This window comes from Cricetulus griseus, chromosome 5 (genome assembly GCF_003668045.3).
Source record: "Cricetulus griseus strain 17A/GY chromosome 5, alternate assembly CriGri-PICRH-1.0, whole genome shotgun sequence".
NCBI lineage: Eukaryota > Metazoa > Chordata > Mammalia > Rodentia > Cricetidae > Cricetulus > Cricetulus griseus.
The window spans coordinates 174528293-174600381 of NC_048598.1; positions in this window are offsets into that span (position 1 = coordinate 174528293).

Sequence of the window (72089 nt, forward strand, 5' to 3'; positions counted from 1 at the left end):
CCTTTAGGTGACATCTCAGAGTCACAGAGACACCTTCAGGTGACATCACAGAGACACAGAGACCCTTGAGATGACAACACAGATCGACAGAGAAACCCTTCAGGTGACATCACATAGTCACAGAGAGACACTTATGTCACATCAACGAGCCACAGAGAGAAAGTTAGATGACATCACATATCCACAGGAGGACATTTCAGGTGACATCACAGAGCCACAGAGAGGCCCTTCTGAGGACACCACAAATCCACCGAGAGATCTTTCCCGTATAATAAGAGAACCACAGAGAGACCCTTAGATGACATCACAGAGCCACCGAGAGACATTTATGGGGATGCCACAGTGCCACAGACAGACACTTAGGTGACATCACAGATCCACAGGTAGAAGCTTAAGGTGACATCATAGAGCAACCGAGAGACCTTTCCGTTGACGTCACAGAGCCACAGAGAGACACATTATGTGACATCACAGAGACACAGAGACCCTTGAAGTGTCATCACAGAGCGACAGAGAGACCCTTCAGGTAACATCACAGAGCCACATAGAGACCCTTAGGAGACATCACAGAGCCTCAGAGAAGATTCAGGGGACATCACTGAGCCACAGAGAGATGGTTTAGGTGACATCACAGAGCCAGGCAAGACCATTCATGTGAAATCACAGAGCCACAGAGAGACGATTCAGGTGACATCACAGAGCCACAGAGAGACCTTTCAATTCACATCACAGATCAACAGAGAGTCCCCTCTGGTGACATCACAGCACCACAGAGGCACCCTTAGGTGACATCACAGAGCCATAGAGACAATTCAGGTGACATCATTGAGACACAGAGAGACAATTCAGGTGACATCACAGAGCCACAGAGAGATTCTTCAGTTGACATCACAGAGACACAGAGACCCTTGAGGTGTCATCACAGAGCCACAGAGAGAACCTTCAGGTGACATCACAGAGACACAGAGCCCCTTGAGGTGTCTTCACAGAGCCACAGAGAGACCTTTCAGGTGACATCACATAGCCACAGAGAGACACTTCAGGTGACATCACAGAGCAAGACAAGACCCTTCATTTGAAATCACAGAGACACAGAGACACTCTTCAGGTGACCTCAAAGATCCACAGAGAGACCCTTAGATGACATCACAGAGCCACAGAGAGACCCTTAGGAGACATCACAGAGCCACAGAGAAGATTCATGTGACATCACTGAGACACAGAGAGACCCTTTAGGTGACATCCCAGAGTCACAGAGAGACCTTTCATGTGACATCACAGAGGCACAGAGAGACATTTCAGGTGACATCACAGAGTCACAGAGAGATCCTTCAGGTGACAAAACAGAGCCACAGAGAGAACTTTCATGTGACATCACAGAACCACCAAGAGACATTTCAGGTGACATCACAGAGCCACAGAGAGACCCTCAGGTGACATCACAGAGCTACAGAGAGACACTTATGTCACATCAACGAGCCACAGAGAGGCCCTTCTGAGGACATCACAAATCCACAGAGAGACTCTTCAGGTGACATCAAAGAGGCACAGAGAGATCCTTCAGGTGACATCACAGAGCAAATAATAGACCTCTCAGGTGACATCACAGAGTCAAAGACCTTACAGGTGACATCACAGAGCCACAGAGAGACCCTTAGGAGACATCACAGAGCCACAAAGAAGATTCATGTGACATCACTGAGACACAGAGAGACCCTTTAGGTGACATCCCAGAGTCACAGAGAGACCCTTCAGGTGACATCACAGAGACACAGAGAGACACTTCACGTGACATCACAGAGCCAGACAAGACCCTTCATTTGATATCAAAGAGACACAGAGACACTCTTCAGGTGTCCTCACAGATCCACAGAGAAACCCTTAGATGACATCACAGAGCCAAAGAGAGACCTTTCATGTGACATGACAGAGCCACAGAGAGACCCTTCAGTTGACATCACAGAGCCACAGAGAGTCCTTTCCAGTGACATCACAACGCCACAGAGATGAAAATATGCAACATCAAAGAGCCACAGAGACACATCAGGTGATATCACAGAGAAACAGATAGACCCTATAGGTGACATCATAGAGCCACAGAGAGACAATTCAGGTGACATCACAGTGCCACAATGAGGTCATTCAGCTGAAATCACCAAGCCACAGAGAGACCCTTCAGGTATCATCAGAGCCACAGAGAGGCCCTTCTGAGGACATAACAAATCTACAGAGAAAATTTCAGGTAACATCCCAGAGCCACAGAGAGACCCTACAGGTGACATCACAGAGCCAGAGGGGACCCTTAGGTGACATTACAGAGCCACAGAGACCATTCTGGTGACATCACTGAGCCACAGAGAGAACTTTCAGGTGACATCACAGAGACTCAGAGACCCTTGAGGTGTCATCACAGAGCCACAGAGAGACCCTTCAGATGACATCACACAGCCACAGAGAGACACTTACATGACATCACAGAACCAGGCAAGACCCTTCATGTGAAATCACAGAGACACAGAGACACTCTTCAGGTGACCTCACAGATCCACAGAGAGACCCTTAGATGACATCACAGAGCCACAGATGTACCTTTCTGGTGATGTCACAGAGCCACAGAGAGACCCTTCAGGTGACATCATAGAGCCACAGATAGAACCTTCAGGTGACATCACAGAGACACTCTTCAGGTGACCTCACAGACCCACAGAGAAACCCTTAGATAACATCACAGAACCACAGAGTGACCCTTAGGAGACATCACAGAGCCACAGAAAAGATTTAGTTGACATCACTGAGCCACAGAGAGACCCTTTAGGTGACATCTCAGAGTCACAGAGAGACCCTTCAGGTGACATCACAGAGACACAGATACCCTTGTGATAAAACACAGAGCCACAGATAGACCATTCAGGTGACATTACAGTGCCACCGATAGAAACTTCAGGTGACATCACAGAGACACAGAGACCCTTGAGGTGTCATCACAGAGCCACAGAGAGACCCTTCAGGTGACATCACATAGCCACAGAGAGACAATTCAGGTGACGTCACAGAGCAAGACAAGACCCTTCATATGAAATCACAGAGACACAGAGACAAACTTCAGGTGACCTCACAGATCCACAGAGAGACATTTAGATGACATCACAGAGCCACAGAGAGGCCCTTAGGAGACATCACATAGCCAAAGAAAAGATTCAGATGACATCACTGAGCCACAGAGAGACCCTTTATGTGACATCTCAGAGTCACAGAGAGACCCTTCAGGTGACATCAAAAAGACACAGAGACGCTTGAGATGACAACACAGAGCCACATAGAGACCCTTCAGGTGACATCACATAGCCACAGAGAGACACTTCAGGTGACATCACAGAGCCAGACAAGACGATTCATGTCAAATCACAGAGACACAGAGACACTCTTCGCTGACCTCACCGATCCACAGCGAGACCCTTAGATGACTTCACAGAGCCAAAGAGAGACTTTTCATGTGACATCACAGAGGCACAGAGAGACACTTCAGGTGACATCACAGAGCCACAGAGAGATCCTTCAGGTGACAAAACAGAGCCACAGAGAGAACTTTCATGCGACATCACAGAACCACCGAGAGACCTTTCAGGTGACATCACAGAGCCACAGAGAGACCCTCAGGTGACATCACAGAGCTACAGAGAGACACTTATGTCACATCAACGAGCCACAGAGAGACCCTTAGTTATCATCACAGATCCACAGAAGGACATTTCAGGTGACATCACAGAGCCATAGCGAGTCCTTTCCGGTGACATCACAACGCCACAGAGAGGAAAATACGCGACTTCAAAGAGCCACAGAGACACTTCTGGTGATATCACAGAGCCACAGAGAGTCCTCTATGGTGACATCAAAACGCCACAGAGAGGAAAATACGCGACATCAAAGAGCCACAGAGACACTTCAGGTGACATCACAGAGCCACAGAGAGGCCCCTCTGAGGACACCACAAATCCACACAGAGATCTTTCCCGTATAATAAGAGAGCCACAGAGAGACCCTTAGATGACATCACAGAGCCACCGAGAGACCTTTACGGGGACGCCACAGTGCCACAGAGAGACACTTTATGTGACATCACAGAGCCACGGGAGACACTTAGGTGACATCACAGAGCCACAGAGAGAACTTTCATGTGACATCACAGAGCCTCATTGAGACCATTAGTTGACATCACAGAGCTATAGAGAGACACTTATGTCACATCACCAAGCCACAGAGAGACCGTTAGATGACATCACAGATCCACCGAAGGACATTTCAGGTGACATCACAGAGCCACAGAGAGTCCTATCTGGTGACATCACAACACCACAGAGAGGAAAATACGTGACATCAAAGAGCCATAGAGACACTTCAGGTGATATCACAGAGCCACAGAGAGTACTTCTGGTGACATCAAAATGCCAAAGAGAGGAAAATACGCGACATCATAGAGCCATAGAGACACTTCAGGTGACATCACAGAGCCACAGAGAGGCCCTTCTGAGGACACCACAAATCCACAGAGAGAGCTTTCCCGTATAATAAGAGAGCCACAGAGAGACACTTAGATGACATCACAGATTCACAGAAGGAAATTTCAGGTGACATCACAGAGCCACAGAGAGTCCTCTCCGGTGACATCACAACACCACAGAGAGGAAAATACGTGACTTCAAAGAGCCACAGAGACACTTCAGGTGACATCACAGAGACACCAAGAGAACTTTCGGGTGACTTCACAGAGCCACAGAGAGATACATTATGTGACATCACAGAGCAACAGAGAGACCCTTCAGGTGATATCACAGAGCCACAGAGAGATCTTTCGGGTCACATCATAGATCCACAGAGAGTCCCTTCTGGTGACATCACAGCACCACAGAGAGACCCTTCAGTTGACATCAAAGAGCCACAGATAGACACAACTGGTGACATCACAGAGCCACAGATAGAACCTTCAGGTGACATCACAGAGACATAGAGACACTCTTCAGGTGACCTCACAGATCCACAGAGAAACCCATAGATGACATCACAGAACCACAGAGAGACCCTTAGGAGACATCACAGAGCCACAGAAAAGATTCAGTTGACATCACTGAGTCACCGAGAGACGCTTTGGGTGACATCTCAGAGTCACAGAGAGACCCTTCAGGTGACATCACAGAGCCACAGATAGAACCTCCCGTGACATCACAGAGACACAGAGACCCTTGAGGTGTCATCACAGAGCCACAGAGAGGCCCTTCAGGTGACATCACATAGCCACAGAGAGACACTTATGTCACATCAACGAGCCACATAGAGACTCTTAGATGACATCACAGATCCACAGAAGGACATTTCATGTGACATCACAGAGCCACAGAGAGTCCTTTCTGGTGACATCACAATGCCACAGAGAGGAAAATACGCGACTTCAAAGAGCCACAGAGACACTTCTGGTGATATCACAGAGCCACAGAGAGTCCTTTCTGATGACATCAAAATGCCAAAGAGAGGAAAATACGCGACATCAAATAGCCACAGAGACACTTCAGGTGACATCACAGAGCCACAGAGAGACCCTAAGGTGACATCACAGAGACACAGAGACACTCTTCAGGTGACCTCACAGATCCACAGAGAAACACTTAGATGACATCACAGAACCACAGAGAGACCCTTAGGAGACATCACAGAGCCACAGAAAAGATTCAGTTGACATCACTGAGCCACAGAGAGACCCTTTAGGTGACATCTCAGAGTCACAGAGAGACCCTTCAGGTGACATCACAGAGACACAGAGACCCTTGGGATGACAACACAGACCCACAGAGAGACCCTTCATGTGACCTCACATAGCCACAGAGAGATACTTCAGGTGACATCACAGAGCCAAACAAGACCCTTCATGTGAAATCACAGAGACACAGAGACACTCTTCAGGTGACCTCACAGTTCCACAGCGAGACACTTAGATGACATCACAGATCCAAAGAGAGACCTTTCATGTGACATCACAGAGCCACAGAGAGACACATAAGGTGACATCACAGAGCCACAGAGAGATCCTTCAGGTGACTTCACAGAGCCACAGAGAGTCACTTGAGGTGACATCACAGAGCCACAGAGAGACACATCAGGTGACATCACAGAGCCACAGAGACACTTCAGGTGACATCACAGAGCCACAGAGAGGCCCTTCTGAGGACACCACAAATCCACAGAGAGATCTTTCCCGTATAATAAGAGAGCCACAGAGAGACCCTTAGATGACATCACAGAGCCACCGAGAGACCTTTATGGTGATGCCACAGTGCCACAGAGAGACACTTAGGTGACATCACAGAGCCACAGGTAGAAGCTTAAGGTGACGTCATAAAGCCACCGAGAGACCTTTCCGGTGACGTCACAGATCCACAGAGAGACACATTATGAGACATCACAGAGCCACAGAGAGACACTTCAGGTGACATCACAGAGCCACAGAGAGACCTTTCAGTTCACATCACAGATCAACAGAGAGTCCCATCTGGTGACATCACAGCACCACAGTGAGACCCTTAAGTGACATCTCAGAGCCACAGAGACCCTTCAGGTGACATCACATAGCCAGAGAGAGACACTTCAGGAGACATCACAGAGCCACAGAGAAGATTCAGGTGACATCACTGAGCCACAGAGAGACCCTTTAGGTGACATCTCAGAGTCACAGAGAGACCCTTCATGTGACATCACAGAGACACAGACACCCTTCAGATGACAACAAGAGCCACAGAGAGACTCTTCAGGTGACATCACAGAGCCACAGAGAGACCCTTCAGGTGACATCTCAGAGCCAGACAAGACCCTTCATGTGAAATCACAGAGACACAGATACACTCTTCAGGTGACCTCACAGATCCACAGAGAGACCCTAAGATGACATCAAAGAGCGAAAGAGAGACCTTTCATGTGACATCACAGAGCCACAGAGAGATCCTTCAGGTGACAAAACAGAGCCACAGAGGGAACTTTCATGTGACATCACCGAGCAACAGAGAGACCTTTCAGGTGACATCACAGAGCCACAGAGAGACCCTCAGGTGACATCACAGAGCTACCGAGAGACAATTATGTCACATCACCGAGCCACAGAGAGACCCTTAGATGACATCCCAGATCCACATAAGGACATTTCAGGTGACATCACAGAGCCACAGAGAGTCCTTTCCGGTGACATCACAATGCCACAGAGAGGAAAATTCGCGACATCAAAGAGCCACAAAGACACTTCAGGTGATATCACAGAGCCACAGAGAGTCCTTTCTGGTGACATCACAGCACCACAGAGAGACCCTTATGTGACATCACAGAGCCACAGAGACAATTCAGGTGACATCACTGAGACAGAGAGAGACAATTCAGGTGATATCACAGAGCCAAAGAGAGATTCTTCAGTTGACATCACAGAGCCACTGATAGACATGTCAGGAGACTTCACAGAGCCACAGATAGACCCTTCAGGTGACATCACAGAGCCACCGATATAACCTTCAGGTGACATCACAGAGACACAGCAAACCTTGAGGTGTCATCACAGAGCCACAGAGAGTCGCTTCAGGTAACATCACATAGCCACAGAGAGACCCTTAGGAGACATCACAGAGACACAGAGAAGATTCAGGTGCCATCACTAGCCACAGAGAGACCCTTTAGGTGACATCTCAGAGTCACAGAGAGACCCTTCAGGTGACATCACAGAGACACAGTGACCCTTGAGATGACAACACTGAGTCACAGAGAGATCCTTCAGGTGACATCACATAGACACAGAGAGACCCTTCAGGTGACATCACAGAGCCAGACAAGACCCTTCATGTGAAATCACAGAGAAACAGAGACACTCTTCAGGTGACCTCACAGATCCACAGCGAGACGCTTAGATGACATCACAGAGCAAAAGAGAGACTTTTCATGTGACATCACAGAGCCACAGAGAGACACATCAGGTGATATCACAGAGACACAGAGAGTCCCTTCTGGGTCATCACAGACCACAGAGTGACCCTTCAGAAGACATCACAAATCCACAGACAGACCCTTAGTTGACATCACAGAGCCACAGACAGATACTAGGTGACATATCAGAGCCACAAATAGACCCTTCAGGTGACATCACAGAGCCACCGATAGAACCTTCAGGTGACATCACAGAGACACAGAGACCCTTGAGGTGTCATCACAGAGCCACAGAGAGACCCTTCAGGTGACATCACATAGCCACAGAGAGAAACTTAGGAGACATCACAGAGCCTCAGAGAAGATTCAGGTGACATCACAGAGCCACAGAGAGACCATTTAGGTGACATCTCAGAGCCACAGAGAGACCTTTCAGTTGACATCACAGAACCACAGTGTGACAATTCAAATGTAATCACAAATCCACAGAGAGAAATTTCAGGTGACATTACAGAGCCACAGTGAGACCCATCAGATGACATCACAGAGCCACAGGGAGACCCTTTAGGTTACATCACAGAGCACAGTTAGATCCTTCAGGTGACATCACATAACCACAGAGAGGCACTTCTGAAGACATCAAAAATTCACAGAGATACCCTTCAGTTGACAACACAGAGCCACAGAGAAAACCTAAGGTTATTTCACTGAGCCACAGAGACACTTCAGGTGATATCACAGAGAAACAGATAGACCCTACAAGTGACATCACAGAGACACAGAGAGACACTTCAGGTGACATCACAGTGCCACAATGAGACGATTCAGCTGACATCAGCATGCCAAAGAGACACCCTTCAGGTGACATCACTGAGCCACAGATAGTCCCTACAGGTGACATCAGAGAGCCACCGAGACCCTTCAGGTGACATCAAATAGCCACAGAGAGATCCTTCATGTGACATCACAGAGTCAGTGATAGACCCTTCAGGTGACATCACACCCACAGAGAGACATTTCAGGAGACATCACAGCGCCACAGAGAAGATTCAGGTGACATCACTGAGCTACAGAGAGACCCTTTAGGTGACATCTCAGAGTCACAGAGAGACCCTTCAGGTGACATTACAGAGACACAGAGACACTTGAGATGACAACACAGAGCCACAGAGAGACCCTTCAGGTGACATCACATAGCCACAGAGAGACACTTCAGGTGACATCACAGAGCCAGACAAGACCATTCATGTGAAATCACAGAGACACAGAGACACTCTTCAGGTGACCTCAGAGATCAACAGCGAGACCCTTAGATGACATCACGGAGCCAAAGAGAGACTTTTCAGGTGACATCACAGAGCCACAGAGAGATCCTTCAGGTGACAAAACAGAGCCACAGAGAGAACTTTCATGTGACATCACAGAACCACAAAAAGACCTTTCAGGTGACATCACAGAGCCATAGAGAGAACCTCAGGTGACATCACAGAGCTACAGAGAGACACTTATGTCACATCAACGAGCCACAGAGAGACCCTTAGATGACATCACAGATCCACAGAAGGACATTTCAGGTGACATCACAGAGCCACAGAGAGTCCTTTACAGTGACATCACAACGCCAGAGAGAGGAAAATACGCGACATCAAAGAGCCACAGAGACACTTTAGTTGATATCACAGTGCCACAGAGAGTCCTTTCCGGTGACATCAAAACGCCACAGAGAGGAAAATACGTGACATCAAAGAGCCACAGAGACACTTCAGGTGACATCCCAGAGCCACAGAGAGGCCCTTCTGAGGACATCACAAATCCACAGAGAGATCTTTCCCATATAATAAGAGAGCCACAGAGAAACCCTTAGATGACATCACAGAGCCACTGAGAGACCTTTATGTGGACGCCACAGTGCCACAGAGAGACACTTTATGTGACATCACAGAGCCACCGAGAGACACTTAGGTGACATCACAGAGCCACAGGGAGAAGCTTCAGGTGACATCACAGAGCCACCGAGAGACCTTTCTGGTGACGTCACAACACCACAGAGAGACCTTTAGGTGACATCACAGAGCCACAGAAAGAACCTTCTGGGTCATCACAGACCACAGAGTGACCCTTCAGAAGATATCACAAATCCACAGACAGACTCTTAGGTGACATCACAGAGCCACAGACAGATACTCAGTTGACATCACAGAGCCACAGTGAGACCCTTCAGGTGACATCAAGAGCCAAAGAGAGACCCTTAGGTGACATCACAGAACCACAATGACCCTTCAGGTGACATCACTGAGCCACAGAGAGACCCTTCAGGTGACATCACAGCGCCACAGAGAGACCCTTGAGGTGACATAACAGAGCCACAGAGACAATTCAGGTGACATCACTGAGCCAGAGAGAGACATTTCAGGTGACATCACAGAGCCACAGTGAGACCCTTCAGGTGACATCAAGAGCCAAAGAGAGACCCTTAGGGGATATCACAGAACCACAGTGACCCTTCAGGTGACATCACTGAGCCACAGAGAGACCCTTCAGGTGACATCACAGCACCACAGAGAGACACTTGGGGTGACATCACAAAACCACAGAGTGACACTTCAAATGTAATCGCAAATCCACAGAAATTTCAGGTGACATTACAGAGCCACAGTAAGACCCATCAGATGACATCACAGAGCCACAGAGAGACCCTTTAGCTGACATCACAGAGCCACAGTTAGATCCTTCAGGTGACATCACAGAACCACAGAGAGGCACTTCTGAAGACATCAAAAATTCACAGAGATACCCTTCAGTTGACAACAAAGAGCCACAGAGAAAACCTAAGGTGATTTCACTGAGCCAAAGAGACACTTCAGGTGATATCAGAGAAACAGATAGACCCTACAGGTGACATTACAGAGCCACAGAGAGACACTTCAGGTGACAATACAGTGCCACAATGAGACCACTCAGCTGACATCACCAAGCCAAAGAGAGACCCTTCAGGTGACATCACAGAGCCACAGAGACACCCTCAGGTGACATCACAGAGCCAGAGAGAGACACTTCAGTTGACATCACAGAGCCACAGATAGACACTTCAGGTGACATCACTGAGCCACAGAGAGACTCTCTTGTGACATCACAGAGTCACAGAGAGACCCTTCAGTTGACATCACAGAAACACAGATAGACACTTCAGGTGACATCACAGAGCCACAGAGAGACACTTCAGGTGACATCACAGAGCCACAGTGAGATCCTTCAGTTGACATCACCGAGCCACAGATAGACCCTTCAGGTGGCATCACATAGACACAGAGAGACAATTCATGTGACATCAACGAGCCACATAGAGACACTAGGGGACATCACAGAGCCACAGAGAGATACATCAGGTGACATCACAGAGCCACAGAGAGACTCCAGGTGACATCAAAGAGCCAGAGAGAGATCCTTCAGGTGACATCACAGAGCAAATAATAGACCCCTCAGGTGACATCACAGAGCCACAGAAAGACAATTCAGGTGACATCACAGAGCCACAGAGAGACCCATCAGGTGATCTCATAGAGCCACAGAGAGACCCTTAGGTGACATCACAGAACCAAAGTGACCTTTCAGGTGACATCAATGTGTCACAGAGAGACCCTTCAGGTGACATCACAGAGCCACAGAGACACACTTGAGGTGACATCAGAGAGCCACAGAGGGATCCTTCTTGTGACATCACAAAGACACAGAGACCCTTGAGATGAAAACTCAGAGCCAAAGAGAGACCTTTCATGTGACATCACAGAGCAACAGAGAGATCTTTCAGGTGACATCACAAAACCACAGAGAAACCCTCAGGTGACATCACAGAGCTACAGAGAGACACTTATGTCACATCACCGAGCCACAGAGAGAGCCTTAGATGACATCACAGATCCACAGAAGGACATTTCAGGTGACATCACAGAGCTACAGAGAGTCCTTTCCGGTGACATCACAATGCCACAGAGACGAAAATATGTGACATCAAAGAGCCACAGAGACACGTCAGGTGACATCACAGAGCCACAGAGAAGCCCTTCTGAGGACACCAAAAATCCACAGAGAGAGCTTTCCCGTATAATAAGAGAGCCACAGAGAGACCCTTAGATGACATCACAGAGCCACTGAGAGACCTTTATGGGGATGCCACAGTGCCACAGAGAGACCCTTTAAGTGATATCTCAGAGTCACATAGAGACCCTTCAGGTGACATCACAGAGACACAGAGACCCTTGAAATGACAACACACAACATCAGAGACCCTTCAGGTGACATCACATAGCCACAGTTAGACACTTCAGGTGACATTACAGAGCCAGACAAGACCCTTCTTGTGAAATCACAGAGACACAGAGAAACTCTTCTGTGACCTCACAGATCCACATTTATACCCTTAGATGACATCACAGAGCCAAAGAGAGACCTTTCATGTGACAGAACAGAGCCACAGGGAGACACTTCAGGTGACATCACAGAGCCACAGAGAGATCCTTCAGGTGACAAACCAAAGTCACAGAGAGAACTTCCATGTGACATCACAGAGCCAAAGTGAGACCTTTCAGGTGACATCACAGAGCCACAGAGAGACCCTTCAGGTGACATCACAGAGCCACAGAGAGACACTTCAGGTGAAATCACAGAGCAAGACAAGTCCCTTCATGTGAAATCAAAGAGACACAGAGACACTCTTCAGGTGACCTCACAGATCCACACAGAGACCCTTAGATAACATCACAGAGCCACAGAGAGACCCTTCAGTTGACATCACAGAGCCACAGAGAAGATTGAGGTGACATCACTGAGCCACAGAGAGACCCTTTAGGTGACATCTCAGAGTCACAGAGAGACCCTTCAGGTGACATCACATAGCCACAGATACACTTCAGGTGACATCACAGAGCCAGACAATACCCTTCATGTGAAATCACAGAGACATAGAGACACTCTTCAGGTGACCTCACAGATCCACAGCGAGACCCTTAGATGACATCACAGAGCCAAATTGAAACCTTTCATGTGACATCACAGAGCCACAGAGGAACACTTCAGGTGACATCACAGAGCCCCAGAGAGACCCTACAAGTGACATCACACAGCCACAGAGAGACCTTTCAGGTGACAACACAAGCCACAGAGACACCCTCAGGTGACATCACAGAGCCAGGGAGAGACCCTTAGGTGACATCACAGAGCCACAGAGACCATTCAGGTAACATCACTGAGCCACAGAGAGACCCTCAGGTGACATCACAGAGCCACAAAGAGACCTTTCAGTTGACATCACAGAGCCACAGAGAGACCCTTCAGGGGACATCACAGAGCCACAGATAGAACCTTCAGGTGACATCACAGGGACACAGAGACTCTTGAAGTGTCATCACAGAGCCACAGAGAGACCCTTCAGGTGACATCACAAAGCTACAGAGAGACACTTCAGGTGACATCAAAGAGCCAGACAAAACCCTTCATGTGTAATCACAGAGACACAGATACACTCTTCAAGTGATGGCACAGATCCACAGAGAGACCCTTAGATGACATCACAGAGCCTCAGAGATACCTTTTTTGTGATATCACAGAGCCAATGAGAGACCCTTATGGTGATATCTCAGAGCCACAGAGAGATCATTCATGTGACATCACAGAGCCACAGATAGACCCTTCAGGTGTCATCACATAGTCACAGAGAGTCAATTCAGGTGACATCACAGAGCCAGAGTAAGACCCTTCAGGTGAAATCACAGAGACACAGAGAGACCCTTCAGTTGACATCACAGTGCCGCAGAGAGTCCCTTCTGGTGACATCACAGCCCCACAGAGAGGAACATATGCGACATCAAAGACCCACAGAGACACTTCAGATGACATCTCAGAGCCACATGGAGACACTAGGGGACATCACAGAGCCAGACAAGACCATTCATGTGAAATCACCGAGACACAGTGACACTCTTCAGGTGACCTCACAAATCCACAGAGAGACTCTTCAGGTGAAACCAAAGAGCCACAGAGAGATCCTTCAGGTGACATCACAGAGCAAATAATAGACCCCTCAGGTGACATCACAGAGCCACAGAGAGACCTTTCAGGTGACATCATAGTGCCACCGATAGAACCTTCAGGTGACATCACAGAGACACAGAGACCCATGAAGTGTCATCACAGAGCGACAGAGAGACCCTTCAGGTAACATCACAGAGCCACATAGAGACCCTTAGGAGACATCACAGAGCCTCAGAGAAGATTCAGGTGACATCACTGAGCCACAGAGAGACGTTTTAGGTGACATCACAGAGCCAGACAAGACCATTCATGTGAAATCACAGAGACACAGAGAGACGCTTCAGTTGACCTCACAGATCCACAGCGAGACACTTAGATGACATCACAGAGCCAAATTGAGACCTTTCCTGTGACATCACAGAGCCACAGAGAGATCCTTCAGGTGACATCACCGAGCCACAGATAGACACATCAGGTGGCATCACAGAGCAACAGAGAGACAATTCAGGTGACATCACAGAGCCAGAGTAAGACCCTTCAGGTGAAATCACAGAGACACAGAGAGACCCTTCAGGTGACATCACAGAGCCACAGACAGATACTCAGGTGACATCACAGAGCACAAGTGAGACCCTTCAGGTGACATCTAGAGCCAAAGAGAGACCCTTATTTGACATCAAAGAACCTCAGTGACCCTAAAGGTGACATCACTGAGCCACAGAGAGATCCTTCAGGTGTCATCACAGAGCTAATAATAGACCCCTCCGGTGACATCACAGAGCCACAGAGAGACCCTCAGGTGACATCACAGAGCCACAGAGAGAAACTTAGGATTCATCACAGCGTCACAGAGAAGATTCAGGTGACATCACTGAGCCACAGAGAGACCCTTTAGGTGACATCTCAGAGTCACAGAGAGACACTTCAGGTGACATCACAGAGACACAGAGAGCCTTGAGATGACCACACAGAGCCACAGAGAGACTCTTCAGGTGACATCACAGAGCCACAGAGAGACACTTCATGTGACATCACAGAAACAGACAAGACCCTTCATGTGAAATCACAGAGACACAGACATAGTCTTCAGGTGACCTCACAGTTCCACAGAGAGACACTTACATGACATCACAGAGCCTCATAGTGACTTTTCATGTGACATCACAGAGCCACAGAGAGACACTTCAGGTGACATCACAGAGCCACAGAGAGACCCTTCAATTGACATCACAGAGGCACAGATAGATACTTCAGGTGACATCACAGACCCACAGAGAGACCCTTCAGGTGACATCACAGAGCCACAGATAGAACCTTCAGGTGACATCACAGAGACACAGAGACCCTTGAGGTGTCATCACAGAGCCACAGAGAGACCCTTCAGGTGACATCACATCGCCACAGAAAGACACTTCAGGTGACATCACAGACCCAGACAAGACCCTTCATGTGAAATCACAGAGACACAGAGACACTCTTCGGGTGACCTCACAGATACTCAGAGAAACCTTTAGATGACATCACGGAGCCAAAGACAGACCTTTCATGTGACATCACAGAGCCACAGAGAGACACTTCAGGTGACATCACAGTGCCACAGAGAAACCCTTAGGAGACATCACAGAGCCCCAAAAAGATTCAGGTGACCTCACTGAGCCACAGAGGGACCCATTAGGTGACATCTCAGAGTCACAGAAAGACCCTTCAGGTGACATCACAGAGCCACAGATAGAACCTTCAGGTGACATCACAGAGACACAGAGACCCTTGAGGTGTCATCACAGAGCCACTGAGAGACCCTTCATGTGACATAACATATCCCCAGAGAGACACTTCAGGTGACATCACAGAGCCAGACAAGACCCTTCATGTGAAATCACAGAGACACAAAGACACTCCTCAGGTGACCTCACAGATCCACAGAGAGATCCTTAGATGACATCACAGAGACACAGAAAGACCCTTAGGAGACATCACAGAGCCACAGAGAAGATTCAGGTGACATTACTGAGCCACAGAGAGACCCTTCACGTGACATCACATAGCCAAAGAGAGACACTTCAGGTTACATCACTGAGCCAGACAAGACCCTTCATGTGAAATCACAGAGACACACAGACACTCTTCAGGTGACCTCACAGATCCACAGAGAGACGCTTAGATGACATCACAGAGCCAAAGAGTGACCTTTCATGTGACATCACAGAGCCACAGACAGTCCTTTCCGGTGACATCACAATGCCACAGAGAGGAAAATATGTGACATCAAGAGCCACAGAGACACTTCAGGTGATATCACAGAGCCACAGAGAGTCCTTTCTGGTGACATCAAAAAGCCACAGAGAGGAAAATACGCGACAGCAAAGAGCCACAGAGACACTTCAGGTGACATTTCAGAGCCACAGAGAGGCCCTCCTGAGGACACCACAAATCCACAGAGAGATATTTCCCGTATAATAAGAGAGCCACAGAGAGACCCGTAGATGACATCACTGAGCCACCGAGAGACCTTTATGGGATGCCACAGTGCCACAGAGAGACACTTTATGTGACATCACAGAGCCACCGAGAGACACTTAGATGACATCACAGAGCCACAGGTAGAAGCTTAAGGTGACATCACAGAGAAACCGAGAGACATTTCCGGTGACTTCAGTGAGCCACAGAGAGACACATTATGTGACATCACAGAGCCACAGAGATTCCTTTCAGTTCACAACACAGATCCACAGAGAGTCCCTTCCGGTGACATCACAGAGCCACAGGGAGAAGCTTAAGGTGACATCACCGAGCCACCGAGAGACCTTTCCAGTGACGTCACAGAACCACAGAGTGACACTTCAAATGTAATCACAAATCCACAGAGAGAATATTCAGGTGACATTACAGAGCAACAGTGAGACCCTTCAGATGACATCACAGAGCCACAGAGAGACACTTGAGGTGACATCACAGAGCCACAGAGAGACCTTTCCGGTGACGTCACAGAGCCATAGAGAGACGCATTATGTGATATCACAGAGACACAGACAGATACTCAGGTGACATCACAGAGCCACTTGAGACGCTTCAGGTGACATCACAGCGCCACAGAGAGACACTTGAGGTGACATCACAGAGCCACAGAGAGACCTTTCAGTTGACATCACAGAACCACAGAGTGACACTTCAAATGTAATCACAAATCCACAGAGAGAATATTCAGGTGACATTACAGAGCAACAGTGAGACCCTTCAGATGACATCACAGAGCCACAAAGAGACCTTTCAGTTGACATCACAGAGCCACAGTTAGATCCTTCAGGGGACATCACAGAGCCACAGATAGAACCTTCAGGTGACATCACAGAGACACAGAGACTCTTGAAGTGTCATCACAGAGCCACAGAGAGACCCTTCAGGTGACATCACATAGCTACAGAGAGACACTTCAGGTGACATCAAAGAGCCAGACAAAACCCTTCATGTGTAATCACAGAGACACAGAGACACTCTTCAGGTGATGGCACAGATCCACAGAGAGACCCTTAGATGACATCACAGAGCCTCAGAGATACCTTTTTTGTGATATCACAGAGTCAATGAGAGACCCTTAAGGTGACATCTCAGAGCCACAGAGAGATCATTCATGTGACATCACAGAGCCACAGATAGACCCTTCAGGTGTCATCACATAGTCACAGAGAGTCAATTCAGGTGACATCACAGAGCCAGAGTAAGACCCTTCAGGTGAAATCACAGAGACACAGAGAGACCCTTCAGTTGACATCACAGTGCCGCAGAGAGTCCCTTCTGGTGACATCACAGCCCCACAGAGAGGAACATATGCGACATCAAAGACCCACAGAGACACTTCAGATGACATCTCAGAGCCACATGGAGACACTAGGGGACATCACAGAGCCAGACAAGACCATTCATGTGAAATCACCGAGACACAGTGACACTCTTCAGGTGACCTCACAAATCCACAGAGAGACTCTTCAGGTGAAACCAAAGAGCCACAGAGAGATCCTTCAGGTGACATCACAGAGCAAATAATAGACCCCTCAGGTGACATCACAGAGCCACAGAGAGACCTTTCAGGTGACATCATAGTGCCACCGATAGAACCTTCAGGTGACATCACAGAGACACAGAGACCCATGAAGTGTCATCACAGAGCGACAGAGAGACCCTTCAGGTAACATCACAGAGCCACATAGAGACCCTTAGGAGACATCACAGAGCCTCAGAGAAGATTCAGGTGACATCACTGAGCCACAGAGAGACGTTTTAGGTGACATCACAGAGCCAGACAAGACCATTCATGTGAAATCACAGAGACACAGAGAGACGCTTCAGTTGACCTCACAGATCCACAGCGAGACACTTAGATGACATCACAGAGCCAAATTGAGACCTTTCCTGTGACATCACAGAGCCACAGAGAGATCCTTCAGGTGACATCACCGAGCCACAGATAGACACATCAGGTGGCATCACAGAGCAACAGAGAGACAATTCAGGTGACATCACAGAGCCAGAGTAAGACCCTTCAGGTGAAATCACAGAGACACAGAGAGACCCTTCAGGTGACATCACAGTGCCACAGAGAGTCCCTTCTGGTTACGTCACAGCCCCATAGAGAGGAACATACACGACCTCAAAGACCCACAGAGACACTTTACGTGACATCACTGAGCCACATGGAGACACTAAAGGACATCACAGATCAACAGAGAGATCCTTCAGGTGACATCACAGCGCCACAAAGAGACACTTGAGGTGACATCACAGAGCCACAGAGAGACCTTTCAGTTGACATCACAGAACCACAGAGTGACACTTCAAATGTAATCACAAATCCACAGAGAGAATTTCAGTTGACATTACAGAGCCACAGTGAGACCCATCAGATTACATCACAGAGCCACAGACAGACCCTTTCGGTGACATCACAGAGCCACAGTTAGATCCTTCAGGTGACATCACAGAACCACAGAGAGGCACTTCTGAAGACATCAAAAATTCACAGAGATACCATTCAGTTGACAACAGAGAGCCACAGAGAAAACCTAAGGTGATTTCACTGAGCCACAGAGACACTTCAGTTGATATCACAGAGAAACAGATAGACCCTACAGGTGACATCACAGCGCCACAGAGAGACACTTCAGGTGACATCACAGTGCCACAATGATACCATTCAGATGACATCACCAAGCCACAGAGAGACCCTTCAGGTGACATCACAGAGACACAGAGAGGCCCTTCTGAGGACATCACAAATCTACAGAGAGAACTTCAGGTGACATCACAGAGCCAAAGAGAGAAACTTAGATGACATCACAGAGCCACAGAGAGAACTTTCTTTTGATATCACAGAGCCACAGAGAGACCCTTCAGGTGACATTACAGAGCCACAGAGAAATCTTTCAGGTGACATCACAGAGCCAGAGTAAGACCATTCAGGTGAAATCACAGAAACACAGAATCACTTCTGGTGACATCACAGCGCCACAGAGAGGAACTTATCCGACATCAAAGACCCACAGAGACACTTCAAGTCACATCTCAGAGCCACATAGAGACACAAACGGACATCACAGAGCCACAGAGAGAACCTTCTGGACACTCCAAACCACAGAGAGGCCCTTCTGAGGACATCACAAATCCACAGAGAGACCCTTCAGGTGACATCACAGAGCCACAGAGAGACCCTACATGTGACATCACAGAACCACAAAGAGACCCTTCAGGTGACATCACAGAGCCACAAAGACCATTCAGGTGACATCACAGAGCCACAGAGAAATCTTCCGGTGACATCACAGAGCCACAGAGACCATTCAGGTGACATCATGAGCCACAGAGAGACCTTTCAGGTTACCTCACAGAGCCACAGTGAGGCCCTTCTGAGGACATCACAGAGCTACAGAGAGACACTTATGTCACATCACCGAGCCACAGAGAGACCCTTAGATGACATCACAGATCCAAAGAGGGACCTTTCACGTGACATCACAGAGCCACAGAGAGTCCTTTCTGGTGACTTCACAACGCCACAGAGAGGAAAATACACGACATCAAAGAGCCACAGAGACACTTCAGGTGACATCACAGAGCCACAGAGAGGCCCTCCTGAGGACACCACAAATCCACAGAGAGATCTTTCCCGTATAATAAGAGAGCCACAGAGAGACCCGTAGATGACATCACAGAGCCACCGAGAGACCTTTATGGGGACGCCACAGTGCCACAGAGAGACACTTTATGTGACATCACAGAGCCACCGAGAAACACTTAGGTGACATCACAGAGCCACAGGGAGAAGATTAAGGTGACATCACAGAGCCACCGAGAGACCTTTCCAGTGACGTCACAGAGCCACAGAGAGACACATTATGTGACATCACAGAGCCACAGAGAGACACTTCAGGTGACATCACAGAGCCACAGAGAGAGACATTTCAGTTCACATCACAGATCCACAGAGAGTCCCTTCTGGTGAAATCACAGCACCAGAGAGAGACCCTTAGGTGACACCACAGAGCCACAGAAAGAACCTTCTTGGTCATCACAAACCCCAGAGTGACCCTTCAGAGGACATCACAAATCCACCGAGAGACCCTTAGTTGACATCACAGAGCCACAGACAGATACTCAGGTGACATCACAGAGCACAAGTGAGACCCTTCAGGTGACATCTAGAGCCAAAGAGAGACCCTTATGTGACATCAAAGAACCTCAGTGACCCTTCAGGTGACATCACTGAGCCACAGAGAGATCCTTCATGTGTCATCACAGAGCTAATAATAGACCCCTCCAGTGACATCACAGAGCCACAGAGAGACCCTCAGGTGACATCACAGAGCCACAGAGAGACCCTTAGGATTCATCACAGAGTCACAGAGAAGATTCAGGTGACATCACTGAGCCACAGAGAGACCCTTTAGGTGACATCTCAGAGTCACAGAGAGACACTTCAGGTGACATCACAGAGACACAGAGAGCCTTGAGATGACCACACAGAGCCACAGAGAGACTCTTCAGGTGACATCACAGAGCCACAGAGAGAACTTTCTTGTGACATCACAGATAAACCGAGAGACCTTTCAGGTGACATCACTGAGCCACAGAGAGACCCTCAGCTGACATCACAGAGCTACAGAGAGACACTTATGTCACATCACGAAGCCACAGAGAGACCCTTATATGACATCACAGATCCACAGAAGGACATTTCAGGTGACATCACAGAGCCACAGACAGTCCTTTCCGGTGACATCACAATGCCACAGAGAGGAAAATATGTGACATCAAGAGCCACAGAGACACTTCAGGTGATATCACAGAGCCACAGAGAGTCCTTTCTGGTGACATCAAAAAGCCACAGAGAGGAAAATACGCAACAGCAAAGAGCCACAGAGACACTTCAGGTGACATTTCAGAGCCACAGAGAGGCCCTCCTGAGGACACCACAAATCCACAGAGAGATATTTCCCGTATAATAAGAGAGCCACAGAGGGACCCGTAGATGACATCACTGAGCCACCGAGAGACCTTTATGGGATGCCACAGTGCCACAGAGAGACACTTTATGTGACATCACAGAGCCACCGAGAGACACTTAGATGACATCACAGAGCCACAGGTAGAAGCTTAAGGTGACATCACAGAGAAACCGAGAGACATTTCCGGTGACTTCAGTGAGCCACAGAGAGACACATTATGTGACATCACAGAGCCACAGAGATTCCTTTCAGTTCACAACACAGATCCACAGAGAGTCCCTTCCGGTGACATCACAGAGCCACAGGGAGAAGCTTAAGGTGACATCACCGAGCCACCGAGAGACCTTTCCAGTGACGTCACAGAACCACAGAGTGACACTTCAAATGTAATCACAAATCCACAGAGAGAATATTCAGGTGACATTACAGAGCAACAGTGAGACCCTTCAGATGACATCACAGAGCCACAGAGAGACCTTTCCGGTGACGTCACAGAGCCATAGAGAGACGCATTATGTGATATCACAGAGACACAGACAGATACTCAGGTGACATCACAGAGCCACTTGAGACGCTTCAGGTGACATCACAGCGCCACAGAGAGACACTTGAGGTGACATCACAGAGCCACAGAGAGACCTTTCAGTTGACATCACAGAACCACAGAGTGACACTTCAAATGTAATCACAAATCCACAGAGAGAATATTCAGGTGACATTACAGAGCAACAGTGAGACCCTTCAGATGACATCACAGAGCCACAAAGAGACCTTTCAGTTGACATCACAGAGCCACAGTTAGATCCTTCAGGGGACATCACAGAGCCACAGATAGAACCTTCAGGTGACATCACAGAGACACAGAGACTCTTGAAGTGTCATCACAGAGCCACAGAGAGACCCTTCAGGTGACATCACATAGCTACAGAGAGACACTTCAGGTGACATCAAAGAGCCAGACAAAACCCTTCATGTGTAATCACAGAGACACAGAGACACTCTTCAGGTGATGGCACAGATCCACAGAGAGACCCTTAGATGACATCACAGAGCCTCAGAGATACCTTTTTTGTGATATCACAGAGTCAATGAGAGACCCTTAAGGTGACATCTCAGAGCCACAGAGAGATCATTCATGTGACATCACAGAGCCACAGATAGACCCTTCAGGTGTCATCACATAGTCACAGAGAGTCAATTCAGGTGACATCACAGAGCCAGAGTAAGACCCTTCAGGTGAAATCACAGAGACACAGAGAGACCCTTCAGTTGACATCACAGTGCCGCAGAGAGTCCCTTCTGGTGACATCACAGCCCCACAGAGAGGAACATATGCGACATCAAAGACCCACAGAGACACTTCAGATGACATCTCAGAGCCACATGGAGACACTAGGGGACATCACAGAGCCAGACAAGACCATTCATGTGAAATCACCGAGACACAGTGACACTCTTCAGGTGACCTCACAAATCCACAGAGAGACTCTTCAGGTGAAACCAAAGAGCCACAGAGAGATCCTTCAGGTGACATCACAGAGCAAATAATAGACCCCTCAGGTGACATCACAGAGCCACAGAGAGACCTTTCAGGTGACATCATATGCCACCGATAGAACCTTCAGGTGACATCACAGAGACACAGAGACCCATGAAGTGTCATCACAGAGCGACAGAGAGACCCTTCAGGTAACATCACAGAGCCACATAGAGACCCTTAGGAGACATCACAGAGCCTCAGAGAAGATTCAGGTGACATCACTGAGCCACAGAGAGACGTTTTAGGTGACATCACAGAGCCAGACAAGACCATTCATGTGAAATCACAGAGACACAGAGAGACGCTTCAGTTGACCTCACAGATCCACAGCGAGACACTTAGATGACATCACAGAGCCAAATTGAGACCTTTCCTGTGACATCACAGAGCCACAGAGAGATCCTTCAGGTGACATCACCGAGCCACAGATAGACACATCAGGTGGCATCACAGAGCAACAGAGAGACAATTCAGGTGACATCACAGAGCCAGAGTAAGACCCTTCAGGTGAAATCACAGAGACACAGAGAGACCCTTCAGTTGACATCACAGTGCCACAGAGAGTCCCTTCTGGTTACGTCACAGCCCCATAGAGAGGAACATACACGACCTCAAAGACCCACAGAGACACTTTACGTGACATCACTGAGCCACATGGAGACACTAAAGGACATCACAGATCAACAGAGAGATCCTTCAGGTGACATCACAGCGCCACAAAGAGACACTTGAGGTGACATCACAGAGCCACAGAGAGACCTTTCAGTTGACATCACAGAACCACAGAGTGACACTTCAAATGTAATCACAAATCCACAGAGAGAATTTCAGTTGACATTACAGAGCCACAGTGAGACCCATCAGATTACATCACAGAGCCACAGACAGACCCTTTCGGTGACATCACAGAGCCACAGTTAGATCCTTCAGGTGACATCACAGAACCACAGAGAGGCACTTCTGAAGACATCAAAAATTCACAGAGATACCATTCAGTTGACAACAGAGAGCCACAGAGAAAACCTAAGGTGATTTCACTGAGCCACAGAGACACTTCAGTTGATATCACAGAGAAACAGATAGACCCTACAGGTGACATCACAGCGCCACAGAGAGACACTTCAGGTGACATCACAGTGCCACAATGATACCATTCAGATGACATCACCAAGCCACAGAGAGACCCTTCAGGTGACATCACAGAGACACAGAGAGGCCCTTCTGAGGACATCACAAATCTACAGAGAGAACTTCAGGTGACATCACAGAGCCAAAGAGAGAAACTTAGATGACATCACAGAGCCACAGAGAGAACTTTCTTTTGATATCACAGAGCCACAGAGAGACCCTTCAGGTGACATTACAGAGCCACAGAGAAATCTTTCAGGTGACATCACAGAGCCAGAGTAAGACCATTCAGGTGAAATCACAGAAACACAGAATCACTTCTGGTGACATCACAGCGCCACAGAGAGGAACTTATCCGACATCAAAGACCCACAGAGACACTTCAAGTCACATCTCAGAGCCACATAGAGACACAAACGGACATCACAGAGCCACAGAGAGAACCTTCTGGACACTCCAAACCACAGAGAGGCCCTTCTGAGGACATCACAAATCCACAGAGAGACCCTTCAGGTGACATCACAGAGCCACAGAGAGACCCTACATGTGACATCACAGAACCACAAAGAGACCCTTCAGGTGACATCACAGAGCCACAAAGACCATTCAGGTGACATCACAGAGCCACAGAGAAATCTTCCGGTGACATCACAGAGCCACAGAGACCATTCAGGTGACATCATGAGCCACAGAGAGACCTTTCAGGTTACCTCACAGAGCCACAGTGAGGCCCTTCTGAGGACATCACAGAGCTACAGAGAGACACTTATGTCACATCACCGAGCCACAGAGAGACCCTTAGATGACATCACAGATCCAAAGAGGGACCTTTCACGTGACATCACAGAGCCACAGAGAGTCCTTTCTGGTGACTTCACAACGCCACAGAGAGGAAAATACACGACATCAAAGAGCCACAGAGACACTTCAGGTGACATCACAGAGCCACAGAGAGGCCCTCCTGAGGACACCACAAATCCACAGAGAGATCTTTCCCGTATAATAAGAGAGCCACAGAGAGACCCGTAGATGACATCACAGAGCCACCGAGAGACCTTTATGGGGACGCCACAGTGCCACAGAGAGACACTTTATGTGACATCACAGAGCCACCGAGAAACACTTAGGTGACATCACAGAGCCACAGGGAGAAGATTAAGGTGACATCACAGAGCCACCGAGAGACCTTTCCAGTGACGTCACAGAGCCACAGAGAGACACATTATGTGACATCACAGAGCCACAGAGAGACACTTCAGGTGACATCACAGAGCCACAGAGAGAGACATTTCAGTTCACATCACAGATCCACAGAGAGTCCCTTCTGGTGAAATCACAGCACCAGAGAGAGACCCTTAGGTGACACCACAGAGCCACAGAAAGAACCTTCTTGGTCATCACAAACCCCAGAGTGACCCTTCAGAGGACATCACAAATCCACCGAGAGACCCTTAGTTGACATCACAGAGCCACAGACAGATACTCAGGTGACATCACAGAGCACAAGTGAGACCCTTCAGGTGACATCTAGAGCCAAAGAGAGACCCTTATGTGACATCAAAGAACCTCAGTGACCCTTCAGGTGACATCACTGAGCCACAGAGAGATCCTTCATGTGTCATCACAGAGCTAATAATAGACCCCTCCAGTGACATCACAGAGCCACAGAGAGACCCTCAGGTGACATCACAGAGCCACAGAGAGACCCTTAGGATTCATCACAGAGTCACAGAGAAGATTCAGGTGACATCACTGAGCCACAGAGAGACCCTTTAGGTGACATCTCAGAGTCACAGAGAGACACTTCAGGTGACATCACAGAGACACAGAGAGCCTTGAGATGACCACACAGAGCCACAGAGAGACTCTTCAGGTGACATCACAGAGCCACAGAGAGAACTTTCTTGTGACATCACAGATAAACCGAGAGACCTTTCAGGTGACATCACTGAGCCACAGAGAGACCCTCAGCTGACATCACAGAGCTACAGAGAGACACTTATGTCACATCACGAAGCCACAGAGAGACCCTTATATGACATCACAGATCCACAGAAGGACATTTCAGGTGACATCACAGAGCCACAGACAGTCCTTTCCGGTGACATCACAATGCCACAGAGAGGAAAATATGTGACATCAAGAGCCACAGAGACACTTCAGGTGATATCACAGAGCCACAGAGAGTCCTTTCTGGTGACATCAAAAAGCCACAGAGAGGAAAATACGCAACAGCAAAGAGCCACAGAGACACTTCAGGTGACATTTCAGAGCCACAGAGAGGCCCTCCTGAGGACACCACAAATCCACAGAGAGATATTTCCCGTATAATAAGAGAGCCACAGAGGGACCCGTAGATGACATCACTGAGCCACCGAGAGACCTTTATGGGATGCCACAGTGCCACAGAGAGACACTTTATGTGACATCACAGAGCCACCGAGAGACACTTAGATGACATCACAGAGCCACAGGTAGAAGCTTAAGGTGACATCACAGAGAAACCGAGAGACATTTCCGGTGACTTCAGTGAGCCACAGAGAGACACATTATGTGACATCACAGAGCCACAGAGATTCCTTTCAGTTCACAACACAGATCCACAGAGAGTCCCTTCCGGTGACATCACAGAGCCACAGGGAGAAGCTTAAGGTGACATCACCGAGCCACCGAGAGACCTTTCCAGTGACGTCACAGAACCACAGAGTGACACTTCAAATGTAATCACAAATCCACAGAGAGAATATTCAGGTGACATTACAGAGCAACAGTGAGACCCTTCAGATGACATCACAGAGCCACAGAGAGACCTTTCCGGTGACGTCACAGAGCCATAGAGAGACGCATTATGTGATATCACAGAGACACAGACAGATACTCAGGTGACATCACAGAGCCACTTGAGACGCTTCAGGTGACATCACAGCGCCACAGAGAGACACTTGAGGTGACATCACAGAGCCACAGAGAGACCTTTCAGTTGACATCACAGAACCACAGAGTGACACTTCAAATGTAATCACAAATCCACAGAGAGAATATTCAGGTGACATTACAGAGCAACAGTGAGACCCTTCAGATGACATCACAGAGCCACAAAGAGACCTTTCAGTTGACATCACAGAGCCACAGTTAGATCCTTCAGGGGACATCACAGAGCCACAGATAGAACCTTCAGGTGACATCACAGAGACACAGAGACTCTTGAAGTGTCATCACAGAGCCACAGAGAGACCCTTCAGGTGACATCACATAGCTACAGAGAGACACTTCAGGTGACATCAAAGAGCCAGACAAAACCCTTCATGTGTAATCACAGAGACACAGAGACACTCTTCAGGTGATGGCACAGATCCACAGAGAGACCCTTAGATGACATCACAGAGCCTCAGAGATACCTTTTTTGTGATATCACAGAGTCAATGAGAGACCCTTATGGTGACATCTCAGAGCCACAGAGAGATCATTCATGTGACATCACAGAGCCACAGATAGACCCTTCAGGTGTCATCACATAGCCACAGAGAGTCAATTCAGGTGACATCACAGAGCCAGAGTAAGACCCTTCAGGTGAAATCACAGAGACACAGAGAGACCCTTCAGTTGACATCACAGTGCCGCAGAGAGTCCCTTCTGGTGACATCACAGCCCCACAGAGAGGAACATATGCGACATCAAAGACCCACAGAGACACTTCAGATGACATCTCAGAGCCACATGGAGACACTAGGGGACATCACAGAGCCAGACAAGACCATTCATGTGAAATCACCGAGACACAGTGACACTCTTCAGGTGACCTCACAAATCCACAGAGAGACTCTTCAGGTGAAACCAAAGAGCCACAGAGAGATCCTTCAGGTGACATCACAGAGCAAATAATAGACCCCTCAGGTGACATCACAGAGCCACAGAGAGACCTTTCAGGTGACATCATAGTGCCACCGATAGAACCTTCAGGTGACATCACAGAGACACAGAGACCCATGAAGTGTCATCACAGAGCGACAGAGAGACCCTTCAGGTAACATCACAGAGCCACATAGAGACCCTTAGGAGACATCACAGAGCCTCAGAGAAGATTCAGGTGACATCACTGAGCCACAGAGAGACGTTTTAGGTGACATCACAGAGCCAGACAAGACCATTCATGTGAAATCACAGAGACACAGAGAGACGCTTCAGTTGACCTCACAGATCCACAGCGAGACACTTAGATGACATCACAGAGCCAAATTGAGACCTTTCCTGTGACATCACAGAGCCACAGAGAGATCCTTCAGGTGACATCACCGAGCCACAGATAGACACATCAGGTGGCATCACAGAGCAACAGAGAGACAATTCAGGTGACATCACAGAGCCAGAGTAAGACCCTTCAGGTGAAATCACAGAGACACAGAGAGACCCTTCAGGTGACATCACAGAGCCACAGAGAGAGACATTTCAGTTCACATCACAGATCCACAGAGAGTCCCTTCTGGTGAAATCACAGCACCAGAGAGAGACCCTTAGGTGACACCACAGAGCCACAGAAAGAACCTTCTTGGTCATCACAAACCCCAGAGTGACCCTTCAGAGGACATCACAAATCCACCGAGAGACCCTTAGTTGACATCACAGAGCCACAGACAGATACTCAGGTGACATCACAGAGCACAAGTGAGACCCTTCAGGTGACATCTAGAGCCAAAGAGAGACCCTTATGTGACATCAAAGAACCTCAGTGACCCTTCAGGTGACATCACTGAGCCACAGAGAGATCCTTCATGTGTCATCACAGAGCTAATAATAGACCCCTCCAGTGACATCACAGAGCCACAGAGAGACCCTCAGGTGACATCACAGAGCCACAGAGAGACCCTTAGGATTCATCACAGAGTCACAGAGAAGATTCAGGTGACATCACTGAGCCACAGAGAGACCCTTTAGGTGACATCTCAGAGTCACAGAGAGACACTTCAGGTGACATCACAGAGACACAGAGAGCCTTGAGATGACCACACAGAGCCACAGAGAGACTCTTCAGGTGACATCACAGAGCCACAGAGAGAACTTTCTTGTGACATCACAGATAAACCGAGAGACCTTTCAGGTGACATCACTGAGCCACAGAGAGACCCTCAGCTGACATCACAGAGCTACAGAGAGACACTTATGTCACATCACGAAGCCACAGAGAGACCCTTATATGACATCACAGATCCACAGAAGGACATTTCAGGTGACATCACAGAGCCACAGACAGTCCTTTCCGGTGACATCACAATGCCACAGAGAGGAAAATATGTGACATCAAGAGCCACAGAGACACTTCAGGTGATATCACAGAGCCACAGAGAGTCCTTTCTGGTGACATCAAAAAGCCACAGAGAGGAAAATACGCAACAGCAAAGAGCCACAGAGACACTTCAGGTGACATTTCAGAGCCACAGAGAGGCCCTCCTGAGGACACCACAAATCCACAGAGAGATATTTCCCGTATAATAAGAGAGCCACAGAGGGACCCGTAGATGACATCACTGAGCCACCGAGAGACCTTTATGGGATGCCACAGTGCCACAGAGAGACACTTTATGTGACATCACAGAGCCACCGAGAGACACTTAGATGACATCACAGAGCCACAGGTAGAAGCTTAAGGTGACATCACAGAGAAACCGAGAGACATTTCCGGTGACTTCAGTGAGCCACAGAGAGACACATTATGTGACATCACAGAGCCACAGAGATTCCTTTCAGTTCACAACACAGATCCACAGAGAGTCCCTTCCGGTGACATCACAGAGCCACAGGGAGAAGCTTAAGGTGACATCACCGAGCCACCGAGAGACCTTTCCAGTGACGTCACAGAACCACAGAGTGACACTTCAAATGTAATCACAAATCCACAGAGAGAATATTCAGGTGACATTACAGAGCAACAGTGAGACCCTTCAGATGACATCACAGAGCCACAGAGAGACCTTTCCGGTGACGTCACAGAGCCATAGAGAGACGCATTATGTGATATCACAGAGACACAGACAGATACTCAGGTGACATCACAGAGCCACTTGAGACGCTTCAGGTGACATCACAGCGCCACAGAGAGACACTTGAGGTGACATCACAGAGCCACAGAGAGACCTTTCAGTTGACATCACAGAACCACAGAGTGACACTTCAAATGTAATCACAAATCCACAGAGAGAATATTCAGGTGACATTACAGAGCAACAGTGAGACCCTTCAGATGACATCACAGAGCCACAAAGAGACCTTTCAGTTGACATCACAGAGCCACAGTTAGATCCTTCAGGGGACATCACAGAGCCACAGATAGAACCTTCAGGTGACATCACAGAGACACAGAGACTCTTGAAGTGTCATCACAGAGCCACAGAGAGACCCTTCAGGTGACATCACATAGCTACAGAGAGACACTTCAGGTGACATCAAAGAGCCAGACAAAACCCTTCATGTGTAATCACAGAGACACAGAGACACTCTTCAGGTGATGGCACAGATCCACAGAGAGACCCTTAGATGACATCACAGAGCCTCAGAGATACCTTTTTTGTGATATCACAGAGTCAATGAGAGACCCTTATGGTGACATCTCAGAGCCACAGAGAGATCATTCATGTGACATCACAGAGCCACAGATAGACCCTTCAGGTGTCATCACATAGCCACAGAGAGTCAATTCAGGTGACATCACAGAGCCAGAGTAAGACCCTTCAGGTGAAATCACAGAGACACAGAGAGACCCTTCAGTTGACATCACAGTGCCGCAGAGAGTCCCTTCTGGTGACATCACAGCCCCACAGAGAGGAACATATGCGACATCAAAGACCCACAGAGACACTTCAGATGACATCTCAGAGCCACATGGAGACACTAGGGGACATCACAGAGCCAGACAAGACCATTCATGTGAAATCACCGAGACACAGTGACACTCTTCAGGTGACCTCACAAATCCACAGAGAGACTCTTCAGGTGAAACCAAAGAGCCACAGAGAGATCCTTCAGGTGACATCACAGAGCAAATAATAGACCCCTCAGGTGACATCACAGAGCCACAGAGAGACCTTTCAGGTGACATCATAGTGCCACCGATAGAACCTTCAGGTGACATCACAGAGACACAGAGACCCATGAAGTGTCATCACAGAGCGACAGAGAGACCCTTCAGGTAACATCACAGAGCCACATAGAGACCCTTAGGAGACATCACAGAGCCTCAGAGAAGATTCAGGTGACATCACTGAGCCACAGAGAGACGTTTTAGGTGACATCACAGAGCCAGACAAGACCATTCATGTGAAATCACAGAGACACAGAGAGACGCTTCAGTTGACCTCACAGATCCACAGCGAGACACTTAGATGACATCACAGAGCCAAATTGAGACCTTTCCTGTGACATCACAGAGCCACAGAGAGATCCTTCAGGTGACATCACCGAGCCACAGATAGACACATCAGGTGGCATCACAGAGCAACAGAGAGACAATTCAGGTGACATCACAGAGCCAGAGTAAGACCCTTCAGGTGAAATCACAGAGACACAGAGAGACCCTTCAGGTGACATCACAGAGCCACAGAGAGAGACATTTCAGTTCACATCACAGATCCACAGAGAGTCCCTTCTGGTGAAATCACAGCACCAGAGAGAGACCCTTAGGTGACACCACAGAGCCACAGAAAGAACCTTCTTGGTCATCACAAACCCCAGAGTGACCCTTCAGAGGACATCACAAATCCACCGAGAGACCCTTAGTTGACATCACAGAGCCACAGACAGATACTCAGGTGACATCACAGAGCACAAGTGAGACCCTTCAGGTGACATCTAGAGCCAAAGAGAGACCCTTATGTGACATCAAAGAACCTCAGTGACCCTTCAGGTGACATCACTGAGCCACAGAGAGATCCTTCATGTGTCATCACAGAGCTAATAATAGACCCCTCCAGTGACATCACAGAGCCACAGAGAGACCCTCAGGTGACATCACAGAGCCACAGAGAGACCCTTAGGATTCATCACAGAGTCACAGAGAAGATTCAGGTGACATCACTGAGCCACAGAGAGACCCTTTAGGTGACATCTCAGAGTCACAGAGAGACACTTCAGGTGACATCACAGAGACACAGAGAGCCTTGAGATGACCACACAGAGCCACAGAGAGACTCTTCAGGTGACATCACAGAGCCACAGAGAGACACTTCATGTGACATCACAGAAACAGACAAGACCCTTCATGTGAAATCACAGAGACACAGACATAGTCTTCAGGTGACCTCACAGTTCCACAGAGAGACACTTACATGACATCACAGAGCCTCATAGTGACTTTTCATGTGACATCACAGAGCCACAGAGAGACACTTCAGGTGACATCACAGAGCCACAGAGAGACCCTTCAGGTGACATCACAGAGCCACAGATAGAACCTTCAGGTGACATCACAGAGACACAGAGACCCTTGAGGTGTCATCACAGAGCCACAGAGAGACCCTTCAGGTGACATCACATCGCCACAGAAAGACACTTCAGGTGACATCACAGACCCAGACAAGACCCTTCATGTGAAATCACAGAGACACAGAGACACTCTTCAGGTGACCTCACAGATACTCAGAGAAACCTTTAGATGACATCACGGAGCCAAAGACAGACCTTTCATGTGACATCACAGAGCCACAGAGAGACACTTCAGGTGACATCACAGTGCCACAGAGAAACCCTTAGGAGACATCACAGAGCCCCAAAAAGATTCAGGTGACCTCACTGAGCCACAGAGGGACCCATTAGGTGACATCTCAGAGGCACAGAAAGACCCTTCAGGTGACATCACAGAGACACAGAGACCCTTGAGATGACAACACAGAGCCACAGAGAGACCCTTCAGGTGACATCACATAGCCACAGTGAGACACTTCAGGTGACATCACAGTGCCACAATGAGAACATTCAGATGACATCACCAAGCCACAGAGAATCTTCAGGTGACATCACAGAGCCCCAGAGATGCCCTTCTGAGGACAAAACATATCTACAGAGAAAACTTCAGGTGACATCACAGAGCCACATGGCGATCCTTCAGGTGACATCACAGAGTCAATGATAGTCCCTTCAGGTGACATCACACAGCCACAGAGAGACCTTTCAGGTGACATCACAGAGCCAGAGAGATTCCCTTAGGTGACATCACAGAGCCACAGAGACCATTCAGGTGACATCACTGAGCCACAATGAGACCCTCAGATGACATCACAGAGCCACAGAGAGTCCCTTTATGTGACATCACATAGCCACAGGGAGACCCTTCAGTTGACATCACACAGCCACAGAGAGTCCCTTCAGGTGACATCACAGAGCCACAGATAGAACCTTCAGGTGACATCACAGAGACACAGAGACCCTTGAGGTATCATCACAGAGCCACTGAGAGACCCTTCATGTGACATAACATATCCCCAGAGAGACACTTCAGGTGACATCACAGAGCCAGACAAGACCCTCCATGTGAAATCACAGAGACACAAAGACACTCTTCAGGTGACCTCACAGATCCACAGAGAGATCCTTAGATGACATCACAGAGACACAGAAAGACCCTTAGGAGACATCACAGAGCCACAGAGAAGATTCAGGTGACATTACTGAGCCACAGAGAGACCCTTCACGTGACATCACATAGCCAAAGAGAGACACTTCATGTTACATCACTGAGCCAGACAAGACCCTTCATGTGAAATCACAGAGACACACAGACACTCTTCAGGTGACCTCACAGATCCACAGAGAGACGCTTAGATGACATCACAGAGCCAAAGAGTGACCTTTCATGTGACATCACAGAGCCACAGAGAGAACTTTCATGTGACAACACAGATAAACAGAGAGACCTTTCAGGTGACATCACTGAGCCACAGAGAGACCCTCAGCTGACATCACAGAGCTACAGAGAGACACTTATGTCACATCACGAAGCCACAGAGAGACCCTTATATGACATCACAGATCCACAGAAGGACATTTCAGGTGACATCACAGAGCCACAGACAGTCCTTTCCGGTGACATCACAATGCCACAGAGAGGAAAATATGTGACATCAAGAGCCACAGAGACACTTCAGGTGATATCACAGAGCCACAGAGAGTCCTTTCTGGTGACATCAAAAAGCCACAGAGAGGAAAATACGCGACAGCAAAGAGCCACAGAGACACTTCAGGTGACATTTCAGAGCCACAGAGAGGCCCTCCTGAGGACACCACAAATCCACAGAGAGATATTTCCCGTATAATAAGAGAGCCACAGAGAGACCCGTAGATGACATCACTGAGCCACCGAGAGACCTTTATGGGACGCCACAGTGCCACAGAGAGACACTTTATGTGACATCACAGAGCCACCGAGAGACACTTAGATGACATCACAGAGCCACAGGTAGAAGCTTAAGGTGACATCACAGAGAAACCGAGAGACATTTCCGGTGACTTCAGTGAGCCACAGAGAGACACATTATGTGACATCACAGAGCCACAGAGATTCCTTTCAGTTCACAACACAGATCCACAGAGAGTCCCTTCCGGTGACATCACAGAGCCACAGGGAGAAGCTTAAGGTGACATCACCGAGCCACCGAGAGACCTTTCCGGTGACGTCACAGAACCACAGAGTGACACTTCAAATGTAATCACAAATCCACAGAGAGAATATTCAGGTGACATTACAGAGCAACAGTGAGACCCTTCAGATGACATCACAGAGCCACAGAGAGACACTTGAGGTGACATCACAGAGCCACAGAGAGACCTTTCCGGTGACGTCACAGAGCCATAGAGAGACGCATTATGTGATATCACAGAGACACAGACAGATACTCAGGTGACATCACAGAGCCACTTGAGACCCTTCAGGTGACATCACAGCGCCACAGAGAGACACTTTAGGTGACATCACAGAGCCACAGAGAGACCTTTCAGTTGACATCACAGAACCACAGAGTGACACTTCAAATGTAATCACAAATCCACAGAGAGAATATTCAGGTGACATTACAGAGCAACAGTGAGACACTTCAGATGACATCACAGAGCCACAAAGAGACCTTTCATTTGACATCACAGAGCCACAGTTAGATCCTTCAGGTGACATCACAGAACCACAGAGAGGCACTTCTGAAGACATCAAAAATTCACAGATTTACCCTTCAGTTTACAACACAGAGCCACAGAGAAAACCTAAGGTGATTTCACTGAGCCACAGAGACACTTCAGGTGATATCACAGAGAAACAGATAGACCCTACAGTGACATCACTGGGCCACAGAGAGACACTTCATGTGATATCACAAAGCCACAGATAGACCCTTCAGGTGATATCAAGAGCCAAAGAGAGACCCTTAGGGGACATCACAGAACCAAAGTGACCCTTCAGGTGACATCACTGAGCCACAGAGAGACCCTTTAGGTGACATCTCAGAGCCACAGATAGACCCTTCAGGTGACATCACAGAGACACAGAGACCCTTGAGGTGTTATCACAGAGCTACAGAGAGACCCTTCAGGTGTCATCACATAGCCATAGAGAGACACTTCTTGTGACATCACAGAGCCAGACAAGACCATTCATGTGAAATCACAGAGACACAGAGAGACTCTTCAGGTGACCTCACAAATCCACATAAAGACCCTTACATGACATCACAGAGCCACAATGAGACCTTTCTAGTGATATCACAGAGCCACAGAGAGACCCTTCAGGTGACATCACAGAGCCACAGAGAGATCCTTCAGGTTACATCACACAGATACTCATAGACCCTTCAGGTGGCATCACTTAGCCACAGAGACAATTCAGATGACATCACAGAGCCAGAGTAAGAACCTTCAGGTGAAATCACAGAGACACAGAGAGACCCTTCAGGTGACATCACAGCGCCACAGAGAGCAACTTATGCAACATCAAAACCCACAGTGACACTTCAAGTGACATCTCAGAGCCACAGAGAGATACTAGGGGATATCACAGAGCCAAAGAGAGATACTTCAGGTGCCATCACAGAACCACAGAAGGCCCTTCTGTGGTCATCACATTCCACAGAGAGACTCTTCAGGTGACATCACAGAGCCACAGAGAGACCCTACAGGTGACATCACAGAACCACAGAGAGACCCTTCAGGTGACATCAAAGAGCCACAGAGGGATCCTTCAGGTGACATCACAGAGCCAATGACAGACCCTTCAGGTGACATCACAGAGCCACAGATTGACCCTTCTTGTGACATCACAGAGACACAGAGACCCTTGATGTGTCATCACAAATCCACAGAAAGACCCTTCAGTTGACATCACATAGCCACAGTGAGATACTTCAGGTGACATCACAGAGCCAGACAAGACCCTTCATGTTAAATCACAGAGAAATTGAGACACTCTTCAGGTGACCTCACAGATCCACAGAGCGACACTTAGATGGCATCACAGAGTCACAGAGAGACAATTCAGGTGACAATACAGAGCAATAGAGAGACCCATCAGGTGACATAATAGAGCCACAGAGAGACCCTTAGGTGACATCACAGAACCACAGTGACCTTTCATGTGACATCACTGAGTCACAGACAGACCCTTCAGTTGATATCACAGAGCCACAGAGAGACACTTGAGGTGACATCAGAGAGCCACAGAGGGATCCTTCATGTGACATCACAGACGCGCAGAGACCCTTCAGGTGACATCTCAGAGCCACAGAGAGACCTTTCAGTTCACATCACAGATCCACAGAGAGTCCCTTCTGGTGACATCACAGCACCACAGAAAGACCTTTCAGTTCACATCACAGATCCACAGAAAGAACCTTCTGGGTCATCACAAACCACAGAGTGACCCTTCAAAATACATCACAAATACACAGAGAGACCTTTCAGGTGACATCACAGAGCCACAGAGAGACCCTTAGGTGACATAACAGAGCCACAGACAGATACTCAGGTGACATCACTTAGCCACAGTGAGACCCTTCAGGTGACATCAAGAGCAAAAGAGAGACCTTTAGGTGACATCACAGTGCCACAATGAGACCATTCAGATGATATCACCAAGCCACAGAGAGACCCTTCAGGTGACATCACAGAGCCACAGAGAGGCCCATCCGATGACATCACAGAGACCCTGAGACCATTGAGGTGTCATCACAGAGCCACAGAGAGACGCTTCAGGTGACATCACATAACCCCAGATAGACACTTCAGGTGACATCACAGAGCCAGTCAAGACCCTTCATGTGAAATCACAGAGACACAGAGACACTCTTCAGGTGACCTCACAGATCCACAGCGAGACTCTTAGATGACATCACAGAACCACAGAGAGACCTTTCTGGTGATATCACAGAGCCACAGAAAGACCCTTCTGGTGACATCACAGAGCCACTTCGAGATGCTTCAGGTGACATCACACAGCCACAGATAGACCCTTCAGGTGGCATCACTTAGCCACCGAGAGACAATTCAGGTGACATCACAGAGCCAGAGTAAGAACCTTCAATGAAATCACAGAGAAACAGAGAGACCCTTCAGGTGACATCACAGCGCCACAGAGAGGAATTTATGCGACATCAAAGACCCACAGAGACACTTCAAGTGACATCTCAGAGAAACAGAGAGACACTAGGGGACATCACAGAGCCACAGAGAGATCCTTCAGGTGCCATCACAGAACCACAGAAGGCCCTTCTGAGGTCATCACAAATCGATGAGAGACTCTTCAGGTGATATCACAGACCCACAGAGAGACCCTACAAGTGACAATACAGAACCACAGAGAGATTCTTCAGGTGACACCAAAGAACCACACAGGGATCCTTCAGGTGACATCACAGAGCCAATGACAGATCATTCAGGTGACATCACAAAGACACAGATTGACCCTTCTGGTGACATCACAGAGACACAGAGAGACCTTTTAGGTGACATCACAGAGCCACAGTTAGATCCTTCAGGTGACATCACAGAACCACAGAGAGACACTTCAGGTGACATCACAGAGGCAGACAAGACCCTTCATGTGAAATCACAGAGACACAGAGACACTCTTCTGGTGACCTCACAGAACCACATGGAGACCGTTAGATGACATCACAGAGCCACAAAGAGACAATTCAGGTGACATCACAGAACCACAGCGAGACCCATCAGGTGACATCATAGAGCTACAGAGAGACCCTTAGGTGACATCACAGAACCACAGTGACCATTCAGGTGACATCAATGAGTCACAGAGAGACCCTTCAGGTGATATCACAGAGCCACAGAGAGACACTTTAGGTGACATCACAGAGCCACAGAGAGACACTTCAGGTGACATCACAGAGCCACAGAGAGACCTTTCAGTTCACATCACAGATCAACAGAGAATCCCTTCTGGTGACAAAACAGCACCACAGAGAGACCTATCAGTTCACATCACAGATCCACAGAAAGAACCTTCTGGGTCATCACAAACCACAGAGGGACCATTCAGAAGACATCACAAATCCACAGAGAGACCCTTAGTTGACATCACAGAGCCACGGACAGATACTCAGGTGACATCACAGAGCCACAGTAAGACCCTTCATGTGACTTCAAGAGCCAAAGAGAGACCCTTAGGTGACATCACAGAACCACAGTGACCCTTCAGGTGACATCACTGAGCCACAGAGAGACCCTTCAGGTGACATCACAGCGCCACAGAGAGACACTTCAGGTGACATCACAGAGCAACCGAGAGTCAGTTAATTGACATCACAGAACCACAGGGAGAAGCTTAAGGTGACATCACAGAGCCACCGAGAGATCTTTCCGGTCACGTCACAGAGCCACAGAGAGACACATTATGTGACATCACAGAGCCACAGAAAGACACTTAGGTGACATCACAGAGCCACAGAGAGAAGCTTAAGGTGACATTACAGAGCCACTGAGATCCTTCAGGCGACATCACAGAGCCACAGAGAGACCATTGAGGTTACGTCACAGAGCCAAAATGAGACCCATCATGTGATATCACAGAGCCACAGATAAACACTTAAGGTGGCATCACATAGCCACAGAGAGACAATTCATGTGACATCACAGAGACACAGAGAGACACTTCAGGTGACATCACATTGCCACAGAGAATCCCTTCTGGTGACATCACAGTGCCACACAAAAGAACTTACGCGACATCAAAGATGCACAGATACACTTCAGGTGACATCACAGCGCCACAGAGAGACCCTACAGATGACATCACAGAGCCACAGAGGGATCCTTCATGTGACATCAAAGACCCACAGAGAGACCCTTCAGGTGACATCACAGAGCCACATACAGACCCTTCAGGTGATATCACATAGCCACAGAGAGACACTTCAGGTGACATCACAGCGCCACACAGAGACACTTAAGGTGACATCACAGAGCAACCGAGAGTCAGTTAATTGACATCACAGAGCCACAGGGAGAATCTTAAGGTGACATCACAGAGCCACAGAGAGACACATTATGTGACATCACAGAGCCACAGAGAGACACTTAGGTGACATCACAGAGCCACAGAGAGAAGCTTAAGGTGACATTACAGAGCCACTGAGACCCTTCAGGCGACATCACAGAGCCACAGAGAGACCATTGAGGTTACGTCACAGAGCCAAAATGAGACCCATCATGTGATATCACAGAGCCACCGATAAACACTTAAGGTGGCATCACATAGCCGCAGAGAGACAATTCAGGTGACATCACAAAGCCACAGAGAGACCATTCAGGTGACATCACAGAGCCACAGAGGGATCCTTCATGTGACATCACAGACCCACAGAGAGACCCTTCAGGTGACATCACAGAGCCACAGAGAGACCTTTCAGTTCACATCACAGATTCAAAGAGAGTCCCTTCTGGTACATCACAGCACCACAGAGAGACCCTTAGTTGACATCACAGAGCCACAGAAAGAACCTTCTGGGTCATCACAGACCACAGAGTGACCCTTCAGAAGACATCACAAATCCACAGAGAGACCCTTAGGTGACATCACAGAGACACAGACAGATACTCAGGTGACATCACAGAGCCACAGTGAGACCCTTCCGGTGACATCAAGAGCCAAAGAGTGACCCTTAGGTGACATCACAGAGCCACAGAGAGATCCTTCAAGTGACATCACAGATCCACAGATAAACATTTCAGGTGCCATCTCATAGCCACAGAGAGACAATTCAGTTGACATCACAGAGCCAGCTTAAGACCCTTCAGGTAGCATCACAGACACGCAGGGAGACCCTTCAGGTGACATCAAGAGCCAAAGAGAGACCCTTATGTGACATCACAGAACCATAGTGACATTTCAGGTGACATCACTGAGCCACTGAGAGACCCTACAGGTGACATACAGCGCCACAAAGAGACACATGAGGTGACATCACAGAGCCACAGAGAGACCTTTCAGTTGACATCACAGAACCACAGAGTGACACTTCAAATGTAATCACAAATCCAAAGAGAGAATTTCAGGTGACATTACAGAGCCACAGTGAGACCCATCAGATGACATCACAGAGCCACAGTTAGATCCTTCAGGTGTCATCACAGAATCACAGAGAGGCACTTCTGAAGACATCAAACATTCACAGAGATACCATACAGTTGACAACAGAGAGCCACAGAGAAAACCTAAAGTGATTTCTCTGAGCCACAGAGACACTTCAGGTGATATCACAGAGAAACAGATAGCCCCTACAGGTGACATCACAGAGCCACAGAGAGACACTTCAGGTGACATCACAGTGCCACAATGAAACCATTCAGATGACATCACCAAGCCACAGAGAGACCCTTCAGGTGACATCACAAAGTCACAGATAGACCCTTCAGGTGACATCACAGAGGCACAGAGACCCTTGAGGTGACATCCCAGAGCCACAGACAGACCCTTCAGGTGATATCACATAGCCACAGAGAGCCACTTCAGGTGACATCACAGCGCCACAGAGAGACACTTCAGGTGACATCACAGAGCATCCGAGAGTCAGTTAATTATCATCACAGAGCCACAGGGAGAAGCTTAAGGTGACATCACAGAGCTACAGAGAGACACATTATGTGACATCACAGAGCCACAGAGAGACACTTAGGTGACATCACAGATCCACAGAGAGAAGCTTAAGGTGACATTACAGAGCCACTGAGACCCTTCAGATGACATCACAGAGCCACAGAGAGACCATTGAGGTTACGTCACAGAGCCATATGAGACCCATCATGTGATATCACAGAGCCACAGTTAAACACTTAAGGTGGCATCACATACCCACAGAGAGACAATTCAGGTGACATCACAGAGACACAGAGAATCCCTTCTGGTGACATCACAGTGCCACAGAAAAGAACTTACGCGACATCAAAGATGCAAAGACACACTTCAGGTGACATCACAGCGCCACAGAGAGACCCTACAGATGACATCACAGAACCACAGCGAGACCCTTCAGGTGACATCAAAGAGCCACAGAGAGATCCTTCAGGTGACATCACAGAGACAATAAAAGACCCTTTAGGTGACATCACAGAGCCACAGAGAGACACTTGAGGTGACATCACAGAGCCGCAGAGGGATCCTTCATGTGACATCACAGACCCACAGAGAGACCCTTCAGGTGACATCACAGAGTCACAGAGAGACCTTTCAGTTCACATCACAGATCCAAAGAGAGTCCCTTCTGGTGACATCACAACACCACAGAGAGACCCTTAGTTGACATCACAGAGCCACAGAAAGAACCTTCTGGGTCATCACAGACCACAGAGTGACCCTTCAGAAGACATCACAAATCCACAGAGAGGCCCTTAGGTGACATCACAGAGACACAGACAGATACTCAGGTGACATCACAGAGCCACAGTGAGACCATTCCGGTGACATCAAGAGCCAAAGAGAGACCCTTAGGTGACATCACAGAGCCACAGAAAGACCCTTAGGTGACATCACAGAGCCACAGAGAGATCATTCAAGTGACATCACAGATCCACAGATAAACATTTCAGGTGCCATCACATAGCCACAGAGAGACAATTCAGTTGACATCACAGAGCCAGCCTAAGACACTTCAGGTAACATCACAGACACGCCGGGAGACACTTCAGGTGACATCAAGAGTCAAAGAGAGACCCTTAGGTGACATCACAGAACAATAGTAACATTTCAGGTGACATCACTGAGCCACAGAGAGACCCTACAGGTGACATCACAGCGCCACAAAGAGACACTTGAGGTGACATCACAGAGCCACAGAGTGACACTTTAAATGTAATCACAAATCCACAGAGAGAATTTCAGTTGACATTACAGAGCCACAGTGAGACCCATCAGATGACATCACAGAGCCACAGAGAGACCCTTTCGGTGACATCACAGAGCCACAGTTAGATCCTTCAGGTGACATCACAGAACCACAGAGAGGCACTTCTGAAGACATCAAAAATTCACAGAGATACCATTCAGTTGACAACAGAGAGCCACAGAGAAAACCTAAGGTGATTTCACTGAGCCACAGAGACACTTCAGTTGATATCACAGAGAAACAGATAGACCCTACAGGTGACATCACAGCGCCACAAAGAGACACTTCAGGTGACATCACAGTGCCACAATGATACCATTCAGATGACATCACCAAGCCACAGAGAGACCCTTCAGGTGACATCACAGAGACACAGAGAGGCCCTTCTGAGGACATCACAAATCTACAGAGAGAACTTCAGGTGACATCACAGAGCCAAAGAGAGAAACTTAGATGACATCACAGAGCCACAGAGAGAACTTTCTTTTGATATCACAGAGCCACAGAGAGACCCTTCAGGTGACATTACAGAGCCACAGAGAAATCTTTCAGGTGACATCACAGAGCCAGAGTAAGACCATTCAGGTGAAATCACAGAAACACAGAATCACTTCTGGTGACATCACAGCGCCACAGAGAGGAACTTATCCGACATCAAAGACCCACAGAGACACTTCAAGTCACATCTCAGAGCCACATAGAGACACAAACGGACATCACAGAGCCACAGAGAGAACCTTCTGGACACTCCAAACCACAGAGAGGCCCTTCTGAGGACATCACAAATCCACAGAGAGACCCTTCAGGTGACATCACAGAGCCACAGAGAGACCCTACATGTGACATCACAGAACCACAAAGAGACCCTTCAGGTGACATCACAGAGCCACAAAGACCATTCAGGTGACATCACAGAGCCACAGAGAAATCTTCCGGTGACATCACAGAGCCACAGAGACCATTCAGGTGACATCATGAGCCACAGAGAGACCTTTCAGGTTACCTCACAGAGCCACAGTGAGGCCCTTCTGAGGACATCACAGAGCTACAGAGAGACACTTATGTCACATCACCGAGCCACAGAGAGACCCTTAGATGACATCACAGATCCAAAGAGGGACCTTTCACGTGACATCACAGAGCCACAGAGAGTCCTTTCTGGTGACTTCACAACGCCACAGAGAGGAAAATACACGACATCAAAGAGCCACAGAGACACTTCAGGTGACATCACAGAGCCACAGAGAGGCCCTTCAGAGGACACCAGAAATCCACAGAGAGACCTTTCAGTTGTAATAAGAGAGCCACATAGAGACCCGTACATGACATCACAGAGCCACCGAGAGATCTTTATGGTGACGCCACATTGCCACAGAGAGACACTTTATGTGACATCAGAGAGCAACAGAGACCCTTCAGGTGACATCACTGAGCAACAGAGAGACCCTTAGATGACATCACAGATCCACAGAAAGTCCCTTCAATGACATCACAGAGTCACAGATAGACCCTTCAGGTGACATCACAGAGGCACAGAGGACCTTGAGGTGACATCACAGAGCCACAGACAGACCCTTCAGGTGATATCACATAGCCACAGAGAGACACTTCAGGTGACATCACAGCGCCACAGAGAGAAACTTCAGGTGACATCACAGAGCAACCGAGAGTCAGTTAATTGACATCACAGAGCCACAGGGAGAACCTTAAGTTGACATCACAGAGCCACAGAGAGACACATTATATGACATCACAGAGCCACAGAGAGACACTTAGGTGACATCACAGAGCCACAGAGAGAAGCTTAAGGTGACATTACAGAGCCACTGAGATCCTTCAGGCGACATCACAGAGCCACCGAGAGACAATTGAGGTTACGTCATAGAGCAAAAATGAGACCCATCATGTGATATCACAGAGCCACAGATAAACACTTGAGGTGGCATCACATAGCCACAGAGAGACAATTCAGGTGACATCACCGAGACACAGAGAGACACTTCAGGTGACATCACATTGCCACAGAGAATACCTTCTGGTGACATCACAGTGCCACAGAAAAGAACTTATGCGACATCAAAGATGCACAGACAGACTTCAGGTGACATCACAGCGCCACAGAGAGACCCTACAGATGACATCACAGAACCACAGCGAGACCCTTCATGTGACATCACAGAGCCACAGAGAGACCTTTCAGTTCACATCACAGATCCAAAGAGAGTCCCTTCTGGTGACATCACAGCACCAGAGAGAGACCCTTAGTTGACATCACAGAGCCACAGAAAGAACCTTCTTGGTCATCACAAACCACAGAGTGACCCTTCAGAATACATCACAAATCCACAGAGAGACCCTTAGGTGACATCACAGAGACACAGACAGATACTCAGGTGACATCAAAGAGCCACAGTGAGACCCTTCCGGTGACATCAAGAGCCAAAGAGAGACCCTTAGGTGACATCACAGAACTATAGTGACATTTCAGGTGACATCACTGAGCCACAGAGAGACCCTACAGGTGACATCACAGCGCCACAAAGAGACACTTGAGGTGACATCACAGAGCCACAGAGAGACCTTTAAGTTGACATCACAGAACCACAGAGTGACAATTCAAATGTAATAACAAATCCACAGAGAGAATTTCAGGTGACATTACAGAGCCACAGTGAGACCCATCAGATGACATCACAGAGCCACGAGACCATTCAGATGACATCACCAAGGCACAGAGAGACCCTTCAGGTGACATCACAGAGACACAGAGAGGCCCTTCTGAGGACATCACAAATCTACAGAGAGAACTTCAGGTGACATCACAGAGCCACAGAGAGAACCTTAGATGACATCACAGAGCCACAGAAAGACCTTTCTTTTGATATCACAGAGCCACAGAGAGACCCTTCAGGTGGCATCACATAGCCACAGAGAGACAATTCAGGTGACATCACAGAGCCAGAGTAAGACCCTTCAGGTGAAATCACAGAGACACAGAGAGACCCTTCAGTTGACATCACAGTGCCACAGAGAGTCCCTTCTGGTTACGTCACAGCCCCATAGAGAGGAACATACACGACCTCAAAGAATCACTTCTGGTGACATCACAGTGCCACAGAGAGGAACTTATCTGACATCAAAGACCCACAGAGGCACTTCAAGTGACATCTCAGAGCCACATAGAGACACAAACGGACATCACAGAGCCACAGATAGAACTTTCTGGACATTCCAAACCACAGAGAGGCCCTTCTGAGACATCACAAATCCACAGAGAGACCCTTCAGGAGACATCACAGAGCCAGACAAGACCCTTAATGTGACATCACAGAGACACAGAGACACTCTTCAGGTCACCTCACAGATCCACAGAGAGACCCTTAGATGTCATCACAGAGCCACAGAGAGACCTTTCCGGTGACGTCACATAGCCACAGAGAGACAATTCAGGTGACATCACAGAGACACAGAGAATCCCTTCTGGTGTCATCACAGAACCACAGAGAGGTACTTCTGAAGACATCAAAAATTCACAGAGATACCATTCAGTTGACAACAGAGAGCCACAGAGAAAACCTAAGGTGATTTCACTGAGCCACAGAGACACTTCATGTGATATCACAGAGAAACAGATAGACCCTATAGGTGACATCACAGCGCCACAGAGAGACACTTCAGGTGACATCACAGTGCCACAATGAGACCATTCAGATGACATCACCAAGCCACAGAGAGACCCTTCAGGTGACATCACAGAGACACAGAGAGGCCCTTCTGAGGACATCACAAATCTACAGAGAGAACTTCAGGTGACATCACAGAGCCACAGAGAGGCCCTTCTGAGGACACCACAAATCCACAGAGATACCTTTCTTTTGATATCACAGAGCCACAGAGAGACCCTTCAGGTGACATCACAGAGCCACAGAGAGGCCCTTCTGAGGACACCACAAATCCACAGAGAGATCTTTCACATATAATAAGAGAGCCACAGAGAGACCCTTAGATGACATAACAGAGCCACCGAGAGACCTTTATTGGGACTCCACAGTGCCACAATGAGACAGTTTATGTGACATCACATAGCCACTGAGAGACACTTAGGTGACATCACATAGCCACAGGTAGAAGCTTAAGGTGACATTACAGAGCCACACTAGAACCTTCAGGTGGCATCACATAGCCACAGAGAGACAATTCAGTTGACATCACAGAGCCAGCGTAAGACCCTTCAGGTGACATCACAGACACGCAGGGAGACCCTTCAGATGACATCATAGTGCCACAGAGAGTCCCTTTTGTTGATATCACGGCACCACAGTGAGGAACATACGTGACATCAAAGACCCACAGAGACCCTTCAGGTGACATCTCAGAACCACATAGATACACTAGGGGACATCACAGAGCCACAGAGAGATCCTTCAGGTGAAATCACAGAACCACAGATAGGCCCTTCTGAGGATATCACAAATCCACAGAGAGACTCTTCAGGTGACATCAAAGAGCCACAGAGAGATCCTTCAGGTGACATCACAGAGCAAAATAATAGACCCTTCAGGTGACATCACAGAGCCAAAGAGAGATCTTTCAGGTGACATCACAGAGCCACAGAGAGATCTTTCAGGTGACATCACAGAGCCACAGAGAGACCCTTAGGAGTCATCACAGAGCCACAGAGAGTCCTTTCTGTTGACATCAAAACGCCACAGAGAGGAAAATACGTGACATCAAAGAGCCACAGAGACACTTCAGGTGACATCACCGAGCCACAGAGAGACCATTAGATGACATCACAGCTCCACAGAGAGTCCCTTCAGGTGACATCACAGAGTCACAGATAGACCCTTCAGGTGACATCACAGAGACACAGAGACCCTTGAGGTGACATCACAGAGCAACAGAGAGACCCTTCAGGTGATATCACATAGCCACAGAGAGATACCTCAGGTGACATCACAGAGCCAGACAAGACCCTTAATGTGAAATCACAGAGACACAGAGACACTCTTCAGGTGACCTCACAGATAAACAGAGAGACCCTTAGATGGCATCACAGAGCCACAGAGAGACCTTTCCGGTGACGTCACAGAGCCACAGAGAGACACATTATGTGACATCACAGAGCCACAGAGAGACACTTAGGTGACATCACAGAGCCACAGAAGGAAGCTTATGGTGACATTACAGAGCCACTGAGATCCTTCAGGCAACATCACAGTGCCACAGAGAGACCATTGAGGTTACGTCACAGATCCACAGCGAGACCTTTCTCTTGACATCACAGAACCACAGAGTGACACTTCAAATGTAATCACAAATCCACAGAGAGAATTTCAGGTGACATTAGAGAGCCACAGTAAGACCCATCAGATGATATCACAGAGCCACAGAGAGACCCTTCAGGTGACATCTCAGAGCCACAGAGAGACCCTCAGCTGACATCACAGAGCTACAGAGAGACACTTATGTCACATCACCGAGCCACAGAGAGACCCTTAGATGACATCACAGATCCACAGAAGGACATTTCAGGTGACATCACAGAGCCACAGAGAGTCCTTTCCGGTGACATCACAAAGCCACAGAGAGGAAAATACGCGACATCAAAGAGCCACAGAGACACTTCAGGTGACATCACAGAGCCACAGAGAGGCCCTTCTGAGGACACCACAAATCCACAGAGAGATCTTTCACGTATAATAAGAGAGCCACAGAGAGACCCTTAGATGACATAACAGAGCCACTGAGAGACCTTTATTGGGACTCCACAGTGCCACAATGAGACAGTTTATGTGACATCACATAGCCACTGAGAGACACTTAGGTGACATCACATAGCCACAGGTAGAAGCTTAAGGTGACATTACAGAGCCACACTAGAACCTTCAGGTGGCATCACATAGCCACAGAGAGACAATTCAGTTGACATCACAGAGCCAGCGTAAGACCCTTCAGGTGACATCACAGACACCCAGGGAGACCCTTCAGATGACATCATAGTGCCACAGAGAGTCCCTTTTGTTGATATCACGGCACCACAGTGAGGAACATACGTGACATCAAAGACCCACAGAGACCCTTCAGGTGACATCTCAGAACCACATAGATACACTAGGGGACATCACAGAGCCACAGAGAGATCCTTCAGGTGAAATCACAGAACCACAGATAGGCCCTTCTGAGGATATCACAAATCCACAGAGAGACTCTTCAGGTGACATCAAAGAGCCACAGAGAGATCCTTCAGGTGACATCACAGAGCAAAATAATAGACCCTTCAGGTGACATCACAGAGCCAAAGAGAGATCTTTCAGGTGACATCACAGAGCCACAGAGAGATCTTTCAGGTGACATCACAGAGCCACAGAGAGACCCTTGGGAGTCATCACAGGGCCACAGAGAGTCCTTTCTGTTGACATCAAAACGCCACAGAGAGGAAAATACGTGACATCAAAGAGCCACAGAGACACTTCATGTGACATCACAGAGCCACAGAGAGGCCCTTCTGAGGACACCACAAATCCACAGAGAGATCTTTCCAGTATAATAAGAGAGCCACAGAGAGACCCGTAGATGACATCACAGAGCCACCGAGAGACCTTTATGGGGATGCCACAGTGCCACAGAGAGACACTTTATGTGACATCACAAAGCCACCAAGAGACACTTAGGTGACATCACAGAGCCACAGGGAGAAGCTTAAGGTGACATCACAGAGCCACCGAGAGACCTTTCCGGTGACGTCACAGAGCCACAGAGAGACAAATTATGTGACATCACAGAGCCACAGAGAGTCACTTAGTTGACATCACAGAGCCACAGAGAGAAGCTTAAGGTGACATTACAGAGCCACTGAGCTCCTTCAGGTGACATCTCAGAGCCACAGATAGACCATTGAGGTGACATCACAGAGCCAAAATTAGACCCATCATGTGATATCACAGAGCCACAGATAAACACTTAAGGTGGCATCACATAGCCACAGAGAGACAAATCAGGTGATATCACAGAGACACAGAGAGACCCTTCATGTGACATCACAATGCCACAGAGAATCCCTTCTTGTGATATCACAGTGCCACAGAAAAGAACTTACGCGGCATCAAAGATGCACAGACGCACTTCAGGTGACATCACAGAGCCACAGATAGACCCTACAGGTGACTCACAGAACCACAGCGAGACCTTTCAGGTGACTTCTAAGAGCCACATAGAGATCCTTCAGGAGACATCACAGAGCCAATGAAAGACCCTTCAGGTGACATCACAGAGCCACAGAGAGACACTTGAGGTGACATCACAGAGCCACAGAGGGATCCTAAATGTGACATCACAGACCAACAGAAGACCCTTAGGTGACATCACAGAGCCACAGACAGATACTCATGTGACATTACAGAGACACAGTGAGACCCTTCAGGTGAAATCAGGAGCCAAAGGGAGACCCTTGGGTGACATCACAGAGCCACAGAGAGACCCTTAGGAGACATCACAGAGCCACAGAGAGATCCTTCAAGTGACATCACAGAGCCACACTAGACCCTTCAGGTGGCATCACATAGCCACAGAGAGACAATTCAGTAGACATCACAGAGCCAGCGTAAGACCCTTCAGGTGACATCACAGACACGCAGGGAGACCCTTCAGATGACATCATAGTGCCACAGAGAGTCCCTTTTGTTGATATCACGGCGCCACAGTGAGGAACACACGTGACATCAAAGACCCACAGAGACCCTTCAGGTGACATCTCAGAACCACATAGATACACTAGGGGTCATCACAGAGCCACAGAGAGAACCTTCAGGTGAAATCATAGAACCACAGATAGGCCCTTCTGAGGATATCACAAATCCACAGAGAGACTCTTCAGGTACATCAAAGAGCCACAGAGAGATCCTTCAGGTGACATCACAGAGCAAAATAATAGACCCTTCAGGTGACATCACAGAGCCACAGAGAGATCTTTCAGGTGACATCACAGAGCCACAGAATGACAATTCAGGTGACATCACAGAGCCACAGAGAGACCCATAGGAGACATCACAGAGCCACAGAGAGTCCTTTCTGTTGACATCAAAACGCCACAGAGAGGAAAATACGCGACATCCAAGAGCCACAGAGACACTTCAGGTGACATCACAGAGCCACAGAGAGGCCCTTCTGAGGACACCACAAATCCACAGAGAGATCTTTCCAGTATAATAAGAGAGCCACAGAGAGACCCGTAGATGACATCACAGAGCCACTGAGAGACCTTTATGGGGATGCCACAGTGCCACAGAGAGACACTTTATGTGACATCACAGAGCCACCAAGATACACTTAGGTGACATCACAGAGCCACAGGGAGAACCTTAAGGTGACATCACAGAGCCACCGAGAGACCTTTCCGGTGACATCACAGAGCCACAGAGAGACACATTATGTGACATCACAGAGCCACAGAGAGTCTTTCTTGTGATATCACAAAGCCACAGAGAGACATTTCAGGTGGCATCACAGAGCCACTTGGAGATCCTTCAAGTGACATCACAGAGCCACAGATAGACCCTTCAGGTGGCATCACATAGCCACAGAGAGACAATTCAGGTGACACCACAGTGCCACAGAGAGTACCTTCTGGTGACATCACAGCGCCACAAAGAGGAACTTATGTAACATCAAAGACCCACAGAGACACTTCAGGTGACATCTAAGAGCCACATAGAGACTCTAGGGGACATCTCAGAGCCACAGAGAGATCCTTCAGGTGACATCAGAGAACCACAGTGAGGCCCTTCTGAGGACATCACAAATCCACAGAGAGACTGTTAGATGACATCACAGATCCACAGAGAGATCCTTCAGGTGACATCACAGAACCACAGAGAGACCCTTCAGGTGACATCATAGAGCCACAGAGAGATCCTTCAAGTGACATCACAGAGCCAAAGATAGACCCTTCAGGTGACATCTCAGAGACACAGAGACCCTTGAGGTGACATCACAGAGCCGCCGAGAGACCCTTCAGGTGACATCACATAGCCACAGAGAGACACTTCAGGTGACATCACAGAGCCAAAATGAGACCCTTCAGGTGATATCACAGAACCAAGATAGACCATTCTGGTGATATCACAGAGCCACAGAGAAACCATTCAGGTGACATCACAGAGCCACAGAGAGACTGTTCAGTTGACTACACAGAGCAACAGATAAACAATTCAGGTGACATCCCAGAGCCACAGAGAAACGCTTAAGGTGACATCACACAGCCACAGAGAGACCCTTCAGGTGACATCACAGACCCAAAGAGAGATGTTTCAAGTGACATCACTCAAACAGAAAGAGACCCTTCAGATGACATCACAGAGCCACAGGAAAGACACTTCAGGTGACATCACAGAAAATTAGAAAGACACTTCAGTTGACATCACAGAGCCACAGTAAGATATTTAGTTGACAACACAGAGTCACAGAAAGACACTTCAGGTGACATCACAGAACCACAGAGAGACCCTTAAGGTGACATCACAGAGCCACAAAGAGACTCTTCTGGTAACATTACAGAGCCACAGAGTAATATTCAGGTGACATCAAACAGCAACAGAGTGACTCTCCAGTTGACATCACAGACCACAGAGAGACCATTCAGTGATAATCACAGAGCAACAGAGAGACACTTAAGGTGACATCACAGATCCACATGAGACACTTCAGGTGACATTACAGAGCCACATAGTCACCCCTCATGTTACATCACAGAGCCACAGAGAGACCCTTCATGTGACATTACAGAGCCACAGAGAAATCTTCAGGTGACATCAAACAGAAAAAGAGTGACTCTCCAGTTAACATCACAGAGCCACAGAGACCATTCAGGTATCATCACAGAGCATCAGAGAGACACTTCAGGTGACATCACAGAGCCACAAGAGACAGTTCAGGTGACATCACAGAGCCACATTGACCCTTCACGTGACATCACAGAGCCACAGAGAGACCCTTCAGGTGACATCACAGTGCCACAGAGAGATCCTACAGTTGACATCAAAGAGCCACAACAAAGACACTATTGGTGACATCACAAAGCCACAGGAATAACATTTCTGGTGATATCACAGAGATGCATGATAGACCCTTCAGGTGATGTCACAGAGCAACAGGAAAGACACTATTTGTGACATCACCGATCCACAGAGTAACCCTTCAGTTGACATCACAGTGCCACAGAGACACCCTTCATGTGACATCACAGAGCCACAGAGACCCTTCAGGTGACATCACAGAGCCACTGAGAGACACTTGAGGAGATCTCAAAGAGCCACAGTGTGACAACACAGGTGACATCACAGAGTCACAGAGAGATGCTTAAGGTGAAATCACAGAGCCAAAGAGAGACCCTTCAGTTGACATCATAGAACCACAGAGATGCTTAAGGTGAAATCACAGACCCACAGAGACACCCTTCAGGTGACATCACAGAACCAAGATACGCTTAAAGTGATATCACATAACCAGAGAGAGACCCTTCGGATAACATCACAAAGCCACTAAGAGACTCTTCAGGTGACATCTCAGAACCAGAAAATGACCCTTCTTTTGACATCACAGAGACAAGGGAGAGAATTTTCAGGAGACATCACAGAGCCAATGAAAGACCCTTCAGGTGACATCACAGAGCCACAGAGAGACACTTGAGGTGACATCACAGAGCCACAGAGGGATCCTAAATGTGACATCACAGACCAACAGAAGACCCTTAGGTGACATCACAGAGCCACAGACAGATACTCATGTGACATTACAGAGACACAGTGAGACCCTTCAGGTGAAATCAGGAGCCAAAGGGAGACCCTTGGGTGACATCACAGAGCCACAGAGAGACCCTTAGGAGACATCACAGAGCCACAGAGAGATCCTTCAAGTGACATCACAGAGCCACACTAGACCCTTCAGGTGGCATCACATAGCCACAGAGAGACAATTCAGTAGACATCACAGAGCCAGCGTAAGACCCTTCAGGTGACATCACAGACACGCAGGGAGACCCTTCAGATGACATCATAGTGCCACAGAGAGTCCCTTTTGTTGATATCACGGCGCCACAGTGAGGAACACACGTGACATCAAAGACCCACAGAGACCCTTCAGGTGACATCTCAGAACCACATAGATACACTAGGGGTCATCACAGAGCCACAGAGAGAACCTTCAGGTGAAATCATAGAACCACAGATAGGCCCTTCTGAGGATATCACAAATCCACAGAGAGACTCTTCAGGTACATCAAAGAGCCACAGAGAGATCCTTCAGGTGACATCACAGAGCAAAATAATAGACCCTTCAGGTGACATCACAGAGCCACAGAGAGATCTTTCAGGTGACATCACAGAGCCACAGAATGACAATTCAGGTGACATCACAGAGCCACAGAGAGACCCATAGGAGACATCACAGAGCCACAGAGAGTCCTTTCTGTTGACATCAAAACGCCACAGAGAGGAAAATACGCGACATCCAAGAGCCACAGAGACACTTCAGGTGACATCACAGAGCCACAGAGAGGCCCTTCTGAGGACACCACAAATCCACAGAGAGATCTTTCCAGTATAATAAGAGAGCCACAGAGAGACCCGTAGATGACATCACAGAGCCACTGAGAGACCTTTATGGGGATGCCACAGTGCCACAGAGAGACACTTTATGTGACATCACAGAGCCACCAAGATACACTTAGGTGACATCACAGAGCCACAGGGAGAACCTTAAGGTGACATCACAGAGCCACCGAGAGACCTTTCCGGTGACATCACAGAGCCACAGAGAGACACATTATGTGACATCACAGAGCCACAGAGAGTCTTTCTTGTGATATCACAAAGCCACAGAGAGACATTTCAGGTGGCATCACAGAGCCACTTGGAGATCCTTCAAGTGACATCACAGAGCCACAGATAGACCCTTCAGGTGGCATCACATAGCCACAGAGAGACAATTCAGGTGACACCACAGTGCCACAGAGAGTACCTTCTGGTGACATCACAGCGCCACAAAGAGGAACTTATGTAACATCAAAGACCCACAGAGACACTTCAGGTGACATCTAAGAGCCACATAGAGACTCTAGGGGACATCTCAGAGCCACAGAGAGATCCTTCAGGTGACATCAGAGAACCACAGTGAGGCCCTTCTGAGGACATCACAAATCCACAGAGAGACTGTTAGATGACATCACAGATCCACAGAGAGATCCTTCAGGTGACATCACAGAACCACAGAGAGACCCTTCAGGTGACATCATAGAGCCACAGAGAGATCCTTCAAGTGACATCACAGAGCCAAAGATAGACCCTTCAGGTGACATCTCAGAGACACAGAGACCCTTGAGGTGACATCACAGAGCCGCCGAGAGACCCTTCAGGTGACATCACATAGCCACAGAGAGACACTTCAGGTGACATCACAGAGCCAAAATGAGACCCTTCAGGTGATATCACAGAACCAAGATAGACCATTCTGGTGATATCACAGAGCCACAGAGAAACCATTCAGGTGACATCACAGAGCCACAGAGAGACTGTTCAGTTGACTACACAGAGCAACAGATAAACAATTCAGGTGACATCCCAGAGCCACAGAGAAACGCTTAAGGTGACATCACACAGCCACAGAGAGACCCTTCAGGTGACATCACAGACCCAAAGAGAGATGTTTCAAGTGACATCACTCAAACAGAAAGAGACCCTTCAGATGACATCACAGAGCCACAGGAAAGACACTTCAGGTGACATCACAGAAAATTAGAAAGACACTTCAGTTGACATCACAGAGCCACAGTAAGATATTTAGTTGACAACACAGAGTCACAGAAAGACACTTCAGGTGACATCACAGAACCACAGAGAGACCCTTAAGGTGACATCACAGAGCCACAAAGAGACTCTTCTGGTAACATTACAGAGCCACAGAGTAATATTCAGGTGACATCAAACAGCAACAGAGTGACTCTCCAGTTGACATCACAGACCACAGAGAGACCATTCAGTGATAATCACAGAGCAACAGAGAGACACTTAAGGTGACATCACAGATCCACATGAGACACTTCAGGTGACATTACAGAGCCACATAGTCACCCCTCATGTTACATCACAGAGCCACAGAGAGACCCTTCATGTGACATTACAGAGCCACAGAGAAATCTTCAGGTGACATCAAACAGAAAAAGAGTGACTCTCCAGTTAACATCACAGAGCCACAGAGACCATTCAGGTATCATCACAGAGCATCAGAGAGACACTTCAGGTGACATCACAGAGCCACAAGAGACAGTTCAGGTGACATCACAGAGCCACATTGACCCTTCACGTGACATCACAGAGCCACAGAGAGACCCTTCAGGTGACATCACAGTGCCACAGAGAGATCCTACAGTTGACATCAAAGAGCCACAACAAAGACACTATTGGTGACATCACAAAGCCACAGGAATAACATTTCTGGTGATATCACAGAGATGCATGATAGACCCTTCAGGTGATGTCACAGAGCAACAGGAAAGACACTATTTGTGACATCACCGATCCACAGAGTAACCCTTCAGTTGACATCACAGTGCCACAGAGACACCCTTCATGTGACATCACAGAGCCACAGAGACCCTTCAGGTGACATCACAGAGCCACTGAGAGACACTTGAGGAGATCTCAAAGAGCCACAGTGTGACAACACAGGTGACATCACAGAGTCACAGAGAGATGCTTAAGGTGAAATCACAGAGCCAAAGAGAGACCCTTCAGTTGACATCATAGAACCACAGAGATGCTTAAGGTGAAATCACAGACCCACAGAGACACCCTTCAGGTGACATCACAGAACCAAGATACGCTTAAAGTGATATCACATAACCAGAGAGAGACCCTTCGGATAACATCACAAAGCCACTAAGAGACTCTTCAGGTGACATCTCAGAACCAGAAAATGACCCTTCTTTTGACATCACAGAGACAAGGGAGAGAATTTTCAGGAGACATCACAGAACCACAGGAGTGACACTTCTGGTGATATCACAGAGGCACATGAGAGACCCTTCAGGTGATGTCACAGAGCCAAAGGAAAGAAACTATTGATGACATCACAGAAAAATAGGAAAGACATTTCAGGTTACATCACAGAGCCACTGGAAAGTACCTTCAGTTGCCATCACCAATACACAGAGAGATCCTTTAGATGACATCACAGAGACACAGAGAGACCATTCAGGTGACATCACAGAACCACAGTGAGATCCTTCAGGTGACATCACAGAGCCACCGAGAGACCCTTCAGGTGATATACAAAGCCACAGAGAGACAGTTCTGGTGACATCACAGAGCCACAGAGAGACGATTCAGCTGATATCACAGAGCCACAGGGAGATCTTCAGGTGATATACAAAGCCACAGACAGACACTTCTGGTGACATCTCAGAGCCACAGACAGACACTTCAGGTGACACCACAAAGCCACATGAGACCCTTTAAGTGACATAAGAGCCACAGAGGCACACTTCATGTGACATCACAGAGCCACAGTGACCCTTCAGGTGACCTGACATAGCCACAGACAGACACTTCAGGTGACATCACAGAGCCACAGAGAGATCCTTCAGTTGACATCACAGAGCCACCGAGAGACCCTTCAGGTGACATCACAGAACGACAGAGAGTCCCGTCAGAATACATCACAGAGCCACAGAGAGACCCTTCAGGAGACATCACCGATCCACAGGGAGAATCTTCAGGTGACCTCACAGATCCAATAGAGACCCTTCAGTTGACTTCAAAGAGCCCCTGAGAGACCCTTCAGGTGATATACAAAGCCACACATAGACACTTCTGGTGACATCACTGAGCCACAGAGAGACTCTCCAGGTGACATCACAGAGCCACAGAGAGACAATTCAGGTGTTATCACAGATCCACTGAGGGAGACTTGATGTGACATCACAGAGCCACAAAGATACACTTCAGTTGACATCACAGAGCCACAGAGACACCCTTCATGTGACATCATAGAGCCACAGAGAGAAACATCAGGTGACATCACAGAGCCACAGATAGTCCCTTCAGGTGATCTCACAGAGCCTCAGAGAGACAATTTATATGACATCACAGAGCCACAGAGAGACCCTTCAGTTGACATCACCGATCCACAGGGAGAACCTTCCGGTGACATCACAGATCCAATAGAGAGCCTTCAGGTGACATCAAAGAGCCACAGAGAGACAATTCAGGTTTTATCACAGATCCACTGAGGGAGACTTCATGTGACATCACAGAGCCACAAAGATACACTTCAGGTGACATCACAGAGCCACAGAGAGACCCTTCAGGTGACATCTCAGAACCAAAGAGAGAGACGCTTAATGTGACATCACAGAGCCACAGAGAAATCTTCAGGTGACATCAAACAGAAACAGAGTGACTCTCCAGTTGACAGCACAGAGCCACAGAGAGACCATTCAGGTATCATCACAGAGCCACAGAGAGACACTTCATGTAACATCACAGAGCCACACGAGACACTACAGGTGACATCACAGAGCCACAGTGACCCTTCACTTGACATGACAGAGCCATAGACAGACATTTCAGGTGACATCATAGAACCACAGAGATGCTTAATGTGAAATCACAGAGCCATAGAGATACCCTTCAGGTGACATCATAGAACCACAGAGATGCTTAAGGTGAAATCACAGAGCCACAGAGAGACCCTTCAGGTGACATCACAGTGCCACAGAGAGACCCTACAGTTGACTTCAAAGAGCCACAACAAAGACATTATTGGTGACATCACAAAGCCACAGGAATATCATTTCTGGTGATATCACAGAGTTGCATGATAGACCCTTCAGGTGATGTCACAGAGCAACAGGAAAGACACTAATTGGGACATCACTGATCCACAGAGACACCCTTCAGTTGACATCACAGAGCCACAGAGACACCCTTCATGTGACATCAAAGAGCCACAGAGACCCTTCAGGTGACATCACAGAGCCACTGACAGACACTTGAGGAGATCTCAAAGAGCCACAGAGTGACAACACAGGTGAAATCACAGAGTCACAGAGAAATGCTTAAGGTGACATCACAGAGCCACAGAGAGACAATTCAGGTGTTATCACAGATCCACTGAGGGAGACTTCATGTGACAACACAGAGCCACAAAGATACACTTCAGTTGACATCACAGAGCCACAGAGAGTCCCTACAGGTGACATCACAGTGCCACAGAGAGACCCTACAGTTGACATCAAAGAGCCACAGCAGAGACACTCTTGGTGACATCACAGAGCCATTGGAAAGACACTTCATTTGACATCACAGAGGCACAGAGAGATCCTTTAGTTGACAACACAGATCCACAGAGAGACACTTCAGTTGACATCACAGAGCCACAGAGAGACACTTCAGGTGATATACAAAGCCACAGAGAGACACTTCTGGTGACATCACAGAGCCCCAGTGAGATGATTCAGGTGACATCACAGAGACACAAGGAGACCCTTCAGTTTATATACAAAGCCACAGAGAGACACTTCCGGTGACATTACAGAGCCACAGAGAGACGATTCAGGTGACATCACAGAGCCGCAGAGAGACCCTTCAGGTGACATCACAGAGCCACAGAGAGACCCTTCAGGTGACATCATAGAGCCACAGGAAAGACACTATTGGTGACATCACAGAGCCACAGGAAAGACAAATCAGGTGACATCACAGAGCAACAAGAAAGACCCTTCATTTGACATCACAGAGCCACAAAGTTATCCTACCGGTGATATCAAAAGGCACAGAGAGACCCTTGAGTTGACATCACATAGCCACAGATAGAGATTCAGGTGACATCATTGACCATCAGAGTTACGATTCAGGTGACATCACAGTGGCACTGAGAGACCCTTCAGGTGACATCACAGAGCCAAAGGAAAGAAAATATTGGAGACATCACAGAGTCACAGGAAAAAAACTTCTGGTGATATCACAGAGGCACATGATAGACCCTTCAGGTGATGTCATAGAGCAACAGGAAAGACACTATTGTTGCCATCACAGAGCCACATGAAAGACACTTCATGTGACATCACAGAGCCATAGGAAAGACCCTTCAGTTGACATCACAGTTGGACAGAGAGATCCTTCAGTTGACATCAATGAGCCACAGAAAGACCCTTCAGGTGACATCACAGAGCCACAGAGAGAACCTTCAGGTTACATCACAGAGCCACTGGAAAGACCCTCCAGTTGACATCACAGAGGGACAGAGAGATCCTTCAGTTGACATCACAAAGTCACAGGAAAGACACTATTGGTGACATCACAGAGCCACAGGAATAACATTTCTGGTGATATCACAGAGGTGCAATATAGATCCTTCAGGGGATGTCACAGAGCAACAGGAAAGACACTATTTGTGACATCACCGATCCACAGAGAGACCCTTCAGTTGACATCACAGAGCCACATAGAAACCATTCAGGTGACATAACAGAGCCACAGAGAGACGCTTCAGGTTACATCAAAGAGCCACAGAGACACTTCAGGTGATATCACAGAGCCACAGTGAGACAATTCAGGTGACGTCACAGAGCCACAGAGAGACGCTTAAGGTGACACACACAGCCACAGAGAGACCCTTCAGGTGACATCACAGAGCAACAGAGAGATGCTTCAATTGACATCACAGAGCCACAGGAAAGACACAATTGGTGACATCACAGAGCCACAGAAAAGACACTATTGGTGACATCACAGAGTCAAAGGAAAGGCCTTTCAGTTCACATCACATAGACACAGAGACATCCTATAGGTGATATCACAAAGACACAGAGAGACAAGTGAGTTGATATCACAGAGCCACAGAGAGAATATTCAGCAGACATCACAGAGCCACAGGAATGACACACCTGTTGATATCACAGAGGGGCAAGATAGGCACTTCAGGTGATATCACAGAGTCACAGGAAAGACAATATTGGTGACATAACAGAGCAACAGGAAAGACACTTCAGGTGACATCACAGAGCCACAGAGAGACCAGTAAGGTGACAGAACAAAGCCAGTAAGAGTCTCTTCAGGTTCATCAAATAACCAGAGAGTGACCCTTCTGGTTACATCACAGAGCCACAAGTGAGAATCTTCAGGAGACATCACAGAGCAACAGGAATGACACTTCTGGTGTTATCAGAGAGGCACATGATAGACCCTTCAGGTGATGTCACAGAGTCACAGGAAAGCCATTATTGGTGACATCACAGAGCAACAGGAATGACACTTCAGGTGCCATCACAGAGCCACTGGAAAGACCCTTTAGTTGACATCACAGAGGCACAGTGTGATCCTTCAGTGGACATCACAGAGCCACAGAGAGACACTTCAGGTGACATCACAGAATCACAGAGACACTCTTCATGTGACATCACAGAGACACAGAGAGACCCTTCAGGTGACATCACAGTGCCACAGAGAGAGCATACGGGTGATATCACAGAGACACAGAGACCCTTGAGTTGACATCACAGAGCAACAGAGAGAGATTCAGTTGACATCACAGAGCCACAGGGGAGAATCTTCAGGAGATATCACAGAGCCACAAGAATGACACTTGTTGACATCAAAGAGCCACAAGATAGACTTTTCAGGTGACATCACAAAGCCACAGGAAAGACACTATTGGTGACATCACAGAGCCACAGGAAAGATATTTCAGGTGACATCACAGAGCCACAGAGAGACCCTTCTGGTGACATCACAGAGCCACAGAGAGATCATTCAGGTGACATCACAAGGTCAGTAAGAGACTCTTCAGGAGACATCACAGAACCAGAGAGAGACCCTTCTGGTGACATCATAGGGCTACAGGAAAGACACTATTTTGACATCACAGAGCCACAGGAAAGACACTTCAGTTGACATCACAGAGTCACAGAGAGATCCTACAGGTGACATCACAGACCCACAGAGAGACACTTGAGTTCATATCACAGAACCACAGTGAGAGCTTCAGCTGACATCACAGAGCCATAGAGAGACACATTAGTTGACATCACTGCCACAGAGAGAAGCTTCAGGTGACATCACAGAACCACAGAGAGACCCTTCACTCGACATCACATAGCCACAGAGAGACCATTCAGGTGACATCACAGAGCGACAGAGACCGCTTCAGGTTTCATCACAGAGCCACAGAGAGATCATTAACATCACATTACAAGGCCAGTAAGAGACTCTTCAGGAGACATCACAGACCCAGAGAGACACCCTTCTGGTGACATCACCGAGCCACAGGAAAGTCAATATTGGTGACATCACAGAGCCACATGAAAGACCTTTCAGTTGACATCACAGAGACACAGAGAGATCCTACAGGTGATATCACAGAGCCACCGAGAGACAAATGAGATGATCTACATATCCACAGAGAGAACTTCAGGTGACAACACAGATCCACAGAGAGACCCTTCAGATGATATCACCGAGCCACAGAGAGACATTTCAGTTGACATCAAAAAGCCACAGAGAGATCATTAAGGTGACAACATAAAGCCAGTATGAGACTCTTCAGGTGACATCACAGAACCAGAGAGAATCCTTCTGGTGACATCACAGAGCCACAGGAGAGAATCATTTGGAGACATCACAGAGCCACAGAAATGACACACCTGGTGTTATCACAGAGGCGACAGATAGACCATATAGGTGATGTCACAGAGTCACAGGAAAGACAATATTGGTTACATTTCAGAGCCACAGAGATACACTTCTGTTGACATCACAGAGCCACATGAAAAAACTTTCAGTTGACATCACAGAGACACAAAGATATCCTACAGGTGACATCACAGAGCCACAGAGAGAAACTTCAGGTGACATCACAGAGCCACAGAGAGACACTTCAGGTGACATCACAGAGCCACAGAGAGACCATACAGGTGACATCACAGAGCGACAGAGAGACCCTTCAGTTTACATCACAGAGCCACAGAGAGATCATTCCGGTGACACTACAAGGCCAGTAAAGGACTCTTCAGGAGACATCACAAAATCAGAGAGAGACCTTTCGGGTGACATCACAGGGCCACAGGAAAGACACTAATTGTGACATCACAGAGTCACAGGAAAGACACTTCAGTTGACATCACAGAAACAGAGGAAAGACCTTTGAGTTCACATCACAGAGCCAAGAGAGATCCTACAAGTGACATCACAGAGCCACAGAGAGACCCTTCAGGTGACATCACAGAGCCACAGAGAGATCATTAAGGTGACATCATAAGGCCAGTAAGAGACTCTTCAGGAGACATCCCATAACCAGAAAGAGACCCTTCTGGTGACATCTCAGAGCCACAGGAAGACAATATTGGTGACATCACAGAGCCACAGGAAAGACCCTTAAGGTGACATCACAGTGTCAATAGAAAGACCTTTCAGTTGACATCACAGAGACACAGAGAGATTATACAGGTGATATCACAGAGCCACAGACAGACAATTTAAATGATATCATAGAGCCACAGAGAGAACTTCAGGTGACATCACAGAGCCACAGAGAGACTCTTTAGTTGACATCACTGCCACAGAGTGACCATTCAGTTGACATCACAGAGCAACAGAGACCCCTTCAGGTTACATCACAGAGCCGCAGAGAGATCATTAAGGTGACATTACAAGGCCAGTAAGAGACTCTTCAGGAGACATCACAGACCCAGAGAGAGACCCTTCTGGTGACATCACCAAGCAACAGGAAAGTCAATATTGGTGACATCACAGAGCCACATGAAAGACCTTACAGTTGACATCACAGAGACACAGAGATATCATACAGGTGATATCACAGACCCACTGAGAGACAAAGAGATGATCTACAGATCCACAGAGAGAACTTCAGGTGACATCACAGAGCCACAGAGAGACCCTTCAGATGACATCACAGAGCCACAGAGAGACCCTTAAGTTGACATCACAAAGCCACAGAGAGATCATTAAGGTGACAACACAAAGCCTGTAAGAGACTCTTCAGGTGACATCACAGAAACAGAGAGAGATCCTTCTGGTGACATAACAGAGCCACAGGAGAGAATCTTCAGGAGACATCACAGAGCCACAGAAATGACACACCTGGTGTTATCACAGAGGCGCAAGTTACACCCTTAAGGTGATGTCACAGAATCACAGGAAAGACAATATTGGTTACATTTCAGAGCAACAGGAAAGACACTTCAGGTGACATCACAGAGAAACAGAGAGAGATTCAGGTGACATCACAGATCCACAGAGATACACTTCATGTGACATCACAGAGCCACAGAGAGACCCTTGAGTTGACATCACAGAGCAACAGAGAAAGATTCAGGTGACATCACAGATCCACAGAGAGACCCTTAATGTTACATCACAGAGCCACAGAGAGACCGTACAGGTGACATTACAGAGCCACACGGGAGAATCTTCAGGAGACATCACAGAGCCACAGGAATGACATTTCAGGTGACATCACAGAGCCACAGGAAAGACACTATTGGTGACATCACAGAGCCACAGGAAAGATATTTCAAGTGACATCACAGAGCCACAGAGAGACCTTTCTGGTGACATCACAGAGCCACAGAGAGACCATTCAGGTGACATCACAAGGCCAGTAAGGGACTCTTCAGGAGACATCACAGAACCAGAGAGAGACCCTTCGGGTGACATCACAGAGCCACAGGAAAGACACAATTGGTGACATCACAGAGCCCCAGAGAGATACTTCAGGTGACATCACAGAGACACAAAGAATCCCTTCAGGTTATCTCACAGAGCCACAGAGAGACATTTCTGGTGACATCACATTGCCACAGAGAGAAGATTCATGTGACATCACAGACCCACAGAGAGACCCTTCAGGTGACATCATAGAGGCACAGGAAGACACTATTGGTGACATCACAGAGCCACAGGAAAGACACTTCACGTGACATCACAGAACCACTGGAAATACCCTTCATTTGACATTTCAGAGAGACAGAGGGATCCTTCAGGTGACATCATAGAACCACAGAGAGACCTTCAGATGACATCAAAGAGCCACACATCGACACTTCAGGTGCCATCACAGAACCATAGTGAGTCCTTTCATGTGACATCACAGATCCACAGAGAAACAATTCATGGGACATCACAGGGCCAAAGAAAGACACTTCAGGTGACATCACAGAGTCACAGAGAGAACTTAGTTGATATCACAGAGCCACAGAGACACTTCAGGTGACATCACAGAGCCACATAGAGACCCTTCTGTTGACATCACAAATCCACAGTGAGACCTTTCATTTGACATCCCAGAGATACAGTTAGACCCATCAGGTAAAATCACAGAGCTACAGAGAGACCCTTAGGGGACATCACAGAGCCACAGAGCGATCCTTCAGGTGACATCACAGAGCCACAGAGAGACTTTTCAGGTGACATCATTTATCAACAGAGAGATCCTTCAGGTGACATCACAGAATCACAGAGAGGACCTTCTGAGGACACCACAAATCCAATGAGAGACACTTCACGTGACATCATAGAGCCTCAAGATATACCCTTCAGTTCATATCACAGTGCCACAGAGAGACCCTTCAGGTGACATCACAGAGCCACAGATAGGCCCTTAGAAGACATCACACAGCTATGGAGAGAACTTTCAGATGACATTACAGAGCTTCAGATGACCCTTCAAGTGACATCACAGAGTCACAGAGAGAACTTAGTTGATATCACAGAGCCACAGAGACACTTCAGGTGACATCACAGAGCCACATAGAGACCCTTCTGTTGACATCACAAATCCACAGTGAGACCTTTCATTTGACATCACAGAGATACAGTTAGACCCATCAGGTAAAATCACAGAGCTACAGAGAGACCCTTAGGGGACATCACAGAGCCACAGAGAAATCCTTCAGGTGACATCACAGAGCCACAGAAGAACGATAGGTGATATCACTGAGCAACAGAGAACCTTCTGGTGACATCACAGAGCCACAGATAGACCATTCAGATGACATCAAAAAGCCACAGAAGAACGATAGGTGACAACACAGAGCCACAGAGAGACCATTCCGGTGACATCACAGAGCCAAGAGACTCTCTTCAGGTGACATTACAGAGCCACAGAGAGACCCATCATGTGACATCACAGTGCCACAGAGAGACCATTGTTTGACATCAAAAAGCCACAGAGATCCTTCAGGTGATATCACAGAGCCACAGAGAGACACTTCAGGTGACATCACAGAGCCTCAAAGAAACGCTTAGATGACATCACAGAGCCACAGAGAGAACATTCAGGTGACATCATAGAGCCAAAGAGAGACCCTTCAGGTGACATCACAGAGACACAAAGAGAATCTTAAGTGACATCACAGAACCACAGTGAGATCCTTCAGGTGACATCACAGAACCACAGAGAGGCCCTTAGTTGACATCACAGAGCCATAGAGAGTCCCTTCAGGTGAAAGCACAGACCCACAGAGAGACCTTTCCTGTGACATCACAGTGCCAAAGAGAGACCCTTCAGTTGACATCACAGAGCCCCAGAGAGACCATTAGGTGACACCACAGTACCACAGAGAGAAACGTAGATGACATCACAGAGCCATAGGGAGACCATTCAGGTGACATCACAGACCCACAGAGAGATCCTTCATGTGACATCACAGTGCCACAGAGAGACCCTTCAGTTGACATCACAGTGCCACAGAGAGACCCTTCAGTTGACATCACAGATCCACAGAGAGATCAGTAGGTGATGTCACAGAGCCTTAGAGAGACACTTCAGATGACCTCACAGACCCACAAAGAGACCCTTAAATGACATCACAGAGCCACAGAGAGATCCTACAGTGACAACAGAACCAAGAGTGACCCTTCAATGATTTCACAAATCCAAGAGACCCTTCAGGTGACATCACAGAGCCAAAGAGAGAATATTCAGGTGACATCACAGAACCACAGAGTGTACCTTCAGATGACATCACAGAACCAAGAGTGACCCTTCAGATGACATCACAAATCCACAGAGACCCTTCAGGTGACATCACAGAGCCAAAGAGACTCTTCAGGTGACATCATAGAGCCACAGAGAGACATTTCAGGTGACATCATAGAGCCACAGTGAGAACCTTCAAGTGACACCACAGATCCACAGAGAGGACCTTCTGAGGACACCACAAATCCACTGAGAGACCCTTCAGGTGACATCACAGAGCCACAGAGAGAGCCTTAGATGACAACACAGAGCCACAGAGAGACCCTTCAGGTGACATCACAGTGCCACAGAGAAACCCTTCATTTGACATCACAGAGACACAGAGAGAATATTCCGGTGACATCATAGAGCCACAGAGAGACGCTTCAGTTGACATCACAGAGCCACAAGAGAAACTTAGGTGACATCACAGAGCCACAGTGAGATCCTTCAGGAGACATCACAGACCCACAGAGAGTCCCTTCAGAGGACATCACAAATACACAGAAAGACCATTCAGGTGACATCACAGGACCACAGAGAGATCCTTAGGTGACATCACAGAGCCATAGAGAGACCATTCAGGTGACATCACAGACGCACAGAGAGACCATTCACGTAACATCACAGTGCCACAGAGAGACCTTTCAGTTGACATCACAGTGCCACTGATAGACCCTTCAGTTGACATCACAGATCCACAGAGAGCCCAGTAGGTGGTATCACAGAGCCACAGAGAGACACTTCAGATGACCTGACAGAGCCTCACAGAACCCTTAAATGACATCACAGAGCCAAAGAGAGACCATTCAGGTGACATCACAGAACCACAGAGTGTACCTTCAGATGACATCACAGAACCAAGAGTGACCCTTCAGATGACATCACAAATCCACAGAGACCCTTCAGGTGACATCACAGAGCCACAGAGACCCTTCAGTTGACATCATAGAGCCACAGAGAGACATTTCAGGTGACATCATAGAGCCACAGTGAGAACCTTCAGGTGACACCACAGATCCACAGAGAGGACCTTCTGAGGACACCACAAATCCACTGAGAGACCCTTCAGGTGACATCACAGAGCCACAGAGAGAGCCTTAGATGACATCACAGATCCACAGAGAGACCCTTCAGGTGACATCACAGTGCCACAGAGAAACCCATCATTTGACATCACAGAGACACAGAGAGAACATTCAGGTGACATCATAGAGCCACAGAGAGACGCTTCAGTTGACATCACAGAGCCACAAGAGAACCTTAGGTGACATCACAGAGACCATTAGGTGACATCACAGAGCCACAGAGATCCTTCAGGTGATATCACAGAGCCAGCGAGAGACACTTCAGGTGACCTCACAGAGCCTCAAAGAGACTCTTAGATGACATCACAAAGGCAAAGAGAGACCATTCAGATGACATCACAGAGCCACAGAGAACCTTCTGGTCACATCACAGAGCCACAGAGAGACCATTCCGGTGACATCACAGAGCCAAGAGACTCTCTTCACGTGACATCACTTAGCCACAGAGAGATCCTTCAGGTACATCACAGTGCCACAGAGAGACCCTTCAGTTGACATCACAGAACCAAGAGTGACCCTTCTATGCCATCACAGAGCCACAGACATCCTTCAGTTGACATCAATGTGCCACAGAGAGACCATTTAGGTGACATCATAGAGCCACAGAGAGACACTTCATGTGACATCACAAAGCCACAGTGAGACCTATCCAGTCACATCACAGAGTCAGAAAGTGACCCTTAGATAACATTACAGAGCATAGAGACCCTTCAGGTGACATCACAGAGCCACAGAGAGACCTTTCATGTGACATCAAAGAGCCACAGAGAGAACCTTAGGGGATATCACAGAGCCACAGAGAGATTCTTCAGGTGACATATCAGAGCCACAGAGAGTACCTTCTGAGGACACAACAAATCCACAGAGAGACACTTCAGGTGACATACAGAGCCACAGAGAGACCCTTTATGTGATATCACAGTTCAACAGAGAGACCCTTCAGTTGACATCACAGAGCCACATATAGACCCTTTAGGTGACATCACCGAGCCACAGAGAGACCCTTCATGTGACATCACAGTGCAACAGAGAGACCCTTCAGTTGACATCACAGAGCCACAGAGAGACCATTAGGTGACATAACAGAGCCACAGAGATCCTTTAGGTGAAATCACAGAGCCACAGAGAGACACATCAGTTGACCTCACAGAGCCTCAAAGAGATGCTTTGGGTGACATGACCGAGCCACAGAGAGACCCTTTATGTGACTTCACAGTGCAACAGAGAGACCCTTCAGTTGACATCACAGAGCCACTGATAGACCCTTCAGGTGAAATCACCGAGCCACAGAGAGACCCTTCATGTGACATCACAGTGCCACAGAGACACCCTTCAGGTGATATCACAGAGCCACAGAGAGACCATTGGGTGACATCAGAATTCCACAGAGAGACACTTCAGGTGACATCACAGGCCCCAGAGACTCCATTGATGTGACATCACAGATCCAAAGAGAGACCATTCAGGTGACATCATAGAGACACAGAGAGACCCTTCAGGTGACATCATAGAGCCACAGAGAGACCCTTAGGTGACATCACGGAGCCAAAGATATCCTTCAGGTGATATAAGAGAGCCACAGAAAGACACTTCAGTTGACCTCACAGAGCCTCAAAGAGACCCTTAGATGACATCACAGAGGCAAAGAGAGACCATTCAGGTGACATCATAGAGACACAGAGAATCCCTTCAGGTGACATCATAGAGCCACAGAAAGCCCCTTAGGTGACATCACAGAGCGACAGAGAGACCCTTAGATGACATCACAGAGCCACAGAGACCTTTCAGGTGACATCATAGAGCCACAGAGAGATCCTTCTGTTGACATCACTGAAGCACAGAGAGGACCTTCTGAGGACACCACAAATCCAAACAGAGACACTTCATGTGACATCACAGAGCCACAGAGAGATCTTTCCGGGACAACAGAACCAAAAGTGACCCGTCAGATGACATCACAAATCCACAGAGACCCTTCAGGTGACATCACAGAGCCACAGAGAGATCCTTCAGGGTCATCACAGAACCAAAAGTGACCCTTTAGATGACATCACAAATACAAAAGACTCTTCAGGTGACATCACAGAGCCACAGTCTGACCCTTCAGGTCACTACACAGAGTCACAGTGAGAACCTTAGATGACATCACAGAGCCACAGAGACAGTTCAGGTGACATCACAGAGCCACAGAGAGACTTTTCAGGTGACATCATAGAGCCACAGAGAGTTCCTTCAGGTGATATCACAGATCCACAGAGAATATCTCCTGAGGACACCACAAATCCCCTGAGAGACATATCAGGTGACATCACAGAGCCACAGAGAGACCCTTTGATAACATCGCAGAGCCACAGAGACACTTCAAGTGACATCACAGAGCCATAGAGACTCCCTTGAAGTGACATCAAAGAGCCACAGATAGACCCTTCAGGATACATCACAGAGCCACAGAGAGACACTTCATGTGACATCACAGTGCCACAGAGAGACCCTTCTGTTGACATCACAGAGCCACAGAGAGACCATTAGGTGACATCACAAAGCCACATAGATCCTTCAGGTGATATCACAGAACCACAGAGAGACACTTCAGGTGACCTCAGAGAGCCTCAAAGAGACCCTTAGATGACATCACAGAGACACAGAGAGACCATTCTGGTGACATCATAGAGCCACAAAGATACCCTTAGGTGACATCAGAGAGCCACAGAGAAATCCTTCAGGGACATCACAGAACCAAGAGTAACCTTCAGATGATATCACACATCCAGAGAGACTTTTCAGGTGACATCATAGAGCCACAGAGAGATCCTTCTGGTGACATCACAGAACCACAGAGAGGACCTTCTGAATACACCAGAAATCCACAGAGAGACACTTCAGGTGACATCACAGAGTCACATAGAGACCCTTAGTTGACATTGCAGAGTCACAGAGACCCTACAGGTGACATCACAGAGCCACAGAGAGACCTTTTAGGTGACATCATTGTTCCACAGAGAGTTCCTTCAGGTGATATCACAGATCCACAGAGAGTATCTTCTGAGGACACTACAAATCTACTGAGAGACACTTCAGGTGACATCACAGAACCACAGAGAGACCCTTAGATGACATCACAGAGCCACAGAGAGCCGCTTCAAGTTTCATCACAGAGCCATTCAGGTGAGAGACCCCTTCACATTGTGACATCACAGTGCCACAGAGAGACCCTTCTGTTGACATCACAGAGCCACAGGGAGACCATTAGGTGACATCACAGAGCCACAGAGATGCTTCAGGTGATATCACAGAGTCACAGAGAGACACTTCAGGTGACCTCAAATAGCCTCAAAGAGACCCTTAATTGAAATCACAGAGCCACAGAGAGACCATTTAGGTGAAATCACAGGACCACAGAGAGACCCTTAGATGACATCAGAGAGCCACAGAGAGAACATTCAGGTGACATCATAGCACCACAGAGAGACCCTTCAGGTGACATCACAGAGCCACAGAAAGAAACTTAGGTGACATCACAGAGCCATAGTGAGATCCTTCAGGGGATATCACAGAACCACCGAGAGGCTCTTCTGTGGACATCAGGAATCCACAGAGACCCTTCAGGTGACATCACAGTACCACAGTGAGACACTTCAGGTCACATCACAGAGCCTCAAAGAGACCCTTAGATGACATCACAGAGCCAGAGAAAGACCATTCAGGTTACATCACAGGACCACAGAGAGACCCTTAGGTGACATCACAGAGCCATAGAGAGACTCTTCAGGTACCATCACAGACCCACAGAGAGACCCTTTATGTCACATCACAGTGCCACAGAGAGACCCTTCAGTTGACATCACAGAGCCACAGAGAGACCATTAGGTGACATCACAGAGCCACAGAGATCCTTCAGGTGATATCACAGAGCTACAGTGAGACACTTCAGTTGACCTCACAGAGCCTCAAAGAGATCCTTAGATGACATCACAGAGCCACACAGAGACCATTCAGGTGACATCATACATCCACAGAGAGACCGTTAGTGTGACATCACAGAGCTCAGAGAGACCCTTATTTCACATCACAGAGAAACAGAGAGATCCTTCAGGGACATCACAGAACCAAAAGCGACCCTTCAGATGGCATCACAAATCCACAGAGACCCTTCAGGTGACATCACAGAACCACAGAGTGTACCTTTAGAAGACATCACAGACACTCAGAGAGACCCTTTATGTGACATCATAGAGCCACAGGGATGCCCTTCAGGTGACATCACAAAGCCACATAGAGACACTCAGGATACATCACAGAGCCAAAGAGAGATCCTTCAGGTGACATCACAGAACCAAAGAAAGGCCCTTCTGAGGACATCACAAATCCACAGAAAACCATTCAGGTGACATCACATGACCACAGAGAGACACTTATGTGACATCACAGAGGCATAGACAGACCCTTCAGGTGACATCACAGAGCGACAGAG